Genomic DNA, 71,047 nt, shown 5'->3' on the forward strand with positions numbered 1-71,047 from the left:
CAATCGCTTTACCTCTATGTTACATCCCCAGTCCCCAAGTTCTGATTTTTTTTTTTTCTCCCTTGACAGGGTTTTTCTGTGAAACAGTCCTGGCTGTCCTGGAACTCACTCTTGAGTACTGGGACTAAAGGCATGCACCACCACCACCTGAATAAGGTACATCTTTTAAAAATAGTAAAATAGAAAAATAAAATAAAAATAGTAAGTAAAATAAAAAAATATTGAAGAGAGCCTTGGGAATCTTTATTGTGTATATAAGGTAGTTCCCTAGTTCTGATGGACAGCACACAGCATATAAGTGAGCTCCCACACATATCACAGGCAAAACAGCACAAGAATTAAAGGCACTTCCGACCTTCAGACCTAGAAGCAATTAGAAAAAGTGTGGACAAGGATGTTGATCCGTTGGAATCCTCCTACTTGCAGTGGAATGCAAATGATGCAATTACTTTGGGAAAGTGTTTGCTAGTTCCTCCAAAAGTTAAACACACCATATGAGCCCTAAACTACACACTGTTTTCTTAAGGGGTGTATTTACTGTCTAAATTACATCTCAGTAATAACCTTTGCAATCATTGCTGTGCTTCAGCCATGCATTTCCCATCCCTGCAGGAAATCTTATTTTTTTCTTATCTCCAGTGCAAAGAAACCACTTACAGCAATCCCAGTACATCCTAGGCAGGGAAGGGACATTTACCAACACTCACAGGCTCAGATACACACAGCTATCTTTTAAAAATTCCTGTGGAGCTGGGCATTGGTGACATGCACCTTTAGACCCAGCTCTTGTGAGGCAGAGGCAGGCGAATCTCAGTGAATTCAAGGCCAGTCTGGTCTACAAAGAGAGTTTCAGTACAGCCAAAGCTACACAGAATAACGCTGTCCTGAAAAATCAAAATAAATAAACAAACAAATAAATAAATAAAAAATAAAAATTCCTGTGGAAAGATTGATTGAGACAAGGTTACTGTTTGTTTGGATTGTTTTTAAATTGTTTTTACTATTTTTTTATTGTACTTACTTATTTCTTTTTATGTGCATGAGTGTTTTGTTTGCATGTTTTTGTGTGCACCACAAGCCTGTCTGGTGCACACTGAGATCCTAGAAGTAGGATTCCTGGTCCATGTGGCAACTTTATGTCTACTATTTTGAAAACCTTGCTTGTAGGTGGACCGTTCTTTCCTGACATCCTTCCCAAATAACCATATAGAGACTTATTATTAATTATAAGTGCTCAGCCACTAGCTTAGGCTTGTCTCCAGCCAGTTCTTACAAGGCTCATTCACCTCATCTATGAAACTCCCATGTTGCTTCTTCCTTGTCCATTTTTTTTTTTGGTGTTTTGAGACAGGGTTTCTCTGTGTAGCTTTGGAGCCTATCCTGGCACTCGCTCTGGAGACCAGGGTGGCCTCGAACTCACAGCGATCTGCCTGCCTCTGCTTCCCGAGTGCTGAGTCTAAAGGCGTGCACCATCAACACCTGGCCTTCCTTGTCCATCTTGAGACTCCTCTTCTTCCCAGCATTCTCTCTGCCCCGAAAATCCTACCTAGCTATCTGCCAATCAGATTTTTTTTAAGATTTTATTTATTTTTTATGTATACAACATTCTGCTTCCATGCATATCTGCACACCAGAAGAGGGCACCAGATCTCATTACGGATGGTTGTGAGCCACCAAGTGGTTGCTGGGAACCGAACTCAGGACCTCTGGAAGAGCAGTCAGTGCTCTTAACCTCTGAGCCATCTCTCCAGCCCCAGATTTTTATTAACATGACGGCAACACATTTTCACAGTGCACAGAAGGATTATTCCACAGCACTTGCTAAACTGTTTCACAAAGTAGCTGCATATCTGCATATCTGCATATCTATCTATCTATCTATCTATCTATCTATCTATCTATCTATCTATCTCTTTGCTCTTTTGGCTCTTTCCGGGGGCCCTGCCACCCAGCTCCCAAATAAATCACATGGAGTCTTATTCTTTCTTATGAATGCCCAGCCTTAGCTTGGTTTATTTCTAGCCAGTTTTTCTAAACTTAAATTACCCAGTCTTCCCTTTGCCTCTGGGATTTTACCTTTATCGTATACACCTTTCTTTCCTTCTTACTCCATGGCTTGTTGTGTAGCTGGATGGCTGACCCCTGGAGTCCTATATCTCTCTTCCCAGATTAGTCCTCTTATTTATCCTTTCTGCCTGCCAGCCCCATCTATCCTTTTTCCTGCCTTGCTATTGGCCATTCAGCTCTGTATTAGACCAATCAGATGTTTTAGACAGGCGAAGCAACACAGCTTTTCAGACTTAAATGAATGCAACGTAAAAGAATGTAATACATCTTTGCATCATTAAACAAATATTCTGTCCCGACCCGTAGGACATCAACCTGGGGCAAGGAGTCAGGGATAGGGAATGGGGACAAGAGACGAAGAAAGAACAACCACAAGACAGGATTCTGATCAAGTGGCAAACTTTATTTTTCTCAGGCTAGCTTATATAGTTAGTAGAGCAGGATATGGGAGGGATAGAATGGGTTGTTTGTGCACCAGGTGTTAGTATAGGCAGGATATTAGGAAGCCACAAAGAGGATGTTTGGCAGGGTAAAGAGTTCATGAGTAAGAGGTCCAGTGGGTGGAGGACTGGGTCAAGTTGTTTCTTTTCTTGAGCTGAGGTTCTAAGGAGCTGCTATGTGAAGGTTAATAATAGACAACTATGTGGCCGGCCAAGAATGGCCTAGGATCTCATGCCTAGCCCGGAGATCTTTGGCTCCCAACAATATTCCACAGCATAAACAAATGTAACACATCTTAAAATGATATTCCATAACAATTTATTTTAAACTTAATTATTGTATGTGTATGGGGGTTTTGCCTGCATTTATGCCAGTGTACCCAATGAGCACCTGGTGTCCAAGGAGGCCAAAAGAGGGTATCAGATCCCCTGGGACTGGAGTTACAGACATGTTGGGAGTCATCACTCCGGTCCTGGGAATTGGATGTCCTCTAGAAAAACAGCCATGCTTTTAATTGCTGAGTCATTTCCCCAACCTATTTAATTAAATTAATGTTTTTGAGACAAGGTCTCTCTCTACAGTCCTAGCTATCCTGGACAGATCAGGTAGGCCTCAAACTCACAAAGATTCTCTTCGCTCTATCTCTTGAGTGTTGAAATTACAGGCATGCACCGTTGTGCTTGCCCCTTTAAATTTATTTTATGTGTATATGCCTGTGTGGTGGAGAGGCAGGTGGGGTCGAGGGTGTTGTGCAGGTGAGCGTGGTACCCACAGAGGCCAGAAAAGGGCATCAGATTAACTAGAGTTTGTGTTGCAGGTGGTTATGAACCTCCCAAAGTGTGTGTGCTGGGAACTGAACCCAGATCCTTTAGAAGGGCAGTATGTGTCCTTAACAGCTGAACTATCTCACCAGCTCCACCCCACTCCCCCACCCCAGATAGAGTCTTCTTATGTAGACTGGCCCTAAACTCGCTGTGTATCCAAATCTGGCCTTGAACTTGAGAGTATCATCCAGTCTGAGTCTCCCTGAGGCAGACAAGCATTAGAAACGGTTTAGCAACCTCAGGTCCTGATTGCTTTGGGTTGTGCTGTTGGCCAGGCTTCTAATAATGAACTTACTAGTTCTGGTTCCTTTACCTGCACCTACTGTTCACATACTTCTGATGTGGGATGTCCTTCTGTATGTTGCAAATATGTGTTGCTCTTATTGGTTAATGAATAAAGTTGTTTTGGCCAATGGACAGGCAGAATTTAGCTAGGTGGGAATTCTGAACAAAGAGGCAGGGAAAAGACAAGGGAGAGACACCATGTAGCCAACAGGGAGGTAGACCGTCCGGGCATTCTCTGGTAAGGCAAGGCCATGTGGAGATACACGGATTAATAATAACGGGTTAACGATTCAGAGAGAGCTAGCCAGTAAGAAGCCTAAGCCATTGGCCAAACAGTTTATAATGAATTTAAGTCTCTGTGTGTTTATTTGGGACTAAACAGCTGTGGGACCGGGCAGGACAGAAACTTCCATCCACACATCCCTCTCCAAACAAGGCACCGCTTGCCTTCAGAGCCTGCCACATCATCAGGCTTCACACACAGCTTTCAATGGACAGCAGAGTCCTTTCCTCCTCCCCATGTGTGCTATGTGAAGAACGGAAAGGCTCACCATACCTGAGCATGTGCATGTAGGCCAAACTGTCCCCAAGGGAACGGTTATAGAGAACCCCATGTTTTATTATGCCTGTGGATACTTCGATGTGATATGATCAAAATCAGATGCACTATAGGAAGGGACATATGAAGTAGAACAATTATTGTATTATCAAATCTGTCAATCAGAGAATGGCCTAAACTATAACCTTAAGCAACCAAACTCCCCGCACCCTTGGTTTTTTTTTTTTTTTTTTCTTTTTTGTTTGTTTTTCCTAGACAGGGTTTTTTTTTAATTTAAATTAGAAATCATATTATTTTATATATCAATCCCAGTTCCCTCTCCCTCCCATGCTCCAATGCCTCCCCACCAGCCCCCTCTCCCCCTCCCACTTCCTATCCACTCTCCAGGGAGAGTGAGGCCTTCCATGAGGGATCCTCAAAGTCTGTCCCATCATTTGGGGTGGGGCCTAGGCCCTCCCCTCACCCCGTGTATTTAGGCCGAGAGAGTATTCCTCCATGGAGAAATGGGCTCCCAAAGTCGATTCATGCACTAGGTAGGAATAATTACTGGTTTCCACTGCAAGAGACCTGATAGACTGCCCAGGCCTCCTAACTGACCAGTCAGGGTTTCTCTGTGTAGCATTGTACACCAGACTGGCCTTGAACTCACAGAGATCGCCTGCCTCTGCCACTTGAGTGCTGGGATTAAAGGCGTGTGCCACCACCGCTACTTCCCCTTTCCTTAACCTAGAAAAGGAATCTAGACGCAATAATGGGGGCCGTTTCATATCTTCACTCATGTGACACATTGTCAGTTGTGATAGTCTGTCCTTCTATAATCCGAAATAGCATTTCACTTTTTAAAAAGTTATGCTTCAACTTAGCAAATCTGTGTGAGCTCTTCAATCCTTTGAACTTATTACTCTTTGTAAGAATTCCTTCCGTTCACTGTCAAGCACAGGGCTCTGCCTTTTCAAGTGATTTCAGCCACCAAGTCACCAACTATAACAAGTTCTGTCCATTTTCTTTTATTATCTAATATGCAAAGTAAAAAAACCAAACCATTTAGTTTAAAATCATTGTCTTTACTGCGTGCCTGTCACTGACCCTATCAGCCACAATCTATAAATCTAGCTCCCTGCACCTCCTGGAGGTGCTCTCTTTGCCCAGTTTCTATTAACTCTTGGATGATCATGGCTTTCATTTGCCCACCTTTGTTCATTTTGCTAGTTACGGCTGCCTGGAATTAAACCCGTAATAGCCTGGTACATCAGCACACACAAGCCAGAACACACATGCTTTAGAATCTGAAGCTTTTTACTCCACTAATTTTGTCTTTTCTCTATCTAATCTGTCATTTAGCTGTTCGCTGGAGCTTGGTTACTTTTTTATTGTTATTTATTTGTTTTTTGTGTTGGAGATTGAGCCCAGGACCTTGGACATCTTGTACATGTTAGGCATGCATTCCAACCACCAAGTCACACTTCAGCCTGCCCCCTCCACTGATGGTGTGTGTGTGTGTGTGTGTGTGTGTGTGTGTGTGTGTGTGTGTGTGTGTGCGCGCGTGTGCATGCATGTGCATGAGTATACACATATATGCAGACACACAGGTTTGTTTGGAGGCCAGAGTTCACATATGGGGTGCCTGCCTCTATCACTGTCTATCTTTGTTTTTTGGAGCATTGTCTCTCGAGGTAACTGGAGCCCACGGACTATCTGGCCAGTGAACTCTAGGGAGAGACTTGTCTCTGTACTTCCCGCTACCACTCCAGAACTGGGATTACAGACACCTTTCCACTGTACCAGATTTTTTTCTCATGATATTTTTTACTGATTATTTGGGAACTTCACATCATGAACCCTGATCACACTTACTTCCTAGCCCTCCCAAATCTACTCCCCATCCCTATGCCCCCCCAAAAAAAACAGAGAAAAAAAGAAAACAAGTCCAGTTTGTGTTGTCCACATACACATTGGAGAATGGTCCAGTGGCCTGTCCCTTAAGGAAAACTGAGTTCTTCCCACCTGCACCCCCAGCAGAAGCCATCAAGTGTGGAAAGCCACACTTCAGCATCCTTGTCACAATGTTTAAGAGTTCCTATCGATGACTTTCTGTTTAGGCTGTTACTTTTTGGGGAGTGGGATAGGGTGGAGGGTAGGGGTTGTCACAGAAGTCTCCTGTTCTATGTCCCTATTTCTCACGTGTACCTCTGCAGTCAACTGACACTACTGCAAAAGTAGCTTCCTTGCCCTTTGCAGTCAGCCAGAGCATGGACCACAGACATCCACACGGACTCCAGAGTGAGCAGGAGCCATGGCTCTCAGCATGATCTCTAGTGGCTGTGTAGACCATGGGTATCAATATGGCCCTGTACCATAGCACAGACCAAGGACACCATCACAACACTCAAGGCAGCACAGGCCAAGGACATCAACTTGGCCTCAGGTGTCAGCATGGCCCACAGACATCAAACGACTTTTAGGTGCTCTGTGCCAGATGTTATGTGGGTGCTGGGGATCAGAACTCAGATCCTCACGCTTGCACAGCAAGACTTTACTCACTGGGTCATCTTTCTGGACCTCATCCTCTTCATTCCTTTGCTCGTGTGCTTATTATCTTTGTAAGTTTCTTCCTTCTTATTTGTTCTTTCAAGATGTGTGTGCACGTGTATGCATATGTGTGCATGTGTGTGTGTGGTTAGTGTGTTTGTATGGTTAGTGTGTGTGTGTGTGTGTGGTTAGAGTGTGTGTGGTTAGTGTGTGTGTGTGTGTGATTAGTGTGCGTGGGTGTGTGGTTAGTGTGTGTATGTGTGATTAGTGTGCGTGGGTGTGTGGTTAGTGTGTATGTGGTTAATGTGCATGTATGTGTGTGGTTAGTGTGTATGTGTGTGTGTGGTTAGTGTGTGTGTGTGGTTAGTGTGTGTGGGTGTGTGGTTAGTGTGTGTGTGTGTGGTTAGTGTGTATGTGTGTGTGTGGTTAGTGTGTGTGTGTGATTAGTGTGTGTGTGTGGTTAGTGTCCGTGGGTGTGTGGTTAGTGTGTGTGTGTGTGATTAGTGTGTGTGTGTGTGTGTGATTAGTGTGTGTGGGTGTGTGGTTAGTGTGTGTGTGTGTGTGTGTGTGTGTGTGTGATTTGTGTGTGTGTGTGGTTAGTGTGTGTGTGTGTGATTAGTGTGCGTGGGTGTGTGGTTAGTGTGTGTGTGGTTAATGTGCATGTGTGTGTGTGGTTAGTGTGTATGTGTGTTATTAGTGTGTATGTGTGTGCTCTAGTGCACATGGGAGTCTAGGGGTCCAATTTGGGTATATTCTACCACGCTCCACCTTATCCTACTATACTGTGGCATATGTTCTGGAAAGCTCTTGTCTTCTTAAAGGAACCAATTTGGTCAAGAGACACAGGCAGTTTGAGCAGTTACTCCAGACAGCAAAGCAGGTACTCCAGACAGAGATTGAAGTGGGCTGCCCAGAGGTATGGGGTGGGGGTAGGAGCACAGACAGCACAATGAGATAGCCATGGATTTTAAAGAAGCTCTTATGAATATTTATGAGGTGAATGGCACAGTCATAGAGTAATGTGACCCTTTTTGTGTCCCAAGTCATGAGCTGGTTCTTCCTTCGAGGACATTTCCTCCCATGATCTCCACAAAAAGGGACTCATGTCAGAACCACAAAGCAAGTGATGTTATAATGACATCAGGTCTTTTGAGGGTTCAGACTCTTCACTGAGCACAGGTGTGGGCGGATGTCTTGAAGCCTTAGTTTCTGACAGTGGAGACAACTTAACCGAAGCTTCAAGGATGTCTAACATTAAGGGACATTCTGACCTTCGCAAAACACAACTAACTACCAAGATAGAGCTGCAGTTTTCCTTGTTTACCTCCTGTCTAAGTCCTTGTCTGTAGGGCACTGTTCACCGTGCCTGACAACCTGTGTTCCATCCCCGGGACCCACACAGAGGGAAGAGAGAACTGACTTCTGAAAGTCGTCCTCTGACCCCCACTCACACACTGTGGCGTGTACTGTTCCATGCATGTGCAGGTGTGTGCACACACAAACACAGGAGGGAGGGAGAGAGGGAAGCGGGAGAGAGGCTCTTTTAGCAACAGTTCTAAGTCTGTCGCAATGAGAGTCATTAGAGGAAGATGTGAAAAGACCACAGTAACTTGCCATCTCCCTCCGTTGACTCCGTTGACTCCATTGACTTCATGAAAATGTGCCAGAGCCTGCCAAGGCTGTGGACAGTTTGTTTTCCAGAGCTCAGTCCTTCTCTTGTCTGGTCGTCTTGGCTGTCTGAGACCCAGTGGTGAGTTTTATTTACTTTCCCTAGCGTTCCTAACCTTACTGCTTTAACCCTAACTTAAAACCTTTTAAAAATTGTATTTGTTATTTATTTGTTATTTGTATTTATGTGGATCAGAAAGTCAAGATCATCCATAGCTACATGAAACCCTGTCTAAAAACAGAAAAGCACTTGCTGGTCTTGCAGAGAACTTGGGTGGGGTTCCCAGCACCCACATGCTGGTTCACGTCCACCTGTGACTCCAGTTCTGGGGGATCAGACACCATCTTCTGATATCCTTGGGCCTCTTGTATGTGTATGATGTGCAGACATATACGCAGGCAAAACAGCCAAACACATAAAATACAAGCTAATTTTAATTAAAAAAAAAAAAACAAGAAAAAATGGCTATCGTGGTTTAGGTATTTTGTATTGGGAAAATCCTTCTATTCTCTGGCCTCTGTGTCACTGGAAATGCAATGCCCATGAGGAGCGGGAAGAACAAACATACAAACAGGCAATTTCCAGTGTTCAAATCCCCCTGGAGCCTTTTATGAGCCCACACACTTCAGAAGAGTTAGGTAGTCAAATTCCTGTGCTGCTAGATACCTGACGAATGGCCTCTAGGGGAAGCCTTGCAGAGCTGGATGTGGCCACACAGGCCTGGAATTCCAATGCTTTCCTGGTAGGGGAGGAGGATTGAGAATCACAATCCCGAGTAGGTATATAGTGAGCCTGGGATGTAAGGTGAGAATTTATCTGAAAAAGAATATTTTTACACCCTTGATTCACATAGAATGTATCATCCTTAGGGGATGTTTGAAGCCAGGTGCAGTGGCTGGTGAATGCCTTTAATCCTGGCACTCAAGAGACAGAGGCAGGTGAGTGTCTCTGAGTTCCATGCCAGACTGGGCTACACAGGGAGATGCTGTCTCAGTAAAATAAGAGATGTTTGAGGACAGGAAGTCAGTGCCAAGTCTTTCAAATAGAGAAATTTCAGGGAGAGAGATATTAGAGATCCTTAGGTCAGTCACCTTCTACCTAGTTCTTGTACATGGTGAAGCCTTGCGGAGCACGGTGCCTGACCCATGCTGGGCAAATGGTGACAGCATTGTGAGTCAATCTGTCACAAGACAACTTGAATTCCTGTGGTACTCTTCCCTTTAAACTGCCGGTGTTGCCTAATCCCACCCCAGTGTTGGGGGTAGAGTCATTCAAAACGCAGATACAGGGAAGCTGGATGGGGGAGGGGCTCACGGTGTAACCCTGTGACTCCCCAGGCTGAGGTAGGAGGAATGCCAGGGATTTGAAGGCAGCCTGGGCTGCAGAGTGAGACCTTGTTTCAAACCAACAGCAGGCGGTTGGTGAGACAGAGCAGCAGGTAAAGGTGCCTGCCCACCTGAGTTTGATCTCACAGCATAGAGAATGAGAACACCCCCAAATTTATGCTGTGGTACATGTGTGCCCATACACAAACACACACAATAAATGAATAAAATGTAATGATTATAATATTAATAATAATAATAACCAAGAAGAAGCCTGACTCAATGGCTCAGTGACTAAGGCACTAATTGCCATGTCTGGCTGTTAGACTCCCGGAAAACTCAGGCCTCCAGGTCCCAGCCCAGGACCGCGGTCACCCCAATCACCAGGCAGAGTCGAAAGCTTGATGCAAACTGCATGAGGCTTTATTGTTGTTTAACGAGCTAACTCCATGTTAGCTCAGGTCTTTCATCCACCCGCCATGGCGGATGGCAACAAAAGACAGCTCGAACCGTCTGCATAGAGATCTTGTAGGGCAGCGTAAGGGGAGTGTCTAGGGGTACGCACAGGCTCAGGATTGGTGTGCCTCCAGGCTTGGAGGGCTTGTCCTGTGATGATTGGCCAACTGGTTGTTATGGCCCATAGGCCCTCCCAGGGTGGTTGCTATGCTCTACGAGTCATTGCTGTGCACTTGTCCGTAAAGCACACCCGGAGCCATAAAGCATAGCACCACCAGCTAACTTCTGATTGGTTCCTTGCCATGAGTCAGGCATCTGATTTTCTAGTTACTAGAACAAGGTCAGACAAGCATGTATTCAGCTGTTATGGCTGCCGAAAGGGGCAGGCATCTGACCTTAGTGACTAAGACAAGGTCCGACAAGCTGTTATGGCTGCCGAAATGGGGAGCTGGTCCCTTCATCCCCACCTCATGGTGGCTCACCGTCATCTTTAACTCCCTTTTCAGGGGGATCCAACATCTTCTTCTGGCCTCTGGAGGTACCAGGCATACGAGTGGTGCTCAGACAGACATACATGCAGGCAGAATACCCATACTCACACACTAAAAACTGAATTTAAAAGAGAGCATTTTAGCCGGGCGTTGGTGGCACACACCTTTAATCCCAGCACTCGGGAGGCAGAGGCAGGCGGATTTCTGTGAGTTCGAGGCCAGCCTGGTCTCCAGAGTGAGTGCCAGGATAGGCTCCAAAGCTACACAGAGAAACCCTGTCTTGAAAAACCAATAAATAAATAAAATAAAAGAGAACATTTTGTATTATTTTTCATCTTCAAAGTAATAGTCTAAGAAACTGGCACAGTATTAATCATTACACATTTTTACAAATGAGTAAGTTGACCTCTGAGAAAAGGAAGCCATCTCTTGTAAATGCCCAAAGCAGGTTTGTCATCCTTTGTGACAGACATTATAATCTATGCTAGGGGCTGGACAGAGGGCTCAGAGGTTAAGAGCCCTGGCTGCTATTCCAGGGGTCCTGAGTTCAATTCCCAGCATCCATATGGTGGCTCACAACTATCCGTTTTGAGATCTGGTGCCCTCTTCTGGGGTGCAGATATACATGGAAGCAGAATATAATAAATAAATAAAAATAAATAAAAAAACAAAAACAATCTATGCTCCTGTTTCCTCCATTGCCCATGGTAACTGGATGCTCATGTCTGCTGTAGCCTCCCCAGTGTCTGCTATAAGCTTCCCATTGGGAAGAATTCCCTGCCCAAGCAGTTTCTTCTCTTGGAAAGCATCACTCTTGTGTAAATGCCTAGGGTCTAGGAAGCAGGGAGATCTCAGCAGGCCCCCAACCTGCCTGGATCTAGTTGAGGTGCCTTGACCTCTGTAACTGCTTAGCGCCTCAGTGTGTGTGAGCAGGTGGGTCCCCAAGGTTAGTGTCACCTGCTGAGTAGTGCTCTCTGGGAATGGCTGACTCAGAAGGAAACTGCTGTGAATGGCTGGTCACCGGTTGCCTCCTCTTTACTCCCCAGTGAGACATGGAGGCAGGGAGGGGTGGGACCACACAGCAGGCAGAATCCTGGAGTGGAGCAGAGAGAGGTGACTTGACTCTGAGGAGGTCATTTGCAGGTAATTTGGAGGTACCTGGTCTAAAAACCACCCTCTTCTCAGGTCTGGAAGTAGATTGCAGGGCTCCCTTAAATATTGTCCTCCATTGGAAGACTCTCCAGGCATCTCAAAATTCATGGGCATAGCGGCTCCACTTTCCCCGAGGACAGCGGCATGCAACCCATGGAGTCCCCAAAGCTAGTGAAGACTCCTAGAGCATAGTAAAGTCCAGTCTAGTGCCCCCAGGCCAACAAGGGGCAGTCTGTGTGACAGTATCTGCTTGCAGGGTGGGGACTTGTGGCTGCAGCAGGGAAATGCGTGGGCAGGAAGCAGGTGAAAGGTCCCTGTCTAGCTTAGCCTCCACCTGAACTCATGAGGTCAGCACGCTTGGGCTGGGCAGGCAGGGTCACAGTGACTGAGTCTTTCCCAAAACCTGTGGGGGGCAGAGGTCTTGCCTTGGTCACAAGTGAGTCAGGGCTGAGTCTCCCACTCCCAGGTTTCTCTGAAGTATCCCTAAAAAGCTGGGGCTGGCAATTTCTGTCTTCACAAATTTTACTTTTATTTTTATGTCCTCCCCTCCCCATACCATCCCTCATTCATTTCTCTGTTTTGTGTGGGTTGTGAGGATGTCACCACACCAGGCTATCAGTTTTGCTTTTCAACAGATTTTTGCTTTTGTTTCAAGAAAGGGTTTATTTTGGCATTCAGTTCCACAGGGACACAGTGAGTCCATCACGGACTCACTGTGGAGAAGGGTCTGAAAAAGTCAGAGAAAGCATGGCAGCAGAAACAGGACACTGGCTGATGAAATTTCTGTCCATGCAGGAAGTAGAGCTTAGAGTTTAAAAGGAGGCGATGTTGATGCTTTGTATTAGGAAACTAGAGGTCATGTGTGTGTTAGGGGATGAGGAAGGGAATGAGTGCCAGGAATGGCCTAGGACATCATGTTCTGATGTCATGTCACTACGTGGACATTAGCTCGCAAGGATGTTAAGAGTGACTTTCTAATACTTCCCACAGCAACCTTCTATCTTTCACAATCTGGGTATTCAAATATTTAAACAGAACAAGCCAAATCCTGCCCTTTGGTGTGGTCAGAGTCCTAGGGGGCTGTACTTCAGGTACAAAGAAAATATCATTTTGCCATCTCTCTCTTATCCCAGAGTACTGATAGGACTGGGGAGATGTCTCCAGAACTCTCAGACACAGGACAGGTGCAACACTGAGCTACAAAGACTCACCTCTGACCCATTGCCTTTGGTGGCTGAAGGGTTGATCTGAGCCCCACCCAAGACTGTGACTTTCTCACTAGGGCCACTGGAATCCAAAGCATGTTGTAGGGAGGCCGTTTGACAACTCCAACTCAAACCAGTAGTACTTCCATCTAGTGAAGATGGTTGCTGGCATCACCAGACTGCTGAGAAGGTGTGTCTGGGTGTGTCAGGTACAAAGATTAGTGTGGGGCTCAGATTATCCCGAAGTGCTGGTGTCCTGAAACATGCACTACACAAAAGCAAAGGGCCGGGACACATGGAGTGAAGGGACCAGCTCCCCATTTTGGCAGCCATAACACCGAACACGTACTTGCCTGACCTTGCCTTGGTCACTAGGAGGTCAGATGCCTGTGGCAAGGAACCAATCAGAAGTTGGCTGGTGACGCTATGCTTTACAGCTCTGGGTGTGCTTTACGGACAAGTGCACAGCAATGACGCAGAGAACATAGCAACTGCCCTGGGAGGGCCTATAGGCCATAACAACCAGTTAACCAATCAATACAGGGCAAGCCCTCCCAGCCTGGAGGCACACCAATCCTGAGCCTGTGCGTACCCCTAGACACTCCCCTTACGCTGCCCTATAAGATCTCTATGCAGTGGCTTCGCAGCTTCTTTCCTAGCCATCCACCATGGTGGATGGGTGAAAGGCCCGAGCTAACATGGGGTTAGCTCGTTAAACAACTACAATAAAGCCTCTTGCTGTTTGCATCAAGTTTCCGCCTCCACATGGTGATTGGGATGGCCGAGGTCCTGGGCTGAGATCCTGGGGTCCTGAGCCTCTGGAGTTCTTACAGGAGGAGTTCAGTTGCTAAGTTTGGGGGTTTGTCTTGTTTTTGTTTGTCAGGCTTAGTGTTGCATACCTGTAATGGCAGCACTAAAGTTGAGGCAATTGGGATTGGAATTAGTTCAAGGACATTCTCATAAAACCCTGAAAACATGGAGCAGTTTTAAAAGAAATAAAATCAAGCCATTAAAATAAATAAAGTAAATAAAAATTTTCACTAAATCTAGACTTAAACAAAAACACCTATCAACTGGGTGGTAGTGGAGCATGCCTTTAATCCAGCCCCGGGTGGCAGAGGCAGGCAGATGAGGCCAGCCTGGTCTTCAGAGTGAGTTTTCTAGGACAGGCTCCAAAGCTACCCAGAAAAATCCTGTCTTGAACCCTGCCACAAAACAAACAAACAAAAAGCAAAAAAAGTAAAACCCATCATAACCATTGAAAGGTTCAGGCATTATGCTGGCCTGCCCCTGTTACCTGGCAGAATCCACTGAGGCAGAACCCTGGTCAGCCCAAGGTTCCATGGGAACTGAGCCTGCACGCAGGTGCAAAGGACCCTTTAAAAGACAGATCCCTGCCCATTTACGCACTCTACACTCTCTACTCTCCTCTGTCTGCTTCTGCTTCTCTTCTCTCTGCCTCTCTACGGCAACCGGCCACAGGGGTCAGCCATTTACCCTGTTTCTCTTCTCTCAGTCTCTTCACTCTGCCGGGCCTAATAATAAACTGGTTAACATGTCTATCTGCTTCTTTTCTTCTTTATTTCTAATTTAAGCAAAAATTTAACAACCATGACCATCATTTTGCAAATGTAAAGGATACCCAAGACCGATACAGCATGCGTTTTTGTCTCTGGATGGATAGTTCCTGTGCCGTCCTGTTCTTCCTCAGTGGAATGCCCCTCATCACCTTGAGTCTAACTCCTTCCCTCCCTCTCTCTCTCTCAAGTGTGTGGGTGTGCACATGCTCACAAGTGCTCAGGCACACACACACACACACGCACACGCTCACGCACACGCACACGCACACACGCAGCACGCACGCACACACACGCACACACGCGCACGCGCAAACGCGCACACGCGCACACACGCAGCACGCACGCACATGTGAATTCTTGTGCCTCTGCAGGCCCTGAAACCCAGGGGAGGGAAGATGTCCTTCCCCATCCCTTTCCCATTATTCCTTAAACAGGACCTCTCTCTAAACCTCAAGTTTTTTCAGTGAGACTGGCAACTAGGGACAAGCCCCATATAACTTCCTGTCTCTCTCCCTACACAGCTGAGATTACAAGCCTGCTCAGGACCATGCCTCCCTTAATGCCTGAGTGCTAGGATATGAACTCAGTGCCTCAGAGCATAGATAGTGCTCTTACCCACTGACCATCTCTCCAGCCTCCTATTGTTTGATTTTTTTTCTTTTTGAGTTAGGGTCTAATGTAGCCCAGGCTAGCCTTAAAGTATGTATGTGGCCAAAGATCACCTTGAACATCTCATCCTCCTGCCTCTACTCCCCAAGTGCTGGAATTAGAGACATTCAGTTTATAAGGTGCAAACTAAGCAAGTACTCTACCAACTGGATGACATCCTCATTTCCAAATCACCATCTCTCTTCTAGCAATTTTGTTTCTGTGTTTTGGTTTTTTGAGACAGGGTTTCTCTGTAGCTTTGTTGGCTGTCCTGGAACTTGCTCCGTAGACCAGACTGGCCTTGAACTCGCAGAGATCCTCCTGTCTCTGCCGAATGAGTGCTGGGATTAAAGGTGTGTGCCACCACCGCTCTGGCAATGCCTTTCTGTTGTCTTGTTTTGTGGCTTTTTGTTGTTTTAAATTACATTTATTTATGTGTATGTGTGTGTGTGTGTGTGTGTGTGTGTGTGTGTGTGTTACAGAGAAGTCATGGAGGTCAGAGGACAATGAAACTCTGGGAATCAATTCTTTCCTTCTACCATGTGGGACCTGGGCATAGAACTCAGGTTGTCAGCCTTGGCAGAAGGTGCCTTTACCTACTGAGCCATTTTACCTACCCTCCCTTGTTTTTTTTTTTTTTTTTTTTTTTTTTTGGTGGGGGATGGTGGTCAAGGCAGGGTTTCTCCGTGTAGCTTTGTAGCCTGTCCTAGAACTCGCTCTGTAGCCTAAACTAACCTGGAACTCAAGAGATCCTCCTGCCTCTGCCTCCGAAGTGCTGGTATTAAAGGTGTGTGCAATCACCCGGCAACTACCCCCTCTTTTTGTTATTAATGACAGGGTCTTACTCTGTGGCCCAGACTGACCTGGAACTTGTAGATGATCCGCTTGCTTTAGCTTCTCAAGTTCTGGGGTCACAGGCATGAGCCACTATGCTCTGTCTTCCTCCTCTCCTCAGTTTCAGAATAAATAGCAAATGCATGCCATTCCTTGCAGGAAGTCTTTGCTGAGCCTGAGCAGCGGTTGCTGTTTCTCACATGGAACATGCATCCCAGGGGATGTGTAACTGTCTGCTTCCTGGCCGGAGCCCTTCATTAGACCACAGGCCTAGAGGGCAGTGACTGGGTCATGCTGTGTGCTTGCCCTCCTGCCCTGCACACAGTGGGTGCTCACTGCATGTTTATGTGTTAGGAACTCTGCTGCTACTTCCACTTCCTCCTTAATAGCTGCTCCAAGGGCTGGAGAGATGGCTCAGCGGTTAAGAGCCCTTGTCTGCTCTTCCAGAGGTCCTGAGTTCAATTCCCAGCAACCACATGACGGTTCACAACCTCACAACCATCTGTAATGGGATCAAATTCCTTCTAGTGTGCATAAACACAGAGCACTTATATACACACAACACGTGAATAAATAAATCTCTAAAAAAAAAAAGTTGTTAGACTACGATTGCCCGAGGGTTAGAGATACAGCTCAGGGGTACAGTGTTTATCTAGCTTTTACAAGCCATGGGTTCACGCACCAGGAATGGGTAAGCACATTCCTGAATTCTGTGCTTACAGAGGATCTCTAGGTAGTAATAATATCTACCACGGAGAAGGGGCAGCAAACTCAGGGATCATATTCTATTTCTTGTTTTGTCAGTTTATCCTGTGCCCCTTCATGCATCTGTGGATACGTGTCCATGTGTCTTAGGTGCTGCTGTGGAAACGAGGAAGGACAAGAGGGGTTAGCCAACACTTACAGAGCACCTGCTGTGTACCAGACACCCTGTGATTATTATCCGGTCTGATCCTCATGACAAATCTGTAGTGTCATTATGTATTATCCTCATTTCACAGGTGAGAAACCTGGGACCCAAGGACATGGTGCACTCTACCAGAGGACAATGTAACCATTTGTGGTCCTGTGGTCCTGTTTTTTTTTTTATTTTTGTTTATTTATTATGTATACAGTCTTCTGCCCGCATGCCAGCAGAAGGCACCAGATCTCATTCAAGGTGGTTGTGAGCCACCATGTGGTTGCTGGGAATTGAACTCAGGACCTCTGGAAGAACAGTCAGTGCTCTTAACCGCTGAGCCATCTCTCCAGCCCAAGGTCCTGTTTTTTTTGGAGAGGGGATGGTGGTTTTGAGACAGAGTTTCTCTGTGTAACAGCCCTACCTGTCCTGGATCTAGCTCTGTAGACCAGGCTGGCCTTGAACTCACAGAGATCCCACCTGCCTCTGCCTCCCAAGTGCTGGGATGAAAGGCATGCACCACCACCACCTAGCTTGTGGACCTGGTTTAATTTAATTTAATTCTAAATTGAATTAAATTTATGTGTTTATTTTATTGAGGCAGGACCTCACTGTATAGCCCAAGCCGACCTTGAACTCAGAGTCCTCCTGCCTCAGTGGCCCCACATGAGCTGTCACAGCCTACCTGTGGTCCTGCTTCTTGTTTAAGTCGCATAAACTCTGTCATTTCAGGTGGACCTGAAAGTCTGTGCTTACAGTTTGGCATACAGGCCAGGACTATGAAGAAGAGCACAGGCTGGGCTGTTCCAAGGAATAAGTGTTTACACAGAATCCTCCAAGTCTTTCCTCTGCCCGTTTATTCTATGGCTTTGGCATTAGGATGGTGTCTCTAGGGTCTCTGCCTTGCTTAAGAAACAAAACATGCAGTGAGGTTGCACACCTTTAAGCCCAGCACTCAGAAGACAGAGGCAGGTGGATCTTTGTGAGTTTGAGGCCAGCCTGTTCTACAGAATGAGTTCCAGGACAACCAGGGGTACACTGAGAAACCCTGTCTGGAGAAACCAAAAATAAGTTAATCAGTTAATCAATTAAAATGAAAATAATAAAAAAACTTACCTTGATTAGTAGTTAGGGGCAAACAACTTAAGTATGTATGTCCTAACAACTTGGCTTTTTTTTAATTATATTTTTATTTGTAAAAACATTTGGAGTGTGCTGTGATCTTAGATTGTCAGGCATCGTAACAAACACCTTTACCTGCTGAGCTGTTTTGCCAGCCCTAGTTGCTTTTAACTTTTTAAAAGTTAAAAATACAGTATCTTTATTTTTTAAAAACATATTCTGTTGCATTGCTAAGGATGGCCTTGATCACCTGAGATTAAGGCATTCTCCAGCCTTAGCCTTCTGAGTAGCTGAGATCACAAGTGAGCCCACACACTTGGCTAAATTATTCTATTTTATTCCTTCTTTTGTTTGTCCTTGTTTTGTTTTTATTTTATTTATTTATTTTTTTTAGACAGGGTCTCACTACACAGTGAAGGCGGGCCTAGAACACACAGAGATCTGCCAGCCTCTGCCTCCTGAGTGCTAGGACTGAGGTAGGGAGTTATACTCAGGACTTTATTCTATTCTGAAGTTACCACTGTGGCTTATAGTGCGGTGTCTGAATCTGCTCCATGATGATTTTTCTAGCTGGAAAAAAGAAATCCAGTTTGGCATAAAAGAAAGGAAGGAAGGAAGGGAGGGAGGGAGGGAAGAAGGGAGGGAGGAAGGAAGAAAAAGTAGCAATAACAATGACATCACTGGAAGGACTCTAGCGCCATCTACCGTGGAAATGGTGACTTACTGTAGAATAGTTCACACAGAAGCCGGCAGGAATCTCTTAAGAATTCATTCACTGTAATTTGGAGCTTTAGTCATGTTTGGAAACCTCTCTCTCTCTCTCTCTCCTCTCTCCTCTCTCTCTCTCTCTTCTCTCTCTCTCTCTCTCTCTCTCTCTCTCTCTCTCTGTAATTTGCCCTTGCCTTCACCGTAGGATTGCTGCACTGTTTTGCAATACTGAGTGTGAAACAATTATTTTATCATCATTAGTTTAAAATGCCCGTTATGGTTTTTTTTTTTTTAATCTTCAGTGTATGAGTATTTTGTCTCTATTTATGTCAGTGTTCCATGTATGTTTCTGATGAACACAGAAGGCAGAAGATAACATCAAAGCCCCTGGCACAGGAGTTACAGTTGTTGTGAATGACCATGTGGGTGCTGGGAATCAAACCTGGGTTCTCTGGAAGAGCAGTCAATGCTCATGACTGCGGAGCCATCTTCCGGTTCCCATTTTAATTGACTTTAAATGCTTTGAGACGTTGTCTTATTATGTAACCCTGTTTGGCCTGAAACTCAGTAATTCGATCAGGCTGTCCTCAAACTCAGAGATCTATCTGCCTGCCTCTGCCTCTTAAGTGCTTAGATCAATGGCATGTGTCACCGCACCCAGCTTATTTATTTATTGCATGTGTGTGGGCACATGAGATACAGACACAGAAGTTCCCTCAGGTGAGAAGTTCTCTTCTTCCATAATGTGAGTCTCAGGAATCAAGTTTAGGTCATCGGGCTTAGCGGCAAGCCCACTCAGCCATTTTGCTGGCACTGATTAGTAATTATTGTGGTCTTTTTTTTTGTTTTTTTGTTTGGTTTTATTTTTTTGAGACAGGATCTTATTGAAAGGTTCAGGCATTATGCTGGCCTGCCCCTGTTAACCTGGTGGAACAGGCAGTACCCTGGTCAGCCCAAGGTTCCATGGGAACTAAGTCTGCACGCAGGTGCAGAGGACCCCTTTAAAAGACAAGTCCCTGCCCATTTACACTCTCTGCTTCCTCTCTGCTTCCTCTCTATTCTCTCTCACCTATGAGCTCTGTCTCTCTGCGGCGACCGGCCATGGCGGTCAGCCATTTACCCTGTTCCTTTCCTCTTCTTAGTCTCCCTACTCTGCCGGGCCTTATAATAAACTTATAGTCAACATGTCTCATGTCTCAGCATTTCTCTTTTCTTCTTTTTAAACAAAAGAATAACACTTATCTAGTTTGAATTCAGGTCAGTTCTTCTGTCTGAGTATTGGAATTTACAGGCATGTAACTAACCACACACTATGTTTTTTTCTAAGTTTTTCTTTCCCTTTTTAAATTTTTTTGAAGGTTTTGTTTGTTTGTTTGTTTTGTTTTGTTTTGTTTTGGTTGTTTTTTGAGACCAGGTTTCTCAGTGTAGCCCTTGCTGTCCTGGAACTCACTCTGTAGACCAGGCTGGCCTCAAACTCACAGAGATTCGCCTGCCTCTGCCTTCTGAGTGCTGGGACTAAAGGCGTGTGCCACCACTAACTGATCTTGTTTTTAATATTTTATTACCATGTATTAATTTTTTTTTCTCGAGACAGGGTTTCTCAGTGTAGCTTTGGAGCCTATCCTGGCACTCGCTCTGGAGACTAGGCTGGCCTTCAACTCACAGAGATCCCCCTGCCTCTGCCTCCCGAGTGCTGGGATTAAAGGTGTGCACCACCAACACCCGGCGCACCATGTATTAATTATATATAATAGAATATTAACATTTTTATACTTGAATATATGACTTCTGATTGTATTCACCCCATGTTCTCACTTGTCTCCCCCACTTGCTTATCTCCATACTAGTCCCTTCTTACCTGAGCATGTGTGTGTGATCCTGTGTGTGAGTGTCAGATCCTGTGCATATGTGTGATCCTGTGTGTGTGTGTATGATCCTGTGTGTGTGAATCTGTGTATATGTGTGAACCTGTGTGTGTGATCCTCTGTGTATATGTGTGATCCTATGTGAGTGTTAGATCCTGTGCATATGTGTGATCCTGAGTGTGTGATCTTGTGTGTGTGAGATCCTGTGTGTGTGTGATCCTGTGTGTGTGTGATCCTGTGTATGTGTGATCCTGTGTGTATGTTGTAGTGATATATTATGATTTATTAACGCTTGCCTTCAGAAAGCAAAGTCAGCCACAAACCACAGAAGCCAGGCACACACCTTTAATCCCAGCAGCCAGACGCTAGGAGGTGGTGGTACACAGCTTTAATCCTAGGACTCAGGATTAAGAGATAGATTTCTCTGAGTCCAAGGCCACCTAAATCTACACAAGAGTGAATCAGTCTAAAAAAGAATTATAGCTCAAACCTTTAACCCAACATTAGGGAAGTATATAACATAGAAGCAAGGTCTCAGAGAGTCATTCATTTGCCAGCCATGCTGAGGAGAGGTTCCAGTCTGAGGCTTGGTAAGAGCTGGTGGAGACAGGATCAGCCCATTTAGCCTGAACTAGAGGTTCGAGCTAGTGGCCAGCTGCTTTGATTTTCTGATATTCTGCTTGAAGCTTGAACCCCAATATCAGTCTCTGGTTCAATTATTTGTGTTACAGTGAGTGATCCTGTATGTGTGTGTGTGATCCTCTGTGTATGTTATCCTCTGTGTGTGTGTGTGTGTGTGTGTGTGTGAGAGAGAGAGAGAGAGAGAGAGAGAGAGAGAGAGAGAGAGAGAGAGACATAGAGACAGAGAGACAGAGACAGAGAGAGACAGAGACAGGGAGAGAGAGAGAATCGATCTTAGGACTGCTTACACAAGCATGAATGAGAGGTTATTTACAGATTTACTCCTGGGCACTTTTTTTTTTCTGAGACTTTTTTTTTCTCTGTAGCTTTGGACTCTGTCCTGGAACTCACTCTGTAGACCAGAGTGGCCTCGAACTTAGATTCCGCCTGCCTCTGCCTCCAGAGTGCTGGGATTAAAGGCGTGCGCCACCACAGCTGGGCTCCCTGTCACATTTTCTTATCACAAGAATCCTACTGCTCTCTTTCCTGTCACCCTCGAAGCCTCTTACTTTCTCCCACAGATGCCTTGAAATTGTTTTTTAAACTATACCATGTGAGGCATTGACAGGACCACATAGACAGTGTGGTCTAGCCACAAACTCAAAGTCAGGTTTTCAAGTGTCCCGTGGTGATCTGTACACGCAAAGAAGCCCACTCACCCACAGCTGTGCAGAGGGGGAGGAGGGGCTCATCCAGTGCCCCACCCTTATCATGGATTGCTAACCACCAAGAGCTTGTTATGGTAAGGAGTTACTGCAGTACTGAGAAGTTCCAGAAGAGGGCAGCCTAGTCTCAGTCCCAGCCATGAGTTTGCTTATGGCTACCTAAACCAATCTGTTTCCTGCCCTCCCTTCCCCTCTTAATCGCTTCCTCCTCCTTCTCCTTCACCTCCTCCTCTTCCTCCCCTTCCTCCTCCTGTTCCTCCTTTTCCTCTACCTTTTTGAGACAGATTGTCCTATGTGGCCCAGGCTGACTTTGAACTTTTTATTTACAATATTCTATTTAAAAATAAAACATTTTTATTTTATGTATGTGAGTGTTTGCCACTGTTACATGCATGTCTGATGCCCTCTGAGGCAAGAAGGTGGCACTGGATCCCCTGGAACTGGCATTACAGACAACTGTGAGCTATCATGGGGGTGCTGGTACCAAATGCAGGCCCTCTAGAGGAGCATCAAGTGCTGTGTGTGTGTGTGTGTGTGTGTGTGTGTGTGTCTGTGTCTCTGTGTGTGTGTGTGTATTCATGTGTGTATGTGTGCTTCCATGTGCATGCCACAGGGCACAGGTAGGGGACAACTTGCAGAAGTGAGTTCTCTCCTTTCACCCTGTGGGTCCTGGGCTGGTGTTTTTTCCTGCTGAGCCATCTCACCTGCCCAATAGCAAGTGCTCTTAACTACTGGGCTGTCGTGACCCCACACTGGGCCGTGCTTCTTTTCAGTTTATTGCATCGAGTTATACTAACCCGAGTTAAAAGTGGATCCTGAAGGATTATTACGTTATGCAAGCAGGGAGGTTTTGTTTTTGTTTTGTTGTTGTTTTTGTTTATTTGTGTTTTTGAGACAGGGTTTCTCTGTGTAGCTTTGGAGGTGTCTTAGAACTGGCTCTGTAGACCAGGATGGCCTCGAACTCAGAGATCCGCCCGACTCTGCCTCCGAGCGCTGGGATTAAAGGCGTCCGCCATCACTGCCCGGCCAAGCAGCGAGGTTTTAACACTTGTGACAAGGCACAGAAGGGGATTCTACTAATTGTGAGAAAAGCCTCACTGAAACTTCAGAGAGCCACAGGCGTTTAAAAACCTGTGCACCTTCAGCTGACGGTTCTAGCCAGCCCAGTCTCTTGGAGGAACTGGCATGTTTTGGACTGTTCTTCCCGTAGCTACTTATTCCAGAAGCTCAATTGCAGTGCCATTGCAGGCAGATTTCTTCTTCAATGACTTTACTGGTTTCTTTTTATTGTAATCATCAGTGGCCCATTGAACAGTAAGTAACAAGGGTCCTCTGTCATTTCTTTGTTGAGTCCATCCATGGATATGACCCTCCGTGCTAGCAGAAGCCCTCATCACTCCGCTTGCATTAGTGAAGGGGTCAGAAGGATGGAGGTTCTGAATAGTGGGCATACAGTACAATTCCTTTCCTTAGTAAGATGCGTCCTGGAGGAGCAGGGGCTGGGGCAGGGTGGGGTGGGAACGACACAGTCTGAGGACGTGAGAAAGCAAGGGGAGGCAGCTGAGTGCTTGAAAGTGGCTCAGTTGTTGCATGGCCTCCAGCCCTTTAAAATTTAAATTTTAAAATTTTATTTGTGTGTGTTTGGGGTGGGCATACGTGAAGGTCAGTCCAATTTGTAGAAGTGGATTCTTTCCTCCACTCTGTGGGTCCCAGAGATCCAACTCAGATCCTCAGGCTTGGTAGCAAGTACCTTTACCAATTAAGCCATCTTGCCAGCAGGGGTCTTGAACTTCTGATCTTCCTGCGTCTGTCTCCCAAGTGCTGACATTGCAGGTTATTTGCTACGATGTCAGACTGTTTCTTTTGAAAGTTAAAACATCTTGGGAGGCAGAGGCTACACAGAGAAACCCTGTGTCGAAAACAACAACAACAACAACAACAACAACAAAAAATCCAGGCTTTTATTTTATTTTCTAGAATCTATTTACTAATTATTATTTTTGTTAGCAGGAGTGGGGATGTGTGTCATGTAGTATTCAAAGGACAACTTTGTGAAGCTGATTCTCTCCTTTCACCTTGTATGGGTTCTGGAGTTCAAACTCAGGTTATCATGCTTGCCCAGCAAGCATTTTACCTACTGAGCAATCTTGTGCCAGGTGTTTCCTTTACAAATTGCTATTCCCTGTAGCCTGTTAACAAAGGTCTCTGTCACCTTCATTTCCCAGAAGAAATGCCTCTGAATGTCTGTCCATGGTCATACAGTTGATAATGGGGAGAACTGAGGGCTTGGGGGGGCGGGGCTCTGTCTTCCGAGTTCAGGGCTTTCCATTCACTACCCCGCATTGATGGAGAGACTCTAAGATCTAGTTCAAGGGCCCTGGAAAGACTGTAGGTACCTTTTATTGCAGCACTCATGACCTGCCCTATAGCTTCTTGACATCCTGGATTAACAGGAACTGTATTTACAAACCACATGGGCTCTTCCTGAATTTAGGGGAAGCCGCAGCTGCAGGGTAGCCGTTGGGATTATGTACCCATTCAAAGCATTCTATGACAACTGAATTTTCCATTTTCTATGGAAAATCTTGAATCATTTTTGGAATAATACTGTCTTAGTCACTGTTCTGTTGTCATGAAGAGATACCACGACCAAGGCAACTCTTAGAAAAGAAAGCATTTAATTGGGGCCCTGCTTACAGTTTCCGAGGCTTGGTCTATTATCTTCACGGAGGGGAGCATGGTGGCATGCAGGCAGACACCGTTCTGGAACAGCTGCTGAGGGCTTCACATCCTACACGGAGTCAAGAAATTCTGGGCCTGGTGTGGGCTTTTTGAAGTCTCAAGCCCACCCCCAGTGACACACTAACTCCAACAAGACCTCATCTCCTTATCCTTTTAATCCTCCTCAGATAGTGCTGCTCCCTGGTGACCAAGGGTTCAAATAGATGAGTCTATGGGGACCATTCTCATTCAAACTATCACAAATAATGTTATCTTAGTTACGGTTACTATTGCTGTGAAGAGACACCATGACCACCTGGCAATTCTTATACAAGAAAACATTTAACTGAGGTGGCTTACAGTTTCAGAGGTTTAGTCCATTATCTAAATGGACTGCATGGTGGGACATGGTGGCATGCAGGCAGACATGCAGCTGTACCTGAGAGTCTTACACCTTGCACAGGCAATAGGGAATGGTCTGTCTCACTGGATGTATCTTGAGCATAGGAGACCTTAAAGCCACCCCCATAGTGACACACTTCCTCCAACAAGGCCACATCTCCCATAGTGCCTCTCCCTTTGGGACCATTTTCTTTCAAACCATCACTACTCTTTATCGGGATTCCCTTTTCCCTTGCTTTTGCCCATCTCTTTAAATAATCAACCGTGGACATGGAAGACATTAAAACTCTTCATCAAGCTGGGTGTGGGGTAAACCCCTGTAAAACCAGCACTCAGGAGGCGGGGCCGGGAGGATTGCTTTATGTTACAGGCTAGCCTAGTAGTGAATATCAAGTCAGTCAGAGCTACATGTCAAGACCTATCTCAAAACAAAACAGATAAGCAATGGAAACCATTTACCATGCTTTTCCTCCTTTCTGCCTTCCGGCCTATGACGTATGAGATTGTACTCGCTGGCCCGTGGTCTAGTGAGAAGGAAATGGAAATGAGAGCTTCAGAATGCTTTTCTTTGGTGTATGCAGGGTGTGTCCAATAAACAAAAGTCACTGAGAGCCTGGGTCTTATTGTTCTCAGGACAAGAGAAGCCAGGGCACACACCAGGAGCTATTTATCAGTTCCCTGCACTGTGCTGAGTGAAGGGGGGCGGGGCAATGGAGTCATTTAGGATGCACTGTGTGGTTCAAGAATGGGTTTTTAGAGACAGATAAGCTACCAACAAACATCAGCTCTGTCACTATATTATGGTTTTTTAGCAAAAGTTTTGTTTATATTTTGAGACAGTATGACCTTGTAGCTCAGGCTGGCCTTGAACTCATGATAATCTTCCTGCCTCAGTCCCCAAGTTTTGGGACACAAGTGTAAACCACCATGCTCGGCTGATTTTGAAATCCTCTTTATATTATCCAGCTGAATAGCAAAATCAAATGAGCAACCTGACGATATGAAATAGTGGGGAAGAGGTAGGGCTGCTGGAGCCCCAGACTCAGAAACAATGCACAGTTTGTATAAAACGTTGGGAAACGGCTTAGCACTTTTCTGTAAGATTAAACATGTGTTTACCGAATCCCTCCTCAATTCCTCTTTGATCTAACCAGAAAAATGATAACTTCATTCACACAAAAATATGTTTATGAGTGAATACAGTGGCTTTATTTATAACTGCCTCAAAACTGGAAGACCCTACGTGTCCTGGGGTTGAGGGAATAAATGACTTGTGGTACATCCATACACTGGATCAATACTCAATACTCAACAAGATTGAGTAGGTACATCAGAAAGTGTGAGCACACACACACACACACACACACACACACACACCAAAACAAAAACAAAAACAAAAACAAAACCCAACAACAACAACAACAAAACCCCAAAACTTAGCCAGGCCTGGTGGCACACACCTTTAATCCCAGCACTAGGGAAGCAGAAGCAGGTAGATCTCTGTGAGTTCAAGGCCAGCCTGGTCTACACAGCGAGTTCTAGGACAGCTAGGGTTACATAGACTTTTGTCTCAAAAGGCAAACAGACAACAACAGAGAAAACCTTTCTTTTCCCTATTGGGTACCGTGGCTCAGACCTGTAACTCCAACAATTGGGAAGCTAAGACAAGAGAATTACTTTGCATTTTGGGGTATGAATTGAGACCTAGATTTTTTTTTTAAATCCTTTGTCAGACAGTTTCTTCTTCACCATAGCAGCTGTGTGGGATGGATTTATATGAAATGGCACTGTATTCTTATTGGATCCTGGGTGAATAGTTAGCTCTCTCCCTGGATTCCTGCTCTGTCCTCGTTGCTCTGCATGGCCCCAGAATATCCTTTTACATGTCCGAGTCTCACATCAAAACCCCAAAAGAGCTGTGAGTTAGGTGAAACTCAGGTGTTTCCTGCTCTGTTGACAACCTCAACCGCTCCCCTGGCTTTGTGAAAATGCTGGACTCTTGGCGGCATGATTCTTGCTGTTTTTAAAGTACTTTCAAAAACATGCTTCCTTCGTTGGTTATCCCATTCAGCATTTAATATATTCTATCACGATGAGAGCCAAACTTTAGAGTAACGGAATCAAACCACCAAGACAGCCGGGGCCACTGTCTGCCAGGGCAGGATGAGCCAACACGTTTTACAGAAGACCTGCATCCGGTTGTTGCAGGCGGGCCCCCATCTTCTCGCAAGGCCTGTCCTCAAGGCCAGGACATGTGCAGGGGGCCTTACTCCCATGCCAATCCTCATGGGGATTGTGGCAGAGCTGTCAGGCTCTCAGTGGACTTGTCACAACCCCCTCCCACAGTTGACTCCGGATGCTGGGGACCATAGCGACCTCTCCTGCTGCAGGTGAGGGCGAGGGACTCTTTCCAGACCACTTCCTGAATCTGCTTGGGTAAGTTCTTCATTTCTTTGGTCGGAACACAACGATGGCACCTGAGTTGCCATACTGCAGATATAATGTCCCTTTCCCCCTTTGCTCAGTGTGGCAGGGAGAAGGACATTCCCCATTCCTCCTCTGCCTTTCTCTACCTCTCCCCCCACAGACTTTTAGACTTTTCTGTAAAGCAAGGAGGGGGTTGTAGCAAGGGTTCCTGGCCTAGATTGTCAGCCTCACCTCACTTTTATTTTGCTTTTTATTTAGGACAAGATCTCACTATGTATCCCAAGCTAAACTACAACTTACTTTGTAGCCTATGTTGGCCTGCAACTCATGGCAATCCTCCTGCCTCAGCTTCCTAAATGCTGGGATTACAGGCATGAGAGGGTGGCAGTGTTGCCTCCCCAAGCCACTGTTGACCTTCCTGGTATTTGGTGCTACAGCCTCCCCTAGGGGCCTCTAGGCCGAGTCCAGTGCTCCCAAGGGAAGGTAATGCTGTGGATACAGTTCCAGACTGTAGGTAACTAGGCAAAGACCAGGCTGATGCAGGACCCTGGGGTCAGCCAAGACACTATATCTCAAGGCAGAAACCCCAGGCTCTCATTCACTCACAGTGGTGACTGAGCTGGGGTCCCAGTGCACAGTGAGGACTGGAAACAGGTTGACACCTTGGGGGACTGAGTAGAGCAGGAGGAAGCAACACTAGTTGGATGGGGAGGTGTAGAGAGACATTGTAGCCCCACCTCCTAGTAGCCCCTACAGGTGTGCCTGGCCACGCCCATGAAGGCGTGGTCAGGATGGGCGTGGTCAGGGGAGGTCAAGGATGACTCCGAGAGAATTCTTAAGTGGCCACGAACCGGTGGATGCCCCTTCTCTCTGGCCATGCTAGCTTGCCGCCTCCGGGCCCGCTCTGGCTTGCGTCTGGGCTGGTGTTTATCTGAATAAAGAAATCTTAGCATTACGGCCTACGGATCATCTTTGAGCGCACGCAATAGGGAAGTGAGACTTCCTCGTGAGGTACCTTTGGACTGATTAGGCAAGGATAAGGCAAAGCCCAGAGGGCTTGAAGGAGGTTTCTCTCTGGTGATTGAGGCCGATTTTCCCCTTTCTCCTCCTCCTCAGCATCCAGGCCTCATTAGGCCCTCACCCCAGGAGAAAACCCCAGGTCACAGCAGGTTGCTTGTACCCTGTAACCTGACATGAGGGAAGGCCTGTACTTTGGCAAGTAGAGTGGAAGGGTAGGGCTCTTTATAACCCTGAGGACCAACTACATCTCCAGCCTTTTCTTTTTCTTTTTGCTTCCTTCCTTCCTTCCTTCCTTCCTTCCTTCCTTCCTTCCTTCCTTCCGAGGAAAGACCTCACTAAGTTACCCATTCTATCCTTGAACTTCCTCTGTAGCCCAGGCAGGCATTGAACTCCTACTTCAGCCCCACAAGGAGCTGAGGTCACAGGTCTGTCCCGCCAGGTCTTGTGAGGGTCCAATTACTCGTTGGAACCTGAAAAGGAAGGCCTTCCCCTTCCTGCCTTCAGACACCCTTTGAACTGTGAAGTCCCTACAGCAGCCTGTCTGTCCCTAGGCCAGGCTGTGCTGTGGCCATTGAGTGGGGCCTGCCTGATGCTCCAGTCCCACACTGCAGTAGCAGAACTGTGTTTCTGCTCCTGAGCTCTGAGCAAGAGGCAGAGGTGGGGGTGAAGGACAGGATAGGTTTTTTTTTTTTTTTTTTTTTTTTTTTTTTTTTTTTTTTTTTAAAGCTCTGTTAATGTCAGGGCCTCCCAGGCCAGGGAGACGAGTAATCTGCACATTGTTTACATTTCTTATGAGGCCAGATTGGGAATGGTTGGAAACAAAGCAAGAGAAAGTGGGCAGAGCTTCCTTAAAACAACAACAACAGAAAGACTCCTGGTACTGGAGTGGCCCTGGAGAGAGGGGAGGGGCATCTCAGTGGGGGACCCCATGCAGAGGCTGGTGTAGCCTTGGTGAAGCAGCTGTCAAGGTCTTAGTCTAGATTTATTCTGCACCAGTGGCCCCTGCCAGGGAACAGGCTTCTCTGGGATGGAGATTATGCACAGTTGGGTGAAGCTGGGTGCAGCTTGTAGACTACCCCAGTGTCAGGGCGGGGATGTGGAGGAGAAAGAGAAGTCACAGGGCTGGTGCTTGGGTCCTGTTGCTCCTGTCTCTTTCCATAACTCAGACACGAACAGAAGGCAGGAGGGAAACCCAAGTTTGGGGCTCTGTGAACCTAAGTGAACCTCTAATCTCTGGCCCCTACTCCCCTCTCGTCTGACCTTGCCACCTCCTCAATCAATGTCTGTTGCAAGTAGATAACTCCTTGACCTTGGGGTACTTGGGGAGAGGGTAGCCTATGGCAATCCACACGTTTTTGTTTTTGTTTTTTTCACTCACCCCTACCCTCACTGTCATCTACTTTGTCCTAAAAGAGCTCCAGTCACTCTTTCTTGCTGTTGCTGTTTTCTTTTGCTTGAGACAGGTTCTCATTTTGTAACTGAGGCTCTCCTGGAATTGACTATGTAGCCCAGGCTAGGATTCAATTCAAGGCCACCACTCTGTCTTCGCCTTCCAAGCATCAGGCTTGTGGGAGTTGAGCACTGTGCCTGGCACTCTTTCTGTCTGTGTAAACTCTCTTCTGGCTCCAAGTGCTCCAAGATGCCACACCTCAGGATCCCTCAGTGAAGAAGGAAGCAGAGCGACCCCATCAGTCCAGTAGACCTGCATTAGGTAGCAAGCAGTTCCTCGGGGATCTTGACTGCCTGCTGCTTCTCAGATCTGTGGCCACCTCCGAGCATCAAGGTGTGTGTAGTGGAGAGCTCCCATGCTTCCCTCACTCTACTGGAGGAGGAGAGTCTTCTCCCAGGTGTCGTGTGTGTGTGTGTGTGTGTGTGTGTGTGTGTGTGTGTGTGTGTGTGTGTGTCCCTCTCTGGTGATGCTGAATGGCACACACTCCCTGCACTTTCTGGCTTCTTCCTTCACCATTGCCTTGCCTCAGCACACCAGAGCCAGTCTATTGCTCCTGCTCTGGCAGACTCTCTCCCTTCTTCGATTCTCCATACTTTCTCCATTGATGCTCTGTACCTATTGCGTGTCTGGACACACGGCACCGGGGCATGGTTATACCGGGGCAAGGCTGAGATCTGGGCAATAGGTAGACTGAATTCTAGTCTCAGCTCAGAGATGATCACAGGATCCTCTCCCAAGGTTTCAGCACTTTGGTTTTTTCCGGTTACAGAGACGTGACCTGCCTGGCCGGCCCTGTGGACTATGGAGTAGAGATAATTCTCACACACTGTGAGGAAGCAGCTCCCAGCCCGCTTCCTCACACCTCCTTGGCATTTTCACTTGTGTGCCTTCCTTGGATCATCCAATCTGAGCTGCTACCCTTAATCAAATCCTGAGTCTCCTTTAAGACCCAATCTAGATCTTTCTTCTCTACAGACCCATCCCTGAGGATTCTAGCTGGAGGTATTAGCCTTGTCTTTCATATCCTTTGATGCTCATAGCTGGCCTTACGCAATAGGCATATGAATCTTTTTGTTTTGTTTCTATTTTTCTTTCTTTTCTTTTTCTTTTTCTTTCTTTTTTTTTTTAAGATTTATCTATTTACTAGGTATTCAGTGTTCTGCCTGCATGTATGCCTACAGACCAGAAGAAGGCACCAGATCTCATTACAGATGGTTGTGAGCCACCAAGTGGTTTCTGGGAGTTGAACTCAAGACCTCTGGAAGAGCAGCCAGTGCTCTTAACCTCTGAATCATCTCTCTAGCCCCTTGTTTCTGTGTTTCAAGACAGGGTCTCTCTGTAGCCTTGGCTGTCCTGGAACTCACTCTGTAGACCAGGCTGGCCTTGACCTTGGATATCCTCCTGCCTCTGCTTCTGCTGGGATTAAAGGTTTGCGCCACCACCACCTGCCTTCAAGGCAGGAAGGAGGGAGGGAGTTTCAGTTTTGCTGTGTATTAGAGGATGGTGTTTAGTTTCGGATCCTATTGGTAGAAGAGTTGTCTCACAATAGGTGGTAAGGGAAAGGGACCCATGGTAAAAACGACCAGTTCCTTATGTATGTTACAGGTGGAATAAATGTTAGAGTTAAAAGGGAATCTTTTTTTTTTTTTTTAAGATTTTATTTATTTATTATGTCTTCTGCCTGCATGCCAGCAGAGGGCACCAGATCTCATTCAAAGTGGCTGTGAGCCACCATGTGGTTGCTGGGAATTGAACTCAGGACCTCTGGAAGAACAGTCAGTGCTCTTAACCACTGAGCCAGCCCCTAAAAGGAAATTTCACCTACCTCTGTCTGCCATGTGGTGGTGAGGGAAAGATGTCCCCCCCTCACCAGCTGCAGCACTCGGAAAAAGTGGGCCCGTACCTCACCTGGGCAACACAGTAGAGCCGGCCCTGATCATGTAGGTGTAGGAGAGCAGACTCTGAGGGCCTGAAAGCAGTAGAACTGGCCCCGCCTCTTACAAGGGGTAAACTGGCCAGGGCAATGCTGGAGAGCTCCCCCTAGTGGTGAGGACAAGCGAGAGCTGGCAGGCTGACCAACCCTGCAACTACCCAGGCCCAGAACCAGGGTTATGAGTTGGGCCACCCCAGGGTCCACCCCATCTGTGATCTGCTGGAGCATGTGAAAGGACCGGTCCTCCAGACTGAAAGCTGCAGAAGTTCCATGACACAAGGCCACAGCAAGATATCCAAGAGGAGTTCCAGGGACGGCCCAGCATTGTTAGTGTAGCAGAAACCAGGAGCCCCAAACCGGACCAATCACTGTCTGCAATAAACACTTGCAAGCAAAGATATATGGATAAAAGCATTTGCTGCATGACTCACAGTGCCATACTACAGCTTCCAGGACAAGACTGATTTTTCCCTTTTCCCCTCTTGTTTTATTTTATTGGGGGGAGCAGACATGAAGGGACAGGGAATTGAATGGGATGGAGATATATGATGTGAAAGACACACAAAGAAAAGTTTTTTTTTTTTGGGGGGGGTGAATGTTAAGGTTAAAAGTATGAGATCAGGAACACTACAAATGAAAACCAAAGATGCTTTTAGCTTGGTATGAACTTAGCAGATCTGACGAGTGATAGGTAGGTGTTAAGAAGAAATTCCAGTGTTAGAGGGCTGGCTAGCGAGCTCCCATAAGCCCTCTTTCCCTAGAGAAACCTGCTGGGCACTATTGTTTTATTAGACTCTTCTCCTCCTCTTCTTATTGTCCTTCCTCCTTTTCTTCTGTTTTTTTTTGGGGGGGGCAGGGTAATTCAGGATCTCATGTAGTCCAGGCTGACCTTGAACCCTGTGTGTAGCTGAGATTGGCCTTGGGCTCCTGATCTCCCTGCCTCCACCTCACAACTGGTGAAATTATAGGCATGTACCACCATGCCTGGCTTGAATGTTATCAGGATTTTGAGACAGTACTCCTCAGATTGCTAGTTCTTCGTTGTGGTAGTTACCTTGTGTAGTTCTGGACACTTGTGGCCTTTACTTGATAGATGGCAGAAACATGCCCCTTCCTCCTTGACCATCAAAAACATCTATAGGCACAGATATAGCACAGCTTGTAGAGGCCTTGTCTAGGATGCATGAAGTAGCCCTGGGTTCAGTGCTAGTTACTGCATTGGATATGCTGGTGCCTGCCTGTATCACCAGCATTTGAGAGGTGGAGGCAGGAGCACCAGAACCGCAAAGCCATCCCTAGCTGCATAGGGAGTTTGAAGCCAGCCTAGGCTACTTGGGATCCTGTCTCAAAAGGAAGGGGGTAGTATCTCCAGACATTGTCAAGTATCCCACAGAGAACCACTGGTCTAGGCATGACTGTGAAACTCTTCCTATGAAATCTGGAGGCCCTCAGGCTAAGCCATCCAATGTGATTATTTTAATGAGTAGTTTGATAGCAAATCACATTTGTAGCCAACAGGCTGGAGATAAGACAGAAACACTCATCGGTGAGCACTGATCTTAGTTACTACTCCTGCCCAATCATTGTGCACAAGTATGTGTCATTCATTCATTTTTTTCCTTATATTCTGTCTACTTCAAGGAAAGGTCCCAACTTTTTTTGTTATCAGAGAACCTGGGTCTTTCGGCCAAGCTGGCCAAGCCTTTGCTGTCAGAGCCCGCCTTACACTGTATTGTGATTTCTAGCTTGTTCTCTGTCCTCTAGACTTGAAGGGCAATGACTGCCAGTCAAAAACCATCATCTCTATGGCACATGTGAGGTACTTAGTATACTAAGTTCAATGACTATGTGACAGAAGTGCTAAAACATTGTGTTCCTTGTGGGTCAGTGATATAGAATTTAACCAAGCCTTTTTACTTTACAATAGCCTTTGCCCGGGTTTATTTAGGACTTACTCTATAGCCAGGAACTTTACACATGTTCCATCATTAATCACAAAGCAACTTTATGAGGCAGAATGAACCCCCTTTTTAAAGATGGGAGACATTAAGGCTCCTCTCAGCAAGGAGGTGGGGGAGTAAGGGAACCCCAAGCCTTCTTCTTGATGACTAGAATCTACCCCTCCCATTTCTCTTTCAAACCCAACATGCACTGTTTATACCCAGTGATGGGGTTGTTGATGTAGCAAGAAGCAGAGACACCCATATAACTGCATGCTCTGGTTCAGTCTTTCTCGATTTGCCTTTCTTCTATACACTCAGAAAGCTAATGCTAGCTCTTTTCTTCTTTCTTTCTTCCTACTTTCCTTCCTTCCTTCCTTTCTTTGTTTTGTTTTTTGAGACAAGGTTTCTCTGTAGCTTTGTAGCCTGTCCTGGAACTCACTCTGTAGACCAGGCTGGCCTGGAACTCAAAGAGATCTGCCTGTCTCTGCCTCCTGAGTGCTGGGATATAAGGTGTGCGCCACCACTGGCCAGCAATCACTTTCTTTTTAAATGGTGCTTTTAGATTTATTTTATTTTTATGTGTCTGAGCATTTGCCTGCATGCAGGTATGCACACCATGTTTGTGTCTAGTACCTGTAGAGGTCAGAAGAAGAGGTCAAATCTCCTAGATTTGGACTTACAGATGGTTGTGAACCACCATGTTGGTATGGGAACCAAACCCAAGTCCTCTACAAGAGCAACAAGTGCTCTTAACTGCTGAGCCATTTTCCAGTCCTCCATAATGGTATCTTTTTATTTATTCTTATTTTTTTATTTTTGGTTTTTCAAGACAGGGTTTCTCTGTGTAGCTTTGGAGCCTATCCTGGCACTCGCTCTGGAGACCAGTATCTTTTTATTTTATGCTATTTTATAAATTTATTTATTTTGTGACAGGTTCTCTTTCTATGTAGTTCTGGCTGTCCTGGAACTCACTATGTAGACCAATCTCTCAAATCACAGAGATTCCTTTGCCTCTGCCTCCCCAGTGCTGGAATTAAAAGTGTATACCCAGCCCATATGGTATTCTTGAGGGACAAGATTTCACATGTGGCTAGGAATCAGAAAAAAAAATTGGGGGGAGGGTTTTGAGACAGGGTTTCTCGGTGGCTTTGGAGCCTATCCTGGAACCAGCTCTTGTAGATCAGGCTGGTCTCGAACTCACAGAGATCACCTGCCTCTGTCTCCTGAGTGCTGGGACTAAAGGCTTGTACCACCACTGCCTGGCTAGAAGGAAAAATTTAACAGAGTCTCACTCCATAGCTCAGAGTGGCCTGGAATTTACTGTGTAGCCACAGCTGGCCTTGAACTCAGAATGATTTTCCTTCCTGGGCTTTCTGAACACTGAGATGGAAAGTATGAGCCATAAGGTGGTTTGAATGAGAATGACTCCTACTGGCTCCTACATTTGAATGCTTGGTCCTCAGTTAGTGGGACTGTTTGGGAAGGATTAGGAGGTGTGGCCTTGTTGAAGGAGGTGTGTTGCTGGAGATGGGCTCTGAGGTTTCAAAAGACCACACCAGGCCCAGTATCTTTCTCTCTGCCTGCTGCTAGCAGGGCAGGATGTAAAGCTCTCAGCTGCTGCTCCAGTGCCATGCCTGACTGTTTCTTGTCACTACGTATGATCATGGACTAACTCTCTAAAACTGTAATCAGCCCCTCCAGTTAAATGCTTTATGTTATATGAGTTGCTTTGATGATGGTGTCTCTTTACAGCAATATAAGTAAGACAAGTCACCACATCTGGCAGAGAGAAACCACCTTCTGATTCTGTGTGTGTGCACGTGTGTGTGTACGTGTGCTCCTGTGTGTGTGTCAGTGTGCGTGTAGAAAAGGTACCAAGAAGAATTGGAACAGCAAGATGGTTCAGCAGATAAAACATTTGCTGCTAAGCCTGATGACTTGAGTTTAGTCCCCAGAACCTGGTGAAAAGGATAGAAGCAACTCCCCAAAGCAGTCCCCTGACCTCCACATGTCCACACGTGTGCTATGGTATGAACATGCATGAACACACACACACACACACACACACACACACACACACACACACACACACACGTGAAAAAGGAGGGGAAGAAGAAGAGGAAGAAGTTGTTGTTTAAGAGGTGACTAGTTCGGCTGCTAGAGTACTTGCTTAGCATGCACAGCACCCTGGGTTTTGATCCCTGTACCACAAAAACCCGGCAGGATGGTGTAGACCTGCATCCTCAGCACTCAGGAGGCAGGAGGATCACAAGTTCAGGGTTATTCTTAGCTATCTAGCATCCTTAACTACCAGCCTAGGATACAGGAGACCCTGTTTCAAAAACAACAACAGGGCTAGAGAGATAGCTCAGGGGTTAAGAGCACTGGCTGCTCTTCCAGAGGTCCTGAGTTCAATTCCCAGCACCCACATGGTGGCTCACAACCTTTCTGTAATGAGATCTGGTGCCCTCTTCTGGCCTGCAGGGATACCTGCAGACAGAAAACTGCATACATAATAAATAAATAAATCTTAAAAAAAACAACAACAAAATTATAAAACAAGACAAAGAATTAAGTAAACCAGAATCAGAAACACAAATGCCTGCATACTGTTCTCATATGCAGATTCTAGGTTAAATATACATTTGCGGGTTTAATCCCAGCACTTGAGAGGCAGAGGCAGGCAGATCTCGGTGAGTTCAAGACCAGCCTGGCCTATAAAAGGAGTTCCAGGACAGCCAGGACTGTTACACAGAGAAACTTTGTCTCGAAAAACAAACAAGAAATTATATGCGTGTGTATAAACAAACATGTGTGTGTTACTTTGTATTCTAACTTAACAAATAAGAACCTGACAATACTAGAATCTCCTTTATGGAACAGATTGAAAGATCTGCTTTACACAGGCGTGGTCCTTGCAGGCCTATAATCACTGCACTTGGGGAGACTGAGGCAGAAGGACTGCCAAGATTTTTTTCTTTTTTTAAGATTTATTTATTGTGTGTACAGTGTTCTGCCTGCATGTTGCCTGCAGGCCAGAGGAGGGCACCAAATCTCATTACAGATGGATGTGAGCCACCATGTGGTTGCTGGGAATTGAACTCTTAACCTCTGAGCCATCTCTCCAGGCCCCAGGACTGCCAAGTTTAAGTCTGTTTCCTTTCTTTGTTTTTTATGGTACTGGGTCCCACAGAACAGGCAAGTACTCTACTACAGTATCCCCAGCCCTCTTCTCACTTTTTATTTGGAAACAGGATTTCAGTAATTTGTCTAGGCTGGTCTTGAACTTGTGTTCCTGTTGCCTCAGTCTCTGGAATAGATGAGATTACAGTCCTGTGCCACCCTTGGTGGTCATAATTCTGCATTCTTTGATTCTTTTAAGATTCACTTATTTATTATGTACACAGCATTTTGCCTCCATGTAAGTCTGTAAGCCAGAAGAGAGCACCAGATCTCATTATAGATGGTTGTGAGCCACCATATGGTTGCTGGGAACTGAACTCAGGACCTCTGGAAGAACAGTCAGTGCTCTTAACCTTGGAGCCATCTCTCCAGCCTTTTTCTTCTTCTTTTTCTTTTTCTTTCTCTTTTTTTTTTCTTTTTAGACAGGGTCTTACTGTTTATCCCTGGCTGAACTGGAACTTTCTTTATATAGTCCAGACTGACCTTGAACTCACAGAGTTTCTCCTACCTCTGCCTCCCGAGTGTTAGGATTAAAGGCTGTCCTGGTTAGGATTGCTATTGCTGTGGTGAAACACCACGACCAAAAGCAAGTTGGGGAGGAAAGAGTTTATTTGGCTTACACTTTCACATCCTAGTCCATCACTGAAGGAAGTCAGGACAGGAACTTAAACAAGATGGGAGCCTGGAGGCAAGAGCTGATGTACGGGCCATGGAAGAATGCTTTATACTGACTTGCTCCTTGTGATATTTTGTTTGTGATCTAACAAATAAAGCTTGCCACACTAGTTAGCCATAAACTCCAGGCAGTGGTGGGTACATATCTTTAATCCCAGCACTCAGGAGGCAGAGGCAGGCAGATCTCTGTGAGTTCAAAGCCACCCTGGGCTACAAGAGATTCATCTAGTCTAAAAGAGAAACATCCAGCTGGTGGTAGCTCACACCTTTGATCCTAGTACTTAAGAGTCACATCTCATTAATCCCAGCACTAGGGAGGTGGAGACAGGAGTGATACGGCTAGGCAGAGAGAGGAATATAAGGCAAGAGGACACAGGAGCTTGTGGCAGAGGATTCGTAGGGACAGGATCATCCCTACTGGTCTGAGGATTCAGTAGAGGTAAGAGGTCTCTTTTGTAGATGGCTCCTTTATTTCTCTTACCTTATGCGTCTACCCCAATATCTGATTCCAGGTTTTTATTAAGACTTATTAGAACTCACCCTACAGCTCTTCATTTGAGTAAGTGCCTCTCTAAGATCAGGCTATAGGGCATTCATTTCTCAATTAGTGATTGATGGGGCAAAACCCAGTCCATTGTGGTGGTACCACCCCTGGGCCGGTGGTCCTGGATTCTGTAAGAAAGCAGGCTGAGCAAGCCATGAAGAGCAAGTTTAGTACCAGCAGATCATCCAATGTTTATCATTTGTTCTTGAGATGTCAGATGTTTGAAAAAGTATTCAGTGTAAGAATTGTCAGCTGTTTGTTTTCTATCTACCCGGCCTCCTCAAACAAATTGCCCAAAGGCAATAACTATTTTCCTTGCCTTCCTGGAGAGCTGCTCAATGAAAGCTAACAATAGTAACCGAGCTGAAATAGAAAGTGTTTTCTAGGCTGCCGATGAGCAGATTTGAGTACTTTCTGTGCTCAGCCCTATTCCCTTGTAAGGGGAATCCCAAGCAGGACAAGACGGGGGTCTTTTTCTTCAGGAGCCGGTAGCCCGTTTGTCGTCTTCCGGTAGCAATAGAAAGAAACCTCATTTGTGGTGGGGGCGACTGAATAGGTAGGCTTCTATGGAGTACCCCCACTTCTCTTGCCCAGGACTTCGGGCTGTGATGGGAAGCGCTCCAAGAGGCAAGCAATGGTTCATAGAAGGCCTAAGAGCCCTCACCCTGGTGTTTGCCCCCTTTTCCTCCGATGAGGCAAGGAGAAGCTAGAAGGTCCAAGAGGCAGGGTACAGAGGAGGTCCTCCTCAGTTGGGCCCCTGGAGAACACACTCCCTACTCCACCTAGCCATCTGCCCATCTACTTCTGAGCCTCTGTGGAGGCGCTTATGGGAGTGACAGAGTGTGGTGCCAAGGGCGGAGCCCTGGGGACTCCAGGACCCCTAACCAGCTCCGCCCCAGCCCCGCCCCCAAACACCCAGCCCCGCCTCCTGCAGCAGGCCCCGCCCCCTCCCGGGGCGGACTGGGGCTTTTATTGCCCAGCCTGGCCCGGGAGCCTCCACGCGGAGAGGCTCCCGCCGCCCAGAGCTGCGGCCTCCGCATGGCATGGAGGAGCCGCTCTCACCCCCACCGGAATCCCGGCTGCTCTCGCCGCCGCTGCAAGGAGGCGGAGCCGCAGCTGCTCCGGAGCCGGGAGCCCGGCAACACCCGGGACATGAGACCGCGGCGCAGCGGTACAGCGCCCGCCTGCTGCAGGCCGGCTACGAGCCCGAGAGGTGACGCCCAGGGCAAAGCGCGCGGGCGCATCCGGGGCGGGCGGCAGAGGAGGGCGCAGCAGCTCCGGGAAACTGGGTGGCGCTGCGGGGGAAGCCAGGAGCAGGTCCCCTCCACCGCCTGCACCTCTAACTTCCCCAGATGCGGTTAGACTGCCATACACCCGATTCTGGCTGGGGGATGCAGGCGGGCACTGTGCAAACAGTTCCGTGCTGCGTTATTCCAGGGAGCAGGGGAGAGGGTGCAGGTTGTTATATCGCTCCCTAAAATTTTATCTCGTGGTGCGACTTAGACTACACTCTCAGCGACGCTTGGTGCAAGTGGCTCTGACCTCTGCGGTACAAGTAGTGCTTGTTAGAGTCCCGGCCCAACCAACCTTGCTTCCTCCTCAGCTCTTTCTTCTTCCTAGAACTGTCTTCTTCAGTGGGTGTGGGTGTCCGGATTGAGTGTCTCCCTAGGACCAGGTGAAGGGACCTGCTCTCCCTCACCAGGCACCGACATCGATGAGGCTGCAGTTGCTTGCTCCCTCAAAAGACTCCGGACCCCCATGCAGGGGTCTGGAAGGCAATGAATGAGGGTCGCTGGAGAAAGAGTGGGGGCGGTGAACTGGGCCTCAAGGGAACTAACTAGCTGAAAAAAAGAGACAGCGACTAATCTCTGGATTGTATCGCAGTTTGAAATGCAATCCTACTGTCCTTCCGATCCAGGGGATTTGGACTTCTTTCTCTACCCCATCTGCTGGTGCTCAGCAGCTTGGGGAGGTGACCTGGCAGCTGGGCTTTGGGGGGAGGGTGGTCTGGAGAATTAGCCAGGTAGCACTGCCCAGGGTCTGGCAGCTTATGTAAGAACCTTTACCAGCTTTAGGGGCTACCAAGCCCAGCCCCTCTTGCCGTTGCAGGCTGGCTCTTTAGAATTGACTTAGACTTAGGCAAGCCCCATCCGTTTTTCTAGAATAGAAACCTAGGTGGAAGGGCTTGAGGTTATAGAGAGGTGCCACTGTATAAGAGGAAGCACTTGTGTGCAGGAGAGAAGCCGTGCTAGAAGTGTATAATGTTATTTCTGAGGTCAGACTTGGGCACCCAGACCATCCCTTTGGGGCCAGTGCCAACCTCACACCCTCCTGCCCCGGCCCCCGCCGCCGCCGCCCCTTAGGCCCAGTAGAGCCTATGTAAACCTAAAGGCCCTAGCCAGGTGGTATGAGATTCAAAACCTGCCGGCTAGCCCACTGGCTGCCTCCAACCTGGAGCTGTAGGAAGAGGCAGTGGGCTTGAGTCCAGGGTTACTGCTCTCTGACTTGAACTTGGGTGATCCATGTCCCCTTATCCCAGCTTAACAAGGCTAATGTTGTCATTACCTTTTCTCCCCTAAACATGTTTTGAAATCTTGTTCATCTAAACAGTCTCAGATCAGATAGAATCCTGGGCTGCCTGCCTGAACCTCAGAGCCCTGCTGGACACTATTCCCCTATTCCCTTGAGCAGCTGCCTTGGACCTGCCCCCTGCCCTTGAAACTGTGAGGTGGGGAGTCTCAGGGGACCAGCTGCCCTTCCTTTCGTTGAAGAGGCCCACTGGTTGCCTGGTATCTCCTCCCCATGGAGGAAGCAGCTGGGGAATTGCAGGAAGAGGGAGGAGGGAAGCCAGGGGGATGGATTAAGTCTCTAGAAAAGGACAGCCTAACCCAGCCTTGAGCCTGGCAGCTTAGAGTAATGAAGAGCTCTGACATAGGTCAAAGCAGGAGGGAGCACGGGGCCCTGAGGTCTGTAATCACTGGGAAGGTGACCCTCCCCACAGCTTAGCCTAACAGCCTCCCCTTCTGGGGCCCAACGTTCTATGCTGGGGCGGATGTCACATTAAAGTTACCAGAGACTGTGGGACCCAGCTGCTCTCCTGGGCCCTAGCCTTGGCTGAGTCCTGAATCAGAGCCTGTCTTGACTCATGCTATAGGGAATAGTGGCCCCCAGCAGGCTCCTTAGAAACCCAGAGAGGCCGCTGGGGCAGGCCGTACTCAGAGCCTATGACTGACATGTGGCTATTTCTTGTATGTCCAAGAAGGGCAGTTTAGAATGACCAGCATCCCTGGTGCTGGCTCCCTGTATGGCCTAGGCTTCTAGAGTAAATCTCTGGGTGTTGGAGGATCAGAGGGCATCCCTGGCAAGTAGTTACCAATACCTACTTTGCCAAGAACTCCACTAGTCGATTCTCCTTTCTAATGCTCTAGGGCCTTCAGAGCTCCCACCAGGATCTGTCCTTTGGGCTCCAGTGGTGAAGAGGGAAGATTGGGGTCTGTTATACCACACCCCCACCTCCCAAGAGCCAAGAAAACATCTGCAAATCTTCTGTAATACTTTGGGCTCTCTAGGAGACTTTCCTTTCCCTCTGCTCATGGATGGAACAGCCCATGTTTTCCTGGCAGGGCCCCGGGGGCATCACTGGGGAGATTGGGCACCCTAGGGAGCCTGAGGACTTGGAAGCCAATGCTCCCCTGGGCCTGGCTGTCAACACACTGAGAGGTAAACAAACCCAGCCTTCCTGGGATGGGGAGTAAAGGAGCCACACAGCCCTCAAGGCTGGGAGAAGAGTGTCTGTCTCCTTCCCACCCAGTTTTCTCCCCAACCTTGTGGGAACTTCAGGAGGCCAGGCTAGTGGCTGGTAGAAGCTGTTGATCTGTGAGTAACCATGGTCTTTCTGGTCACTTCCACCTTCCTTCATGTGAGTGGATTTGCTACTTAACCTTATTGTCTCTCAGATCGAAATCTGGGCCTTGTTGGCCATTCAGAAATGACTGCTAAAGTCCTCTTGTAGCAAAAAAAAAAAAAAAAAAAAAAAAAAAAAATTAAATCTCCTGCCTCTGTCCTTGTTTGTATGCAAACTTGTTTATGCCAAGGTCCCAAACCTTTGGGCCTTCCCCGACATCCTACCCCACATTGCTATCCCAAATCAAAACAAACTTCTTCTCTAGACTAACATACCTGTTCTCTAGACCTTGCAGGGACTGAGGATGAGTGTACTCTGTGTGTGTGTGTGTGTGCGCGCGCGCGCACACACACGCACGCGTGTGTATAATCTGGGACCAGGAATAGAGAGCCCTTCCCCTTCTGAACTGAAGGTCCTGCACCTATGCGTGAGGAGACCCAATAATTGTCAATTAATAGATTGTGGAGTATATGTGCTCATTTATGAAAAATACTGTCGAGGACTCCAAGGCTTCTGAAATGTCAAGAGTGTCATTGTTAAAAAATGCTTGCTCCTTAGGAATTGCATGGGGTCGGAGCAAGGGGAGTGATCAGGGCCCATCTATGTGTTGGGGAATTGTCGGTTCCGACTGATATTTCAGGGCGCTGGGATTTTATCGGGGTTGAGAGAATGACTACTGGGAGAGGGCAGAACCATGCTAGGGGTACCCCTGGGTAGTTAATGGAAAACTGCTGTGGCTCTTTGACCTGAGGGGCCCAGACTAGGGGTAAGCCCGGGGAGATACCCTGCTGGGGTTCTAGGGCGCACGTTGAAGAGCAGCGAAGGGGGCGTGTCTCCGCTTGGCTTGCGGTCCCCTCTTTCCCTGGTCTTACAGCCTGCCCGCAGTCCCCGCCCTGGTCGCCAGAGTCGAGGTGCCATTGCGGGTGATGGGGCATAAGTGGAGCAGCGGCGGTGGAGCGAGCCAGCCGGGCAGGGCCTTTGTGCGACGAGGGGCGGAGGCAGCGGTCCCCGAAGGAGGGGCTGGAGAAGAGGGCGGTGCCCGGGGCCTCCCTCCGCAGCCGCAGCCCCCGCCCCCGGCCCACGGCGGCAGCGTGGCCTCGGTGCGCGTCAGCGGCGGCGGCGGCGGCGGCGGTGGCGGAGGCAGTGGCAGCGGGGCGGCCCACGCGGGTGTTTATGTCGGGTCGCGGTGTCTCCCAGCAGCATGGCGGACTACCTGATCAGCGGCGGCACCGGCTACGTTCCCGAGGATGGGCTTACCGCGCAGCAGCTCTTCGCCAACGCCGATGGCCTCACCTACAAGTAAGCACCGGGCTCGGCCCCACCTGGGCGCGCGCACCGCCGCCCGGCGGTCCCTGGCCTCCGCCCCACACGTGCACGACTGTCCCTCGCTGACGCCCTCATGCCCTCGCCCAATAAGAGTGACTTGGGGCCAGTGGGGGGCTGGGCAAGGGCAGGAAGGAGGCTCGCGCCAAGAATAGAGAGGGACGTGGCACAGCGGCATCACTGCCCAGGGAGCCTTGACCGATAACTGGCTAGATCCGAGGCCACCCTGCCCCTTGCTATTCTCCCGAGCATCTTGGCCACCCTGGAGAGGCCTTGGGACCTGCGGGAAGACGAGAAGTGCCTTCCTCCCTCAAGCCACACTGTGAAAGCAGGGAGGTCCCAGGATCCCATCTCAGGCAGCTGGTTGAATCTCAGGCAGCTGGTTGAATAATGACCCCCCCCCCCACTCCAGGAGGGGCCCCTTTGGGCAGTAGGATGGCCCTTTCTTGTGCTTCTACCTGCCCACAGGTTGGGACTGGTGCTCTCCGTGAAGATTCTGTGCCTACCCCTCAAACCCACTCCACGTGGCTTCTTGGAGAAAGATAGAGACTTACCTGTCTGCCTCAGGCTTAGTTTGCATTTTCCTGTGGGCCATAGGCCAGTTCTCCCCGCGGGCCTGGCACTAACTGTGCCTCCTGGCTGCAGGACAATGTCCCTGCCAGGAAGGAGCATCAGAACCCTTGATTGGGGCAGAGTAATGGTGCTGAAGAGCCAATAGTATCTGTGGCCTGTCACCTGTCATCTCTACCCTGGCTCATAAGCATTCCTGTTTTGGCAGGCACTTTCCCCATCACTCCTGAGAAGGGTACCCTCTTGCCTGCCCACAGGTGAGGGATGATTATATTTAGGAAATGCCCGTAGGCCCTAGACTCCAGTGTTTCTTCTCTGGCCTCTAAGTGAGCCACAGAGGGAAATGAGTTGCCAAGGGAGGTCAAGGTGGGATAAAAATCCTTTGCTGCTTTGGTGGGCTTTGGTGGTGACCGAGGGGCCAGATCTTTGGTAGGATTTTGACTGGTCTTTTAGGGAAGTTTGTGTGGAGAACTCAGTTTCTTTCTAGGCCTGGCAGCAAATTAATCACAGTACTCCTATCTGCCCTGTGGCTTTTGTTTCCTGCACGGGAAGTACCTCCTGCTTTGCTTAGCTGGGCGCGGACTGTTTCTAAAGTGCAGGGCATTTGCTTAGGAGTGTGTCTATCTAGGCTTGTTATGACTTCAAGAAGACTCTGCCCACAGCAGCATCATTGGCCTGTGGCAATGTGTACCTAAAGTATCACGTAGGCCTGTTCTTCCTTCCTAGGCTTCCCTTGACTGTTACCACACTCAGGTTGACAGCTGCCATGCTCTGGCTGGTCCTAATTGTGTGGACTTCTGGCTGTTTCCCATGTATGTTAGTTGCTCCTGTCCCAGTGCCTGGTCTGTTAGAACATGCCTGAGCTTAGCTCTCTGGGGTCCCACCAGCTGCTTTGAACCTTGTGTGACTCAGCAGTCCCAGTCCTGTGGTGTACTCGATGCTTATCTTGTGCTGTGTGCTGGGTTGTGCTTGGGTCATGTTGCATTGCAAACTTATGTTTAGATTCTTTTTGTTGTTGTTGTTTTTGTTTTTTGAGACAAGGTTTCTCTGTAACTTTATGAGCCTGTCCTAGAACTCACTCTGTAGACCATGCTGGCCTCGAACTCACAGAGATCCTCCTGCCTCTGCCTCCCCAGTGCTGGGAATAAAGGCGTACACCACCACACCTGTCAAGACATATCTTAAACCAGGCATGACGGTACGTACCTATAATCCCACCAGGTTGAAGCAAGAGAATCATAAATTCAAGGTCATTTTAGACAGCATAGTGAAATACTGTTCCAAAAGGGACAAAGGCAGCCAGGTATGGTGGCTCATGTTTGTAATTTCACCTTCCTTCTTCAAGGAAGAAGGTGAGTTTGGTATTATCTTTGGCTACACAACAGAAAACCAGGCCAGCCTGGGCTACACAAGACCTTGTCTTTAAAAACAAATAAACAAAATTTAAAAACAACAGATGAAGCGGTCTTCAAAGGTATGCATTTTGTCTACTGTGTGTGACCATATAGAGAACTTCTGTGTTCTTTCACAAGCTCTGGGTGACACCTTCAGATCCATAGACCTTCTGCCATTTTGGGCTCTAGTTCTTGAGGTTGAAGCCATCAGGGAATTATGGGGTTGTGATGCAGAAGGTTCTGATGATGGGGCAGCAGGGTCGGGTCCCAGCCTCTCTGCTCCCATCTAGGATGACAGGCAGACCCTGGTCCTCTCGGGCACCCCACCCACCAGTCTTTCTCCTTCTGTCTTCACAGCGACTTCCTGATCCTCCCAGGGTTCATAGACTTCATAGCTGATGAAGTGGTAAGCTCCTCTTCCTTTGACTCAGGGAGGGGGCTGAATTCTTGTTCAAGGGCAGGTTGTGGGAGAGGCTTTCCTGGGGAATGTGCTGTGGCTGTTACCCTTATTGTTGTGGGAGGAACTGGTACACAGGGCAAAGGGTCACGCCTGAATGGGGCAGAGGCATCTGGGCTGGGGTGGGGGGATCCTGGAGAGTACTGAGTGGCAGCCTCACACGGGTTTAGAGGATGCTGTCACCAAAGAAGTTGGAGCATAGGCTCAGGAGAGGCCCCGTGAGGAGAGGGGTTGGGAGTGGCTGCTTTATTGTATAGACAATGAGCATTGGCCCTTGTCTGAAATGCTGAGCAAGGACTATGCTCTAAAATTACGGGCACTTTGAATACAGTGTTCAGTGATTGGGCACTGACCCATAATGGACAAGAACTGGCAAGAGGGTTTGAAGGAATAGGACTGGGGTTGGGGGATGGGCAGGGAGGACTTTGGACAATTACAAGGAAACACAATGCTTTGCTTTCCACGAGGGCCTAGCCATGAGCCCTATCGATGAATAATTAGTTAGGGGTCTGAGAAGAGTAATGGCGATGGTGTAAGCCAGGTTAGGAAAACGTGCGGTGATCCTGTCTTGAATTCACACCCATTTGAAACACCTGTTTCTGTATTTCCATTCTCGTGAAAGGCCTGAGAGCCCGCATGTGCCTAAATCGTTCGTATATTGAGGAAATTCAGGTTTAGCCTGTGTGTATAGAGCTGACCCAGGCAGATTTTTGGAGGGGAAATTTGAGCTATTCTGGTTGTTCCCTTCTGACAGCAATTAGGAAGGCCCTAGCCTTTTAGTTTAACCAAGTTTTTACTGAGCATCCTGGCCTTGTGCCAGACTCTGGTCTGGCTGCTAGGAAGAGCTAGAAAGACATCTGCCTGGTCAGGAAGGTGGTGATTGCTTGTGTCATGATGGAAGGAGAGAAGGTGTGATTTTTCTAGGTATGGGCTTTGCTCACACTCTGTGTATGTGCTTCAGGGGCCCGTGAGCCTCAAAAGATTTAAGCCAGAGTCTGTTTGGAGGGTTTGGGGGCTACACCAATGGTTATTGGCTGGAATCTCAGAAGGGTCTGTGGTTTGGCCTTATATAAAATGTAGCCAGACAACCTGCAAATGTATTTAGGCAGAGTGTCTCTTATCCAGAATACTCAAGACCAAGTGATTTTAGATTTTTAGATTAGATTTTTTGAACACTTTCATATATATATAAAACTATATATAAATCTAACCCCAAACTCATTTATATTATATTTACACCTTACATGCTGCCTGAAGATCATTTTATAAAGTGCTTTTTCTTCATTTGAAGGTGACCTGCCCTGTGAGGTCAGGTGTGGAACACTGCACTTGCGATCATGTCACTACTGAAAGCACGTTAGGGTTTAAAGTCTTTTGGATTTGGCATCTGCAGATCAGGGATGTGCACCCTATGTTAACTGTCCTGACACTTGTCTTGAGTTCTAGACCCTTAGCCATTTATGTTCCTACGTGGCTAATAGGTGCCTTCCTGGTCCTCCCTTTGCCACCAGCCCTTGTAGCCTAGAACCCACTTACTGTGCATCTGGTGTCACTTGGCCCTGGCCTTCCCTCCCCTCTCCTCACTCCTCCTCCCCTGTCCTCTTTACTATTCTTTTTGGTCTCATATAATCTGGGCTGGCCTGGAATTCAGCATTAGTCAAGGCTAGCCTTGAACTCCTTATCTTCCTGCCTCATTTTGGGATTATGGGCCTGATATTCCAAATTCGTGGCTTTCATCCCAGCTGAAATGACCTTGGCCATGTGCCTCATGTCTTCTGTCTTTCCAAGAGGAATGGTCAGCTCCCTGAGAGCTGTTCTGCTCACTGCTGTGCCCCCAGGGCCCATCCTATACAGGACACAGATGCTGGTGAACGTTTGTACTGATAAAACCCTTTAATGGACCTTGCTTCCATCCTCAGGACCTAACATCAGCCCTGACCCGGAAGATCACACTGAAGACACCACTGATCTCTTCTCCTATGGACACCGTGACAGAGGCAGACATGGCCATTGCGATGGCTGTGAGTCTCTTGCCTGGTTGGGGGGTGGCAGGTGGCGGGTGGGGTGTGTGTGTGTGAACAGGAACGGACTGACAGAGGAGGCTAGCCCTTGGCTCTTACCTTACTTCCTTTCTGTACCAGCTCATGGGAGGAATTGGTTTCATTCACCACAACTGCACCCCAGAGTTCCAGGCCAATGAAGTACGGAAGGTCAAGGCAAGTACTGGTCCCCAAAAGATGTATCTGGCTTCATCCTCTAGCTAACTGATGTGGTCCTAGGTGCCCTTGCTCACAATGGAATATGGGCTCAGCCCTCCTCTTCCCATTGGACCTCACCCTGTCGAGGGCTCTGGCTCTCACTGGCATGCCAGAGTTCCCTTTGTCCCTTGTGGTCAGGCTACATGCCACCTCTGGATTTTTTGCAACTCTTTTCTTCTGCCCACAGAAGTTTGAACAAGGCTTCATCACAGACCCTGTGGTCCTGAGCCCTTCACATACCGTGGGTGATGTTCTCGAGGCCAAGATACGACATGGATTCTCTGGCATCCCCATCACTGCTACGGGCACCATGGGTAGCAAGCTGGTGGGCATCGTTACCTCCCGAGACATCGACTTTCTGGCTGAAAAGGACCACACTACCCTCCTCAGTGAGGTGCTTGCAGGGCAGGGAATGCAGAGCTTGAAGCACAGAGGGAACTCCACCCTCAGGGGTCCCAGATTGGTGCTTGTGACCAGGGACCATAGGGAGGCCTGGTCCTTCTCTCTCACCCGCCAACCTGCAGGCAAATGTTCCTGGCCCCACAGGTGATGACACCACGGATCGAGCTGGTGGTGGCCCCAGCAGGGGTGACGTTGAAAGAGGCAAATGAGATCTTGCAGCGCAGCAAGAAAGGTACCGAGGAGTAGACATCCCAGGCCCCCTTCCTCTGCAGCAGGACTGCCATTATTTCCCAGCCTTTCATGTTGGCCCAGTGATGACACTAGGTCTTGGGGAAAACTTGAATAACCCTAGGCAGCCTGGAGCAGGATCCCCGATACTCTGCTACTGGCTTGCAGAAGCCCGTTCCTGATTCAGTGTCTTCCCAGGATGTTTTCCCAACTAGTCCTGAGAGGTGCTTGTCATAGTAAAAGAGCTTTCTGTTCTTAAGAGTCTGGGAAAGGGCTGAGGTTGTGGTGCAAAGGCAGACTTTGCATTTAACTTGGGAGGCCCTGGGTTCCATCCCTAGGAGAGCAAAAGTCTGGAGAGTGCTGCTTCCCATGAACCCCATGAGCCAGCAAGGTGGACCAGTGCAGGAGGAAACTTGGCTCCAAGCTGGATGACCTGGATTCTCTCCCAGGGACCCAGATCAGAAAGAGGGGACCAACTCTGGCAAGCTGTCTGATCTCCGTATGTGCAGCATAGCATGCACACAAACAATTTAAAAAGGAAGTACACACGGGGTGCAGCGTAGAATTTCACACAACACTATAAAAAAGAGTTACACATGGGAGCAGGACATGGGGGCTCATGCCTGTATTCCCAGCACTTCAGAGGGAGAAGCAGGAGGATTTTAAGTTCCAGGATATATGATAAGACCTTGCCTCAAAAAATTACCCATGTAACCAGGCATGGCGGCACATGCCTTTAACCCCAGCACTCAGAAGATAGAGGCAGGTCCTCTGTTTGTTTTTGTTTTTCTCTGTGTAGCTTTGGAGCCTATCCTGGCACTCGATCTGGAGACCAGGCTGGCCTCGAACTCACAGCCTGCCTCGAGGCAGGTCCTCTGTAACTTGAGGACAGCCTGGTCTACATATTGAGTCCCAGGACAGCCAGAGCTATACAGTGAGACCATGCTTCAAAAACCAAACAAAAAGAGGAAAAAAGAAAAATACTTACCAATTAATTGGTTTCTCAGAGTGCTTCAGTTAAATTTATTTGATGGGGAAGTTGTTTGTATAACTTTCACTATGTCCCTGGGGGCTATTGCTTCCCGGTCTCCAGTGGAGAGTTCTTTGTGGTTTGTAATAGGCAGGGAGGACCCACCTCATTCCCTCAGGGCAGTCCCACGTGGTGCCTTGTCTGAGTACTTTGTGCTGTGACCTGGCCCAGCAGGTGAAAGGCTACCAGAGCTCAGGGGTCAGGATGCTATCCAGGCACCAGGACAGGAAGAGTCTTAGGAACTTGCTTGCTTGGGAAGGTTCTTTGCTTCCTGATCCTTGGGAAGAGGGCCAGAGGTGGGTGCTGTCACCTAGTGGCTGATTTAGGTACTTCAGAGGTCTCTGGTTCCATTTTCACCCCATCTTCCTATCCACCCCAACACCTACTTCTCTTTCCTCCTGGTCAGGGAAGCTGCCCATAGTCAACGATCAAGATGAATTGGTAGCCATCATTGCACGCACAGATCTGAAGAAGAACAGAGACTACCCTCTGGCCTCCAAGGACTCCCACAAACAGCTGTTGTGTGGGGCAGCTGTGGGCACCCGGGAAGATGACAAATACCGCCTGGACCTGCTCACTCAGGCTGGCGCTGATGTCATAGTGCTAGTAAGGAGGTGGTTGGTGGGCTTGAGTCCTGTACAGCCCTATTGAGCCTCTGCCTCCCCCATTGCTTTCCTTTCTCTCTGCTGCTCTGGTGTCAGAATTAGGCTAATTGTAGAGCCCAGAACAAACTGTGCTATCCTCCAAGGGTTCTCCCCACATATAAGTTTATCTTCACTCTATAATTACAATTCACACTCACTGACAGGCCTCCACTTGCCAGGCACTAAACTGGATTTTACAGATGTCCACTTGTTTAATTTTTGCAGCAGCTCCTTGAGTTACAGCTGCCATTCCCAGTCATAGATGATAAAACCGAGACTCAGAGTAGTTCAGTGATTTCACTGGGCTAGTGAGTTGGTAGGCTAATAATATCTGTTTGTCATGGCAATGGACTTGTACAGGAAGTAGGAACAGGCTGCACCTGCGAGTTAATACCAGTAGGTTTGTTAAACTTTATGACGGGCAAAGCAGGCCCTTCTGAGAGAATCTGCAAAGAGTTGTCAAGTAACTTCCCAGACGAAGAATGGGTCCTCTGGTTCCTAACTCGTACGGTTTCAGGGATCCATCCTCCTGCAGTGAGGGGACTTGGCTGTATAGCCTGAGTTTTTCTGTCCCCGTTCACAGGATTCTTCCCAGGGGAACTCAGTGTATCAGATCGCCATGGTACATTATATCAAGCAGAAGTACCCCCACCTCCAGGTGATTGGAGGAAATGGTGAGTGCGAGGTGGCCCTTCTCAGTCCTCAGAACTCCTAGTCAGTGGCATTGCCGGCAAATGGGGCAGTCAAGGGGTAGGATGGGCTTGGTCTAGCACTTTAGGTTGGGGGAGGTAGAGTAAGATCCTAGGATGTTCCTGGGCATGGTGGGAACACTACCCTCACATTCCTCTGTCTGCTTCCTCCATCTCCAGTGGTGACAGCAGCTCAGGCCAAGAACCTGATTGATGCTGGTGTGGACGGGCTTCGTGTGGGCATGGGCTGTGGCTCCATCTGCATCACTCAGGAAGGTGGGTACCCACTAGGGGAAGGAGGAAGGACTGCCATTTAGGACCACCCTGGCCAAGATGGCCTCACAGCCTCACTTTTATACTACAGATATATGAGTGTCTGCCTCACTAGGCTTTCTCAGGAGGTGGGTTCAGGATGGCCTGTGCCCAGGCTTTACCCTGTCTTGGGAAGGAAGAGGTAGATGGTATAGACAGATGAGGGCATGTGAGTTTTGGGAGTGGACCAACCTGTTTTGAGACCTGGTTGTGGAGACTGTCTGGATTGGGTTGGTACGACACTTAAGTATAAAGGTGTATGTTGGAAGACAGCTGAGGGCTTGGATGGCATTTGTGACCAGATCCTGCCTAAGGTGTGAAGAAAACATGTCTCATTAGAAACCCACATTGCCATGTGTAATAGTCGAGGGGAACTTCCCAAGGGGGAGGGAAAGAGAGAGAGGGAATATAAGAATAGAACCAAAGGAGGCCTTAAGGACCCAACTCTGGTATTAGCTGCCAATACAGAGGACTCCTTCACAGGGAGCCATATCTCCCCAGTAGAGGATGCTAGAGACCACCTGTCTTGAGGTCCTGTTTTCTGGAGGCTGGCGCTGGTCCCCTGATCTGTATCCCTTGTGATGCTGTTGGTGGCTTAGGTACCTAGAACGGCATTCCCCCTGCTGTTGCTACTGGGTCTTTTCTTAGGCCCCAGAAACACCATCTCTCCCCATCCCTCTCCATTAGTGTTGATAGACACAAGAAGGGACAACTGACTCATGTCTGTCCTGTGCATCCCACTCTCCTCAGTGATGGCCTGCGGACGGCCCCAGGGCACGGCCGTCTACAAGGTGGCTGAGTATGCCCGGCGCTTTGGGGTGCCGGTAATAGCTGATGGTGGCATCCAGACCGTGGGCCACGTGGTCAAGGCCCTGGCACTTGGAGCCTCCACAGGTGAGCAGAGCACTTTGCATTGGGCAGGTGGAGCTGGGAGCCAGTGGGACAGTTGGAATACTGTGGGGGAGGAGGCATTCATCCCTCAACCTCGACCTCTGTAGTGATGATGGGCTCCCTGCTGGCTGCCACCACGGAGGCCCCTGGCGAATACTTCTTCTCAGATGGGGTGAGGCTTAAGAAGTACCGGGGCATGGGCTCTCTGGACGCCATGGAGAAGAGCAGCAGCAGCCAGAAACGATACTTCAGGTTCATCTTGCATGCTCTTGACCTCAGACTGCAGCCATCCCACACATCACACACACACACACACACACACACACACACACACACGGCAGATGCAGTCTAACCTGACCAGAGCCTGGGATACTTGACCTGGAGGCCACATTGTCTCTGTTGTTTCCCAGTATGTGGCTGTGGTTGCTACAGGGATGCTCCTGGGTGTACCCTTCCTGCCTGTACCCTGCAGAGGTGGGGTGGGGTCTCTGAGCCTTGGGCTGCTGGGCTCAGCCTCCCCACTCTCCATGCAGTGAGGGGGATAAGGTGAAGATTGCACAGGGTGTCTCGGGCTCCATCCAGGATAAAGGCTCCATTCAGAAGTTTGTGCCCTACCTCATAGCGGGGATCCAGCATGGCTGCCAGGATATTGGGGCCCAGAGCCTGTCTGTCCTGCGGTGAGTGTTGTAACTTGAGGGGGCAGTAGAGAGTCTGGGGAGGCTTCCCTCCTTCCTCATCTTTTTCTGGAATGCTCTTGACCTATTCACCTGCGCACCTCCCAGATCCATGATGTACTCAGGAGAGCTCAAGTTTGAGAAGCGGACCATGTCAGCCCAGATAGAAGGCGGCGTGCACGGCTTACACTCGTAAGTCGGTAGCCTCTGCTGGTGCTGGGTTGGGCAGGCTCAAAGCACAAAGGTTCCAGGGGCCACGTGGCCTCTCTTGTCACCCTGTTCACCCTGGAACCTTGTCATGGAACCCTCATGCAGGCTGACTGCTAGCCCCTCCCAGGCTCCCTAGATCTTGCTTGCTCTGGAAGCTTGGTGGCTGGTGGCAGGGGCTGGTAGTGCTCTGGGGTCTTGCTGGTGGTGGCCCCAGGCAGGCAGCCAGGCAGCCAGGCAGGCAGAAAATGGGGGCATGAGCCCTCTGGTGGGGACACGGGCAGAGAGACAGATGCCAGGCCCAGTGCTGGTGTGACTGTGGGTTGGGGGCCGAGCTAGTCGGCAGCAGTAGCTGTAGGCATGCAACCCGCCCTGGTCAATAGGACACACCCCTAAGCATAGGCGGGCATCTAACTTGTCTCTCTTTCTGCCCCATCCTCCCGTAGCTATACCTTTCTGCCGTGTAAGTAACTGCGCTGCCGGGGCCAGGCATAGAATAGAGCAGGGGCAGTCTGGGTGGGCCATGGGCTGGGAGAATGGGAACTGGGTGGGACGTAGTTCTGGAGTGTCATCATGGGGCACAGACCCTGATGGACCCTTCGAGTCCTAACTTCTAGCACCATAGTGGAGGAGGCAGCCACAGCCCCTCATCCAACCAGAACATAAATCTAATTTTGAGGTACTAAGAGATACCTGTGATTACAGGCCTGGGCTATCCCATTATGAGGGCCCCAGTCACAATTCATGGGGGGCACAGTGCAAACAGGGCACAGTGCAAACAGGGCACTGAAGGTTAAGTGAGCTAGTTGCAGTCTGCTCCATGACAATAGCTTTGCTTTCCTGAGCTGTCTCTTCCTCCTGGGCACCAAGGACAGTTCACTCAGGTGTGGCAATGGCTGGAAGGAGCAAGGCTCCATCTGGGACTGGCAGGGTTTTTCATGGAGCCCTGGCCAAAGGAAGACAGAGGTCCAGGGCCACCTCTGCCTCTTCCTAGCCCCCTGGCTGAGAGGCAGACTATTCAGCCCCTCGCCCTCTCCCAATTATGGGGGCTCTTGGGCAAGAGGATGCTGGGAAGGGAGTAGGGCCGACACACTTTCTCTTAGCACTCTCTTACTTTGCCTTCGCAGTTACGAGAAGCGGCTGTACTGAGGACAGCAGTGGAGGCCAAGGCAGTGGAGGGAACGAACCTCGGGGTCCCACTCCAGGAACAGCCTCCCTCCATAACTGAGTGGTCCACGGACTTGCACTATGGGTTCCCCAGCTCCTTTCCAGGGAGAGGAGTGGAGTCCCTGAGGGGACTGTGGCCCCTCTCTGGGCAACCCCACAGAGTCAGGTAGCTTCCTGTGCCAGGCTGCCCCATGAGATCCTCTGGGGTCCCCCTTCTTCAGCCCCCTGAGCCCAGCCAGCCTTGGCTCACAGGCCCGGTGCCTGCCTCAGGTCTCTCTCGCTGCAGCCTGCTCTGGCCTAAAGTCCAGCTCTGACCCCTGGGGAAGGTGGCTCCTCCTGGCTTCTCCTATAGGGCACCTCTCTTGCTGCCCCTTTTCCCCCAGGAAATGGTGCTCTCCTGACCCTGCCTCTGGCCCACCCTTGGACTTCTGTCCTCAGCCATGTGGCACTTTGGGTTCTGGACTTAGGCCAGAGGGAGGTCTCTGCCCCCTTCCTCTGGCTTGAGGCTCCCATGGGCCCTGCTCCTCAGCCCGCTACCCTATCTCTGAACCTGGGGAGGGCCTAATTATGACCACCTGCCCTTCATTCCCGAGTCACCATCATCCCCAGGTGTACCGTTCCTGCCCTCTCCTCTCAGCTGCAGTTGAAGGCTTTAACTTTGCACACTTTGGAGTCACAATTCCGTCATTGTATATTAAATAATCTGAATACATCAAGCAGTTATCCATGCCTCTGCCATCCTGTTTCTTTCCTCTGACCACAGGGTGGCTGACCCCTATCCTAGTAGTGACTGGGAAGTCCCTTCAGAGCCTGACCTCTACGGGAAGATGAGGAGGGGCTGCCACACTTGAGGGTGTACTGATGTGGGCGGGCCATATGATAGGAAGTCTGCCAGGCCCAAGGCAGCTGCCCAGCAGCTCCTGCAACTAGGAAGTATCACAGAAGGGTTCACTGTAGCTCCCACTGAAACCTTGAACAGGTGGGAGTACGGTATGGAAGTGGCCCTGACCACTCAACACCTATGACCTCACCAGTGGAACCAGGCAGATAGATGGGTCAGCTTACTGTGATGCAAGACTGCTTGCAGCATCCGTCTCCCTGCTGAACAGATGTTGCTTTCCAAAGCCTCTGAAAACATGTCTGGATGTTCCAGCAGGAGATGGCAGCTTACTTGGACAACCTAGACAGAAGACCAGGTCTCTAGAGTTGAGAGGTCTTGGGACAGTCACATTGTCTTGCCACACTGCTGGTAGAGATCAGCAGTGGTCGCAAAGCATAATCACTGCTCAGATGGGCAGAGTGGAAGATGTCTTGGAAATGCCCAAGTGGCAGGGAAGATCAGCGGGTAGGAAATGTCCTGGTTTGTGATAATGATCCAGAAATGCTCCAGTGACTGCCAAGGTGGGGTCCTACAGGACCCAGGTGACATACCTTGAAGGTGGCTACCTTCACCCAGGCCCCACTCGCAGTAACAATTTTGGCTATGGGCCTGATACTGTTGAACATTGAGTCTGCACCAGGTTTTTGCTACAGGGTCTTCCAGCTTTGTGGCACTTCAGGACTGGGAAAGAGATTTGGTACCTTTAAAACCGCTGCAGGATCTGTCCAGAGAGTCCCTGGAGTTTGTGGACCTGTAGGCATCTAATAGTCAAAGACCATCCTAGCTGGTAGGATGCTTGGATCCCATAAGGTGGTAAAAGATGGGGGATGAACTAAATGAGGCATCCTACAGGAGTAGCTTGACCCATCCATTGAGGTGGGAAAGAGGTCCAGCCTTTTAGGCAGATATCAGACCAGCTCATTCTGAATCAAACTGTTGCTTGGATCAAAGGGAAATTCTCCCTTTGAATTAGATCTCATTGACCAACAGAGCTGACATTAGAATAGGTTACTTTACAAGCTGGTGAGCCCCAATGGTCTGGAGTTTATTAGCATTGGTTGACCTTTCTGGAGGAAGTTCTGGCTCATCAGGTGTCATAGTTTCTTTTCTCCTTGCTGTGATGAAATACTCTCAACTTAAAGGGTTTATTTTGGCTCATAGTCCCAGGTACAGTCCATCACAGTGGGGAAGTCAAAGCAGCAGGGTCTTGAAGCTTTGGGTCATAATCAGGAAGAGTGATGAGTGGCCTCAAGCCTATGGCACGGTGCCACCCATAGTGGGCAGGTCTTCTCACCTTAGTCCAGATAATCCCCCATAGACATGCCCAGAGCCTGTCTCCCAAGGGATTCTAGATCTCTTCAAGTGGACAGATAGATTAAACATCAGTTGGGTATGTTTCAGGCTATTTCAGAACGCCAATAAAGACCTCAGAAGCTCAGGATCATTGAGCCCCCAGCTTCTGAAACATAGCAAACATCAAGAATCGCTGTTGCAGAGGGAAACTGCTGCCAAACTGTGATTGCTGAGACTCTTTCCAAAGCATGTGTTTTAGGAAACAATTTCAGATAACTCAGCACTTATCCCATGGGTTCATGACCCCATGGGATAGGATGACTAGGGTTTGGGGGGATAACCCAAACAACATGCTCCCTCTGGCTGTCAGTTCAGCCACTGTGGCCAATACTCAAGCTGGACAGAAGCTCTGGGAAGGAAGGTCATAAGCCCCTGGGAACAGTGCCTGGTCAGGAGTCCAGCCTGGATGGCATCGTGCAGGTGCCCCTCTCTGGCACTCTGGTGCTGTATGGCCTAGGGTGCCATCAGTGTGGCTTATCAGAGACCAGGCTGTACTGCGGTAACACCTCAGGTCCTCAGTTTGTGGACAACAGCATTGGTGTGAAGGTGCAGCTACTCAGGCAGAACCATGTATCTCTAGTGGGCAGCCAGCCAGTGCCCCAGGTCCCCACAGTAACACCAATCAATCCCTGAGCAATCTGAAGTCGGCCCCAGCATGGGCATGGAAAGTGCAGGCCAGGTAGACCTGCAGGTACTTAGCTTTGGCTTCTGGCCTCATCCCCAGCAAGGATAGAAAGAGGAGCAGGGGTGGTGCCAGGCCCAGTGTTCAGCAGAGGGTGAGCAGCAGAAGACTCACATTGCTGTCATCTCAGCCAGGAGCATTTTGGCCATCTCTGGTGTACTATGGGGACAGACGAAGGAGGTGTATTGAGCATTCTTTGCTTCTGGTCCTCCGTGGAGAGCTGAGAAGGAAGATTTCAAACGGCATGAGCCAGGAGTTCAGGAGAGGCCTGGGCTAGCTCTCCCCTCAGGGTCATTTCAACTTATATGGCCCTAGTGTCAATCAGGGAGTAGACAGCCCAGCCCAGAAGGTAGGAGGGACAGCAACGCTATTGTGAATGAACAGCTTCCCCAGTCCCTCTCCTAGACCTCTCCTCTCATCTGGGAAGGGGACCCAGAGAGGAAGATGGACTCAGCCATAGGGACAGCTCCGTTTCTCTGCCCTTACACTGCATCTTGGTTCTCTCAAGTTCCTCTTTGACTTGTGAGGCCTGGAATCTGAGCCTAGCTTTACATACAGACAAGACTTAGGGCACTGGAAGACCAACCCTTACCTCTCCACGCCCACGGCAACCCTTTTGCTTTTATCTGGAGATCTTGCAGAGTCTGGTCAGAAAGAGTGTTGGGTTAGAAGCCCCTGAGCATACGGCTGCTGATGTGTCCTAGCAGGGTCCTTCACCTGAGGTGTGAGGAGTCGCCCCCCTAGACTTAACTTTTCTTCTAGCTCAGCTAGGAAGATGGGGGCGCTTGGTCCCCAGCCTTCTCTGTCCTCTTAGCGTCTGAGCCTCTGTCTGCCACCCCAGCCCAGTCAGAGGTGAGCAGTGACATCTGGACGGAAATTACAGTGTTTTGCTGGGACAGAGAGAAGCCAGGCTCTCCCTCACTTCAGACCTCAGTTTCCTTACTGGTGACAATGGCTGGGAAAGAGAAGCACCTTCATCAGAGGCACCACAGCTTTCTGTCTCTTGACCCCGAATCTCAGATAAGCCACTTTGGCCTGTACCTTCCACACAGCTTATCTCAGGGTCGGGAGAGGGTAGAGACTTCCTCAGGTACGCATCACCTGAAACGCGACTGCCCCGCTGGTGCCTGCTGCTTTCTCTTAGCCAGGGGTGAGGCAGAATGAACTGAGCTCCAGCATTTCATCAGGCAACTGTCTGGTTGGAAAAAGAAGGTTCTCCACATAGAGGAAAGGGAAGGCAGTCTACTAGGTCCCCAGGAACTGAATGGCTTGGAAGGAGAAGGGCAGGAGGAAGGGGAGTTTACATAAGGACCTTGCTGTGACCCCAACCGTCAGTCTCGTCTCCAACTCGAGCTTCTTCGTCCTGGCTGCACCCTCCTGGCAAACGCAGGCTACTGAAAAGCAAAATTCAAATCTGCACTGCGGATTCCGCACTACAGAAAATCAATTAAGGGGAGGGACTTCCTCCAGACCCCACTCCGTGGGTCCGCTTTCTCTCTGTGTAGGGAAGGACATGACTTCCACCCTCCCTGTAATCCAGAGGCCAAGTTCTAGTCCCTGGGAGAAATCTGAAGGCAAAAGGAGTAAAGAACTTTTCTGTGGCGAGGTGATGGCAGAATCGGAGCGGTCCCTGTTCCGGGATGGGACGCCTGGGTCTGGGTGCTTCAGAAGCAGTGTAGCTCTTCATCCAGCAGATGGCGCCAGAACCCACCGACTGCTGGGAGCCCAGGGAACCCAGCAAGGAGTTTCCAAGGCAACAGACAGCGTTTCTCAAAGCCTGGCCCTTGACAACCATTCCCTGGTTGCCGACGTCCATAGTAAATTTGGCTTCTGAAGGACAGAAGGAGCACAGAGGACAAAATAATCTCGGAAAGAGGCTATCTGGGGCAGCCCAGAAGAGTGAGGAGAAACCTCTTTAATACGATTGTTTATTACTCTCCATACGTGCCTGCTAGGCTGTCATATCCTCAGCTACCACACTCTGTAGGGAAGTAATGCATAGCGTCCATTATCATGGCAGGCATAAATGAGACTCAGAGAGAGAAAGTAGCTTTCAGTCACCAGCTAGTCGGACCCTGGGCCTGCCTTGGGGTGGTTGTTCCCTTGTACCTGTGAAGTATCCAAGCAGTGTTGGGGTAGCTGGCAATAAGGTTTGCTGGGAAACCAAGAGCAAAGCAGAGCAGACGGTGTATAAATGCTAAGTGAATACCGGCTCTCCCAATCCAGTTCTGTCCATGCTGACTGAGTGGGGACCCTCTGCTCAGGGTCTTCGCTCTGGTGAGTGGCACCTGATTACATCAAAGAACCATAGAGGTGGAGGGAGGGGCATTTAGGCAGGTTTATGTGACGGTTCCCAAACAGTACAGCTCTCCAAGAAGGGCACAAAGCTGGAAACTACAACTGTTGTAAAGAGAAGAGAGGAGGCTAAGGGTTAGGTCTTGGAGACCTAAGGAGAAAACCACACTCAAATGAGTCAAGAGACAGATGTGGCGTCTTCTGGTCAGTTCAGTTAGCTGGTCTGTACTCACCCAAGACCTGATCTCACTGCCTCCGCATCTCACTGAACGCGGCTAGTACTGAACTTCTGACTCCATGCATTACCTGAGTTCTCCAGAGAAACAAATCCAATGATCCGTGTATTTGTGTGTCTGCCTATCCACCCTCGAGATTTCTATCCAGAGAGACAGAGATGGGGAGACAGACCCAAAGACAGAATTATCTTGGGGAACCTATTTCCATGATAATAGGGATTGAGAGAAAGTGCAAAGGCTGCCGTCAGCAATGGGGAGACCCAGAGCACTCACTATTTTAAGTCCAAGTCCCTAAGCAGGAGACTTCTGTCCTAGCTGGGAGGCAACAGGCTGAGAGAATGAACTGTTACTCAGCCTTTGTCGTTGTTGCTTTATTTAGGTTCCTCTGGGATTAGGTGATGCCCACTCAGCTGTCGGGTTAGCTCTGTCTGTGCATCCAAATGTTAGCTTTACCCAGAAACACCAGTACACACACACACACACACACACACACACACACAACTAGAAATGTTTCTCACAGAATAATCTGGGCACCCCATGGACCAGCTGTGCTGTCACGTGTAATTGTCCACTATACTTCCCAGACACCTTTCTTTCTTTCTCACACATGCGCATTTAATCCACTACCAAGCCCCGTTGGCACCGCCTCCATAATATAGGCTATTGGGCCACTTCTAGTCTTTTCTACCACCCAAGCCATGACCACCTCTTACCTGCATTATAGCAATGAGCCTAGATTTTCCCCGGCTTCCACTGCTGCCTCCTTCTAGAGCCTTTTAAACACAGAAACTGGTTGACCCTTTCAAGATGTAAGTTGGGGATTTCGAAGGCCCTGTTATGTTTTCTTTCTGCTCAAAATAAAAGCCAGGCTCTTTGCTGTGACCTTCAAGGCCCTTTGTGATCTGACCCCTACATTGCAGACCTTGTTAACAGCTGTGTTTTCCTTGCCCTGTGGTGTACCCACTCTGGCCTCCTCGTTCTCCTCCCATGCTCCCATCAGGCCCTTTTAGTTTGCTTCTCCCAGAGAGCCCTCTTCTGCCTACTCCCTTCCCTTCCTACAAGTGTCTACTCCAGGGGTATCTTGATAGGCCTCCCAACACACACACACACACACACACACACACACACACACACACACACACGAGTTTACCCTCTCCCCTCCCTCCCTATCCCCTTTTTCTGCTTTATTGCTTTCCAAACACACCACAAACACACTCTGTGTGTATGCTGTCTGCTTTCCTCATATGACTGTATCTCTAAAGCATTGACACTCATACGTAACTGAATGAGCCTACAAAGCACATTCCTCACCTGTTACGTATCGGTAGGTATAGCAATGCTGAGGGTGCAGAGACAGACAGAGCTCGCATTCCTTTGAAGAACTCGGCACCTAGCAGGAGAGATCAGCTTTGATGTGTGTCGGTGGACAATTCAGGACCATGGAAAGATAATGCAAATACCGGCAGTCCTGGCAGGGTTTGCTCTATGCCTGGACCGTGTACACGCATTATGACACTATAAAACCCTGTGAGGTGGAGAATATGACTTCCCTTCCAGAGGACGATACAGGCTCAGAGAGGCAAAGTCATCTGCCCAAGGCCATCTAGCTGCTCAGCCGCTAAGCTGGGGCTGTGTCCTTATTCCCAGCCCTAAAGTCCCTTCTCTCTCTCCCAGGGGAAAACAAGAGGGTGCAGAGACAGATAGAAGAATGAGAGCTTTGGGGTGCAGCAGAGAGAGAGTGTGTCCAGCCTCTGCCAGCCTCTCTGCCTGCAGCCTAGGGCTGGTTGAGCTCCCTCCTGGCCACCAGCCGATTTGCCACACCCCCACCTTTGGCACAGCATTGACTACACAAGGATCCCTTTTGGGTCCGGTCATGCATATAACCACGGGCTGACAGGCCTCAGGGTGCCAGGGCAGCCAAGGGTGAGGTCACAGGCTGAGCACTCTGTACCCAGCCTCCCCCCTTTCATCCCAGGTCAGATTTTGCTCTGCTGGCTACAGAATTGCCCACAGCTTCACCCCAGCAGGCACTGGTTTCTCCCTGGCAAGGTTTAAGTGCACCAGCTCCCCGTTGCTGTGGTAACAAGGCACAACTCTATAGTTTAAGACAACATAAATTTCCTATCTTACTGTGGTGGAGATCAGAGGTCTAGGATTCACCCTCCCAGTTTCCCTTTTCTGGAGGCCCCAGGGAGAATCCATTCCTTTGCATTGAGAGTTTTTAAGACTACATAAAGTCTATGACTCATGGCCTCGTCTTAGCCCTTCAAGGCCAGAGCACAGTATCTTCAACTCCTCCTGTCTTTCTGACCTGTTAGGACATTACAGTCTTGCTTCTTTTTTCAAGGGCCCACTGTAGTCCTCCCATCTCCAGACTTAGAGCCTAATCATATTTGCCAATGTCCCTTTTGTCATATTGGGCACCACAATTCCAGGGGTCAGGTTGTAAACGTTTTCAGACGGCCCTTACTTGGCTTGACATACCTGTCTAGGATGCTCACCTCCATAAAGGTAGAGTATTTGTGGGATGCTTAACAAAAGCCAAACCACACAGACACCATCTGTTTCATCATCTTTAGGAAGTTTTGTGTGGATCCCTACTTTGCATATGGGCCCTATTACCTGTGATACCACACCCCGCCCCTCCAGGCCTCCTTCACTGATTGGAAACAAATCTTTTTCTCCTGAGACATCCCCCAGAGCCTGTGTGCTTTGCAGCTTTGTGTAGCCTGCAAGCTGTCAAGGCAAGGCAGAGGCTATGTCTCAGTTCCAAGGCCCCTGACATAGGGCAGGGAGGAACAGACACTCAGGGTGCTGGAAGCAGACAGGTTGGGCACATGGGTGGCCTCTGTGAATCTACACCATTCCATGAATGCAATTGTGTATGTATCTGTTTTTTGGGGGAGAAAGAAGAGTGGAACCCCACCATTAGGGGTTCAATAAAACCTGGTTTAGGTGGGGATGCAGTTTAGTTGTTAGAGTGCACCAAGGTCTTGGCTTGATCCTAAGCACAACACGGAACTTGTTACATGATGCCAGGCAGGAGGATCAGAAATTCAAGGTCATCCTTGGTTACCTAGGAAGTTTAAAGCCAGCCTGGCATAAATGTGACCTTGCTTCAAAAGGAGGGGGAGGGGAAAGTAACAAGAAGAAGAGGAAGAGAGAAGAGAGAAGAGACCCTGAATGGCCTTTCCTTGGAGGGAAACCCCCCTCTTTTAGCCAGCCTGTCACCTAGGTCACTCAGCACAGGGTAGGGAGTAGGAAGGGTTTGGGCTGTCCTTACTGCCCTGTTCTTATGAATTCATCTGGCTTTGATTGGGTGTAGGGCAGTAGAACTTTCTAGGATTGGCTGAAGACAGAGTTGGTCACCAAGATGGCTGGAGGTCCATAAGTAGAGAAAAATGATTCTAACAATGCCACCTGGCTCTAACCAACTCTGCTCACATAGGGCTGTGATGCAATCAGAGGCATCACTTCCTGGCATGCAGATCTGAGGATGCCATATCCACCTGTCTACCGATCTTCCCAGTCATGTGGAACATCCTGGGGTCCTCGGATCACACTTTGAACACAAAGACCTGGAGGACTCAGGCCATCTTCACCTAACCTTCCTCCTCTGCGATTACTCAGTGATGCAGTGTTTCTGGCACTATTACTGCATGAGGGATGGCTCTCTACAATCCCTGGTCCCACCTTCACTGATGTTGGTGGTGAGAGCCTGAGGGACAGCATCTACTCAAGCATCTTCTCATTCCTGATGTAGTCTGGTCCCTTAGCATAGAAATGGGCTCTCCTTGTTTCTTTCTGGGTTTCCATGTTTGTGTTTGCCCCAGATTTCTGTGGTCGTCCCACCCTGCATGCTTTTCCTGCTGCTGACATTCAAAGCTCTGGCTTTGCTCTCCTATCAGCTGTGTCCAGCCTAACAGATGGGTGGGGTGCTCCACAGCATTGTCAGGGTGGGGCTGGAAACCAGCTCTTCCTCTTCCTATAGAAGCCTTCGTCAAACACATTGCTGGGATTTCAGAAATTGGGAGTTGGATGGAAGGCTGGTTTTGTTTTGTAGAACAGGAGGTGCGCTTTGGGCCATTGGGAGACATTTTTGTTTTGGGGAGGCACTTCAGTTTTCTGTATTACCCTTTACCCTGAGCCCTGAGACTAGGATTCACAAAGGGCTTGCCCAGAATCCCCAGCAGACACCTGAGTTAGGCTACAACTGTGGGGTGGGTGGGGGTGGGCAGGTAGAGAGCAGAGAGAAAAAAGACAAAACACAGTGGGCTTTCTCTTTTCTGGGGAGGTAGAGAGGTGTTCCTACCATCCATATCATTGGTAGGAAATTTTTGTGTTGTCTGCATAATGAGGGTACTAGACCTGGCGGCTGCAGACCTGTAATCCCAGCTGCTAGGAGGGTGAGGCAGGAGGATGGCAAACTCAAGGCCTGCCTGGGCAACTTAGTGAGACTCTGTCTCAAAAAATTGAAAGAAGGGTAGGGATATTGCTTAGTTGTAGAGCACTTGGCCTAGCATGTAGGAAGGCCTAGGTTCAATCCCCAGTTAGGAGGAGGAGAAGGCTCAACCAACCAGAATGAAGGCCTCAGGTTCAGATGGAACGGGAGATAAGCAGGACTAGAGATGATCAGGTCAGGACTAGAGGTTTTTTTTTTTTTTTTCATGCCCCACCCCCATTCCCCACCACCACCTGTTGGAATCAAGAGAAAGGAGACTTGTAGAGAACCAGGGCACTAGTACACCACATCAAAGGGCAGGAAGGTGGCTTCCTCCAACCATGGACATCCCGACCAGGCCTGTTGTGGGTGTTGACCTGGTAGTTCTGTTAACATCCACCCTCCCTCCCTCATCTGCAGGGACAGGAATCAACTGTTCCTGTCTTTGACCTGTATGGATGTGAGGATTGGGGTCACCTCTGGAAGAGGAGGTCCTGGGCAGCGGCTTGCCCGCCCCTGCTGTAGGAAGTGGGAAGCTGTCAGGTGTTCAGGCGTGGCATTCTGGAGGCTTGCTCACCAGACAGTGTTCCTATGGAAGGAGAGGTTCTGGTCAGAGGCCCCAGAGCCATCTTTCTCTACCGTCCTATCCGCCTTCATTCTCTGCTTGGGTTGTCCCTGGGTCTGGAACAAGCATAGGGGGAGGTTAGGATAGCTCTGCTCTCCATGGAAAGGTGATGTCTTCTCTTCCAGTGACTTGAGAAGCAAGGCCAGTTTCCCTGAGGCCTGCTCTGCCCTAAAAAATCTTAAACAGATCAGCCTTGCAGAGGAAAATAGCTTTGCCACCTACCAGCCTGCTTGCCTTTCCTGCTGGTGAGAGGGCACCTTGGAGCCTATCTTCTAATACAGAGCCTGTGCCATACACCGGGTCAACTTCTGCCTGGCCCTAGCCCTCCTGGCACCCCCTCCCTCTTCTGCTCACTGCCCCAAATTCCTCCATCCCTCATTCCCACCAGGCCAGCAGTTTTGTACTCTCTCTCTATGCCTTCCCCCTTCTCTCCTCCTCTCCCCTCCTCTCAGACACTGAAGCAGAGCCTTGTACATGTAACATGCTAAGCATGTGCTCAAACAGTGGCCCCAGCCTTTCTATATTCCAGGACTGTCTTAGCAGCCTGGCATATATCAACTCATTCGATGGCCATTTAGTTTGTGGGAGGACTGCTATTATGCAAAAGAGAAATCTTACACACTTTAATGACTGAAGACAGGCACTACAGACCCCTAAAGGAGGCAACGGGGGCAACTGTCCTTGTGGAAGGAGTAAAACACTTATCTTTTGTATGCTACAAGGCACACGTGTTTGCTAGATCTCCTACATTTGCCCTGTTCACACTTAATCTCCAAGAGATGGAGATCTGCATCTCTTGGAGAATAGCAGAATTCTCGTGTGGGACTCCTGATGTTCTGCCATAGCTCTAGACCAGAGAGCCCAATAGGCTGGAAGAAGGGTGAGGGAGTGGAGATGAGGGGGACCAGCCTCGATGCTTCAAGTCCCTTCTCTGCACCATGCACCTGACACTCCCGCTTTCTTCATCTTTCTTGATGATGGGCACTGGCGTATGGGAGCCTGGGTGGAGACAGACCCTGGAGCTGGGCTGAGGGGCCCATGCCCTGCACCTGCCTGTTCTTGGTCCTCCTTCCAGAAGCTCTTCCACCTTGTCCTCACATCCTACACTTCCAGGACCAAGACAAACTCCACTCAGCTAACACAGGCATGAATCTCACAGGCCATGCCCCAGAAGTAACTTAGCTCTAGTATAAGGTGGCCTTACTCATTAAGGGGTGAGAATTCTGTGCTGGCTAGTTTCATGTCAACTAGACACAAGCTACAGTCATCAGAGAGGAGGAAGCCTCAACTGAGAAAAAATGCCTCCTTAAGATTGGGGTATAGGCGACGGGCTGTGAGGGTGCACACCTTTAATCCCAGCGCTCTAGAGCTGGAGGCAGGCAGATCTCTGTGAGTTCAAGGCTAGCCTGATCTACAGAGCCAGTTCCAGGACAGGCTCCAAAGCTACAGAGAAACCTCGTCTTGAACCCCTCTCCCCAAAAGATTGGGGTACAGGCAAGCCTGTAGGGCCTTTTCTTAGTGATTGATGTGGGAGGGCCCAGCCCGTTATGGGTGGGGCCACCCCTAGACTAGTGGTCCTGGGTTCTATAAGAAAGCAGACTGAACAGGCCATGAGGCGCAAGCCAGTAAGTAGCACCCATCCATGGCCTCTGCATCAGCTCTAGACTTCAGGTTCTAAACCTGCTTGAGTTCCTGCCCACACTGCTTTCGATGATGAACTGTTGTATGGAACTGTGAGTGAAATACACCCTTTGTTCTGCAAGTTGCTTTGGGTTATGGTGTTTCATCACAGCAGTAGCAACCCTAACTAAGACAAATCCTAATGTTGACCTCTGGCCTCTGTGTATGCACACATCTTTGAGCATGTGCAGGTGCCCCGCCCCCCAAACACACAGTTGAGAGAAAGCAGATGAGGCCACTTGTCCAACACTGTTCGTGTAAATTAAGAGCACATGCACAAATAAGATAGTGCTTCATGATAGACAAATTTAATCTCGGAGCTGGAGAGACTGCTCAGTGGTTAAGAGCCTTTGCTGCTCTTGCAGAGGACCCAGGATTGGTTCCCAGCACCCACATGGCAGCTCACAGCTCTTTCTAACTCCTGTTCCAGGAGATCAAATGCCCTCTTCCGGCCCCTGTGGGCTCTTGCACTCATGTAGTTCATACAAACTCATGCAGGCTCACACACATACACACACATAAAGAAAATAAGTGAATCCTTTCTTTAAAAAGGATTATGTGTGGACTGAAAAGTGAGTGTGCTGGGATGCATTTTGTGAAATTCCCAAATAATCAATAAAAATATTATGTTGAGAAAAAAAGATTATGTGTAAGCCAGAAAATTGGTAAAACAGAAAAATGCAAAGAAGAGGTAAAAAACTACCCATGATCTTAACAAGCTCAAATAGTCACTATTGTGACTATGGTATATTTTCAGCTTACCCTGTCTCTAGGCACATATTTGCCTGAATGGACAACTGTAGCAAAATTGTGATTCTTTTGTATATACTTTTATGTCTTCTCTCAGTTTTGCTTCTATGTAACTTGAAAAACTAACATTGTAACTGAATTATATCTTTTCCATTTCCTTAGGACACTATTTGTAGCAATTGCATTAGGGACACAACTTAATTTACTCAGTTATTTCCCTATTGTTATGCCTGAAACAGTATCCAGGGTCCTGCTATTAGAAACTGTGCTGTCATTAATATCCTCTTTTTTTGGGGGGGGGGTTCGAGACAGGGTTTCTCTGTGTAGCTTTGGAGCCTATCCTAGCACTCACTCTGGAGACCAGGCTGGCCTTGAACTCACAGAGATCCGCCTGCCTCTGCCTCCCGAGTGCTGGGATTAAAGGCGTGCGCCACCAACACACGCACTAAATATAAAGTGAAAACCAATACTTTAAACAAACAAATGAACAAAAAGAAGTAACATTCATGTGGGCATGGGGGTGCATGCCTGTGAGGTAAAGGGAGGAGCAGGAGCTCAAGGCTGGTCTCAGCTATGTAGAGAATTCAAGGCTAGCCTAGGATGCACAGTGAGACCCTGTTTAAAAGCAAACAAAGGGGGCCCACACCACTTCTACCTGTTGAATTGGCAGGTGGTTCCTACTCACCCACAACCCAGTCACCAACTTTTCCTAGTAGTCAACAGTGTACATTGAATTGAGTGTTTTTGTATATGACCAGGGAAGTTTTAAATGGTGCAATGTAAACATAACATTTTGCAACAGACACTAGGGATCGACACAGTGTGAAGTTAGAAGAAGGTTGAATCTGCTCTCATTCTGGGGCACCTATCCTTTCATGTTCTTGGACATTAGAGCTTCTCAGTCATTGGCCAGTAGTCAATGGGATGGGAGAAACTAGAAACAATGTGTGCAGACAGTGTGTGTGTGTGTTGTGTGTGTGTGTGTGTGTGTGTGTGTGTGTGTGTGTGTGTGTGTAGTATGTTCCTGCCTAGTGCCTGTGGAGTCGGAAGTGGATGATTCCCGGAACTGGAGTAACAGATTGCCATAGTCACCATCTGGGTTCTGGGAACCAAACCTGGGTCCTCTAGAAGAGCAGCCAGTCCTCTTAGCTAAACCACCCATCTCTCTACCTCCTTTCCTATTGGCTGTAAAAATAATTTTAGATGTACTTACTTTATTTTATGTATATGAGTTTTTGCTTGCATGTATGCATGTGTACCATGTACAAGTCTGGTGCCTGCAGAGGTTAGAAGAAGGCTTGGATAAACTGGACTTGAAGTGACTGACAGTTGAGTATCACCACGTGGGTGCTGGGAATCGAACTTGGGCCCTTTGCAATAAGAAGCGCTCTTAACCATTGAGCCATCTCTCCAGCCCCCAACTCCCCCTCTTTTTTGAAACAGGGTCTCACTGTGTCTATTATATATGGGTCTCAGAAAAATTATTTCAAAAAAATTTTAAAAATCATATTGAGGGCTGGCTGCTTTTCCAGAGGACTTGGGTTTGATTCGCAGTGCCATATGGCAGCTCACAGCTGTCTGTAACTCCAGTCCTGGGGGATCCAATGCCCTCTCCTGGCCTCCTTGAACCATGAATGTACATAGTACACAGAAATATGTGCAGGTTGACTTTATTTATTTATTTATTTATTTATTTATTTATACTATTGAGACAAAGCATCATGATCAAGACAAGTTATAAAATAAAGCTCTTTTTATTTTTACTTTTGATTTTTGAGACAAGGTTTCTCTGTGTAGAAAAGAACGCATTTAATTGAGGACTTGTTTACAATTTCATAGGGTGCGTCCATGACCTCCATGGTGGGGAGCATGGCAGCAGGCAGGGTGCCAGAGAAGTAGTTTAGACTTCACGTGTTGAAGTAACAACCGGTGGGGGGCAGGGCTGACTGGGAATGCTATGGGCATTTGAAACCTCAAAGCCCGCCCCAGTGACACAGCTCCTCCAACACGGCCACACCTCCTAATCCTTCTCAGACAGTTCCACCAACTGGGGACCAAGCATTCAAATATATGAGCCTACAGGAGCCATTCTCACTTAGGCTAACACTCAGGCAAAATAGTCATACACATAAAATCATATTGATGTCTTAATTAGAATAGTATTAAAATATTAATCAGATTTTAAAGAATTAATGACCTTATAAAATATTGACGTACTCTATTCAGAAACAAGAGTTGTTTCTCCATTTATCAAGTTGTCTCTCTCTCTTTTGGGGGGAACAGGATGTATTAGTCAGGGTTCTCTAGAGGAATAGAACTTATGGGATGAATATATATACATGTATATACATATGTATATATATGAGATTTATTAGGCTGGCTTACAGGCTGCAGTCTAACAACTACCAACAGAAGTTCCAAGTATCCAGTAGTTGTTCAGTCCACGAGGCTGGATCTCTCAGCTGGTCTTCTGTATACGCTGGATTCCTGAAGAAGTAGGCTCGGATGCCCGTGAAGGAATGGACTTTCCAGTGAGCAGAGCAGGCAGGGAGCACGATTCCTTCTTCCATATCCTTCATGCAGGCTGCCAGCAGAAGGCGTGGCCCAGATTAAAGGTGGACCTTCCCACCTCAAAAGATCTGGATTAGAAGTTTCCACTTCAAATGATTTAATTATGAAAAAAAAAATCCCTTTTTAGGCGTGTCCTGTTTTGGGTTTTAGTTAATTCCAGATGTAGTCAAGTTGACAACCAAGAATAGTCATCACAAAGGGTCTCACTGTGCAGTCCTGGTTGATCTGGAACTCGCTATGCAGACCAGGCTGGCCTCGAGCCCAGATTCATCTGCCTCTCCTTTCCAAGTGCTGAGATTAAAAGCGTGCACCACCAGGCCTGACTTTATCAAGTCCTACTTAATCCCAATAAAAATTTGTAGTTTCTTTATATACATATGTCTTGGTATACTTATTTCTTTTTAATTTATTTTTTATGTGTATAGTCCTCTGTCTTTGTGTATGTGTGCACACCAGAACTCTATTACAGATGGTTGTGAGCTACCATGTGGTTGCTGGGAATTGAACTCGGGACCTCTGGAAGAACAGCCAGTGCTCTTAACCTCTGAGCTATCTCTCCAGCCCAGGTAAACTTATTTCTTTAATGCATTTTGCCTATATTGAATGATATTTTTCCAAATCCTTAAGTAGCTTAAATTACCCTTTTCTCATGTTTTTCCAATTGCTTTTTTTTAAGTTTTTTTATTTATTATGTATACAACATTCTGCTTCCATGTATATCTGCACACCAGAAGAGGGCTCCAGATCTCATAACGGATGGTTGTGAGCCACCATGTGGCTGCTGGGAATTGAACTCAGGACCTCTGGAAGAGCAGTTGGTGCTCTTAACCTCTGAGCCATCTCTCCAGCCCACAGGTTTTCCAATTGTTTCGCAAAATTATGATGTTTTGGCTCCTTCTTTCTCTCTGTGCGTACATGTGTGAAGAGGCCAGTGGACAACCTCAGGTGCCATTCTGTTTCAGTCTTTTCCTCCTCAATCTTCTCCTCAATGGCGGCTTCGCTCCTTGCCTTCCTGCTTCTTTTGTTTCTATTGGCTACAACTTTCGACACAAAGTTAAATGTCTTCGTTGGTAGCAACAATC

At 48.4% G+C, this 71,047-nt stretch overlaps 1 protein-coding gene across 2 annotated transcripts; it reads left to right on the plus strand.

The window, feature by feature from the left end:
• Positions 1–39,275: 39,275 nt before the first annotated feature.
• Positions 39,276–55,181, plus strand: Impdh1 (inosine monophosphate dehydrogenase 1). 2 transcript variants are annotated; one of them, XM_027391333.2, is made up of 15 exons: positions 39,276–39,515; positions 43,404–43,505; positions 45,851–45,899; positions 47,870–47,971; positions 48,092–48,166; positions 48,396–48,602; positions 48,755–48,842; positions 50,275–50,474; positions 51,096–51,186; positions 51,382–51,477; positions 52,264–52,407; positions 52,512–52,656; positions 52,938–53,081; positions 53,187–53,270; positions 54,413–55,181. In XM_027391333.2, the coding sequence occupies exons 1-15, from the start codon at positions 39,346–39,348 to the stop codon at positions 54,432–54,434; spliced, it is 1,719 nt and encodes a 572-aa protein (XP_027247134.1). In that variant the 5' UTR covers positions 39,276–39,345; the 3' UTR covers positions 54,435–55,181. The 2 variants fall into 2 exon arrangements, with proteins under 2 accessions (XP_027247134.1, XP_027247135.1); XM_027391334.1 differs by having other exon boundaries at positions 39,346–39,515; positions 43,407–43,505.
• Positions 55,182–71,047: the final 15,866 nt, after the last annotated feature.

The sequence above is a fragment of the Cricetulus griseus genome (assembly GCF_003668045.3).
Source record: "Cricetulus griseus strain 17A/GY chromosome 1 unlocalized genomic scaffold, alternate assembly CriGri-PICRH-1.0 chr1_0, whole genome shotgun sequence".
In the NCBI taxonomy this organism is placed as follows: domain Eukaryota; kingdom Metazoa; phylum Chordata; class Mammalia; order Rodentia; family Cricetidae; genus Cricetulus; species Cricetulus griseus.

Excerpts from the sequence above, each read along its gene's own strand:
- Impdh1 (XM_027391333.2), top strand. The coding sequence starts at position 39,346 with ATGGAGGAGCCGCTCTCACCCCCACCGGAATCCCGGCTGCTCTCGCCG. Across the intron at positions 48,843-50,274 it reads CTTGCAGCGCAGCAAGAAAG|GGAAGCTGCCCATAGTCAAC; the intron begins GTACCGAGGAGT and ends CCTCCTGGTCAG. Across the intron at positions 50,475-51,095 it reads GCGCTGATGTCATAGTGCTA|GATTCTTCCCAGGGGAACTC; the intron begins GTAAGGAGGTGG and ends CCCCGTTCACAG.